Here is a 61,620-nt window from a genome sequence, read left to right on the forward strand (position 1 = left end):
CTTTGAATAACTTTGAGGTTTCCTTTGTTCAGCAGATCGCATTTTTTGATGAAGTTGAAACCGGAAACGACGGTAACCCACGATTACGTGTTTTCTTTGCCGATCAAACTCCCAGAAGAAGAAAAATAGATGTAATTCTTGAGTGTGTATGTCGAGAATAATCCTTCAGCTGACCCATAAACATCACAATAAAATTCACAGAGCTTTATTCTCCATTATGTACAGCTGCAACACAGACTGGTGTATTTTTGTCCCAGTTTTAGGTGCTGTTTTGGGGGCATTTTGGCTAAAAATTAAATCGTTTAAAACCCACAGCAATGTTTGGAAACCCAAACTTGGTTGTTACAGTAAGTCAAATCCATCCCCTTTGACATCAAAGCATCCCCTTTGTCATCCATTGCTCAGAGATATTGTGACAGTCATTCAAAGTTGACAACCCATAGTATTTCCCAGTATCTAGGACGTGCACATCTGGAAGAATTTTTATGTAAAGTTTCATGAAGATCCACACACGCACACAACAAACACACAACACACACACACACACACACACACACACACACACACACACACACACACACACACACACACACACACACACACACACACCATCGTCTCGATTCCCAGTCTATCTGAAAACATTTAGTCAAAACTTGACTTAAGGTCAAAAGAGAGGGGGAGGGCTGGGAGAAGGAACAGTGAGAAGGTGGCCAGTAAAAACTTAGGCAGCAGTAATTACAGAAAATAATATCTAATAACAGCTAATGTATCAATTGCTCACTGGATTTCCCTTCTTTGAGCTATACGTGACGTCAGAGGCCGACAAAACTTCATATTTAGGCGGCCAGCCGAGACTACAGAATAGTGCATGTTTGTGTGCGTTCAATCATAAAAACTACAAGAAATTCTAACCAGAATCGACCGATACATAAATGTTATTTGTATTTTTGACCAAAAAATGACAATTTACACATATCTCGACAGTCATTGTTCACCTCGACCACTAGCGCAGTCTCGGAGGAACACTGACTGTCTCGATCTGTGTACAATCTCATATTTTGGTCAAAAATACATATAACGTATAATATATGATCACCTTCTGTCGCCGTCTGATGTACAGCCAGACCTTTCCGTAGAAATAGCACAGCAGGACGAGAATTAGGACGAACAGTGCGGCCAGCGCGCCATAAAACGCCGTCACACCCATGGAATTCTTGACGTCTTCTTGCATGTCACAACGGTATCCACGAAAGCCCTTGATCCGTGTCTCGGGTCGCATGATTCCGAACAGCATCACAGCCGGGGGCACGTTCAGGATGAAAGTCGCCACACCTATTGTGACGCATATCCTCTGTTTTTGCAAGGGAGAGAAAATAACAATGACAATTCTTTGTTTAACGAGGGTAAAAGAGTTAGCAGTGATCTGCTTTTTTACATCTGGCCCTCGCCCTGAAAATAATAATAATAATAATAATAATAATAATAATAATAATAATAATAATAATAATAATAATTGTCAGTAAGTACTGGTGTCACATGACTGATGTGAACCAGTTGATTGGCTAATGGCGATGCGCTAAAACTGTTAGCGCACTCTTGGAGTGCGCTAACTTTTCCACAGAGCGTATTCTTCCGCCCTTTGCCTAAGCGAGACTGTGCTGTCATCCTCAGAATTAATTAATGACATGTAGCTTATATTCTCCACAATACTAAAATACCATAAATTTCCTGCTTCTCAATTAAAGCAGAAGTGGTTTTTTTCTGACAGATTGCATGTGCCTGTGCCACAGTTGCCACTAATCTAAAAATAGAACCCGCTGTGTCTATTTTTCAGTTTCAACTTGCTAAGAATCTTCTCATAATTATGCCGTAGCTTATTATCCACATTACCAAATGATGAGTTAGTATACAATTCCCAGCAGCTAAGAGAAAACAAGTGTTATTCCGATAACGTACCACTGAACTAGATCAGCATTTGGAATATATACGTAGCAGACTAGATTACACTGAAATACGACTGCATCAGTTCAGTAAATGAATGGTTTCCGAATTATTATTTCAAGGCAACAACAATCGGAATCGAAAACGTGTAGGGTTAAGAACGTTCTTACTATGTATAAAACTTATTACCAGCCTGCCTCATCAGGCCCTTCAATCAGGGGTGGGCTTATGATATGCTGGGTGATCTTAGAATAACCCTTTTTAGCGGATGAGCGTATGATACGAAGAGCGGGGCACGAGGTGAGTGTCTGCAGAAAAAATGTAATAACTCCTAAAATACTAATTATCCTGCAACCATATTACAGTTGTCAAAACCCGAAATGTAGCGCTACTTATTCACGTTGCTCTATTTACAAAACAATGCGTATCTATTGAATAACTATCCAAAACACAAGGCAGGTCGCTGATTTGTGGTCGGGTGCTCTTATGAAATACCCCCTGTGCGCTTATGATAGCTTGATTTTTCGGATCGGATGCGCTTATGACTGGTTTTTCGCTGCGCTGCCTAGTTTTTTGCTTGATGACCTGAATGATCTTAATTAAATGTTCTCATTTTACAGATCATGGATCATAGATGTTACCATTGTGGAGAAGGGTTCTCCATCTTCAAAGAAATCATAACCCACACAGTTGATAAACATGAAGCACATAAGCTTCGGTATTGTTTTGTTCAGCTTAACACGGAGACAGGCAAGCGGAGGCTATGCACAAAAGCATTCGATTTTTCACCAAAAGAGTGCGCTGAGAAAGGCTGCAAAATAGTTGTAACCGATCAAAACAAAATAATAGTGGATAAAATTCCAAATTCCATTGGGCTTACTCCAGCATCTCAGAATGGCAATCAAGAGGCTCAAGAGCCCACACCAGTGTCTCAGAATGACGATAAACATCCCCAAGAGCACACTCCTAATGCGGTTAACTATTTTGTGAATAACCTTGCCGAAAAGGCTGGACAAATTCTGGCTGAAAACGGCTTGATAAGTGAATGGATTAGTTTTCATCAAATGATAATTCAAGGACATTTTCCCCTTGATAATATTGCCTTTCGGTTATTTCTTGACGTTGTGAACTATTGACAAAAAAAGAATGAGATACAGTAAAGAGTCCCTTCTGTTTTGGCACACAGGCTATCGCTTATTCCATGGCAGATTCATTCGCTTCATGAATGGAAGAGAAGCTGAAGAAGATAGAAAGCTGGCACAACATGGGGATAATCTTTTGACAGGTGCTGGAGATGAAACAGAAGTTCGAGTGGATATGACAGAAGCTGAGACCAAACCTGGAGTGGATACAGATGAAACAGAAGATCGAGTGGATATGACAGAAGCTGAGACCAAACCTGGAGTGGATACAGATGAAACAGAAGATCGAGTGGATATGACAGAAGCTGAGACCAAACCTGGAGTGAATACAGATGAAACAGAAGATCGAGTGGATATGACAGAAGCTGAGACCAAACCTGGAGTGGATACAGATGAAACAGAAGATCGAGTGGATATGACAGAAGCTGAGACCAAACCTGGAGCGGATACAGATGAAACAGAAGATCGAGTGGATATGACAGAAGCTGAGACCAAACCTGGAGCGGATACAGATGAAACAGAAGATCGAGTGGATATGACAGAAGCTGAGACCAAACCTGGAGCGGATAGAGATGAAACAGAAGATCGAGTGGATATGACAGAAGCTGAGACCAAACCTGGAGTGGATACAGATGAGATAGAACCTGGAGTGAAAAGAACCAAGACAAAAAGTGAAAAATGTGATTTTGACAGAGCATACAATATAAATTTTGCTGTACCCAGCCTTCAGAGAATCCAGTAACAAGCCGAAAATTTCTCCCGGCATACTAAATGAATGTGTGGACCACTTTTCTCAAAACACCAAATCGAAACTGGTCAAAGTTGCCCTTGATGGAAAAAAGATAAATTCCTCTTTAACAGCCTGTCATGGTGACATAGATCTTTGGGGGTGTGAAACCCCACCGACATACAACGAAAACGTTTCAAGAAAAGAGGAGGAACTTCACATTATCACATTTGGTCTCAGCTTCTGTCATATCCACTCGATCTTCAGTTTCATCTGTATCCACTCCAGGTTTGGTCTCAGCTTCTGTCATATCCACTCGAACTTCTGTTTCATCTGTATCCGCTCCAGCACCTGTCAAAAGATTATCCCCATGTTGTGCTAGCTTTCTATCTTCTTCAGCTTCTCTTCCATTCATGAAGCGAATGAATCTGCCATGGAATAAGCGATAGCCTGTGTGCCAAAACAGAAGGGACTCTTTACTGTATCTCATTCTTTTTTTGTCTCCAGTGGCGTAATAGTTCACAACGTCAAGAAATAACCGAAAGGCAATATTATCAAGGGGAAAATGTCCTTGAATTATCATTTGATGAAAACTAATCCATTCACTTATCAAGCCGTTTTCAGCCAGAATTTGTCCAGCCTTTTCGGCAAGGTTATTCACAAAATTAGTTAACCGCACTAGGAGTGTGCTCTTGGGGGTGTTTATCGTCATTCTGAGACACTGGCGTAGGCTCTTGAGCCTCTTGATTGCCATTCTGAGATGCTGGAGTAAGCCCAATGGAATTTGGAATTTTATCCACTATTATTTTGTTTTGATCGGTTACAACTATTTTGCAGCCTTTCTCAGCGCACTCTTTTGGTGAAAAATCGAATGCTTTTGTGCATAGCCTCCGCTTGCCTGTCTCCGTGTTAAGCTGAACAAAACAATACCGAAGCTTATGTGCTTCATGTTTATCAACTGTGTGGGTTATGATTTCTTTGAAGATGGAGAACCCTTCTCCACAATGGTAACATCTATAATCCATGATCTGTAAAATGAGAACATTTAATTAAGATCATTCAGGTCATCAAGCAAAAAACTAGGCAGCGCAGCGAAAAACCAGTCATAAGCGCATCCGATCCGAAAAATCAAGCTATCATAAGCGCACAGGGGGTATTTCATAAGAGCACCCGACCACAAATCAGCGACCTGCCTTGTGTTTTGGATAGTTATTCAATAGATACGCATTTTTTTGTAAAAAGAGCAACGTGAATAAGTAGCGCTACATTTCGGGTTTTGACAACTGTAATATGGTTGCAGGATAATTAGTATTTTAGGAGTTATTACATTTTTTCTGCAGACACTCACCTCGTGCCCCGCTCTTCGTATCATACGCTCATCCGCTAAAAAGGGTTATTCTAAGATCACCCAGCATATCATAAGCCCACCCCTGATTGAAGGGCCTGCTCATGCGTGCAGACGAGCAATTGTTGTTTTTGAAAATTAATGAGACTGCAGTGCAGTGCCGTGGTTCGCTTGCCCTAGCCGCCCTAGCAGACGACATAAACCTCGCAGCAAATTAACATCTTGGGCAAATGTGAACAAACAAACGATGGGGACATAATACGTGTAGGGTTCACAGCATTCTTACGGTTCATATTATTATAATAGTACCAGTCTCCCCGATGAGTGAAGATACAACACGAGAAACATACCACATTTACTTTGAAAATCCGAGTCTGCTAACCGTGGCCTTGGCCGGAGTCAATTCAAGGGGCAACACTCTGCACAGTCAATCTGTCGAAGCTCGATGAAGGTTTCGAATCGCAAATAACTGAGAGCACAGTCCTTTCTCCGAGTTTAAATGAGGTCTCTATGAAAGATCATCACTTTTTAGCTTAACGCTACACTGGAATTTACCAACAGAAATTAAAACAAGAGTTTGCGTGTGACGAAAGCACGACACACTTGAGACAGCCCACACAAAAGTAGATCCAGTGACACAAACCTGACCACACAGTTACGCCTATCCAAATGCGCGTTGCAAAATGTGCGTTTTGAATCTTCTTTTTTCTCTGGCGGTACTGACAATATCGTTATTGAAACAATCCCAGTGCACTAAGGGATTTATAGAGCAAATCTCGAAAATAATTATTGAACTCAGCGCTATGCGCTTCGTTCAATAATGAATTTTCTCGATTTGCTCTATAAATCCCTTAGAGCACTGGGATGTCTCAATAACTTAAATAATAATAATAATAAATGAGCATTTATATAGCACAATATCATAACTTTACAATTATGCTCTTTGCGCTTGACACATTTAAAGTTAAAACACAGTTATACAAGCATTTACATCTACATTCATAGTCAACAACGCTTAATTAAAAGCATACACCATCAAACATACATTACAAAAGATTCTTCCACTAACTAAGTAATGAAAACATGAATAAAATAGGAAGTGAAAAATCACTAAAACAACAAATAACACTACATGTAGCCTACTGATGGACTGAGAAAAAAAAATCAGGGGTTGTATTTCTTGAAGCGGTGCGTTTTAAGTGCTCGTTTGAATGATTGGGGTGACTGAGAGTGGCGGATGTAAAAGGGGAGAGAATTCCATTGTGTGTGTGCGCAGAAAGTAAAAGTGCGTTGTCCGTATGTTTTGGTTTTGGTGAGTGGAATGGTAAGGATGCGACAGTCAGAAGAGGCACGGAGTTGTCTTGCTGGAGAATAGACGGTGAGGAGTTCAGGGCCCGTATGCTTATGGGGGAAGTTCGCGACAACTCCCGAAGTTTTGAGTGACATCAGAAGTACTTGCCTCACTTTCGTATGCATGGGCCGGAAAAAGGGCTTACCTCGAAGCAAAGCGAGGAAGTAACTCAGGGTATTTTGCGACTACTTCTAAAGTTTTGAGTGACATCGGAAGTACATCCTCACTTTCGCATGCATGGGACGAAAAAAGAGTTTACTTTGGAAGCTAACGAGGAAGTAAATGAGGGTAAATGTACTACAGCCAGACCCAGTAGTAAACACGCTACTTCCACAGTTTCTCAGTGCAAAAAGGCAGGGCTTTTCTTTAGTTTTTCATATCAAACCGAGCTGACGCAAATGAAAGTCCCAAAGAGAGAAAATAGAGGGAAAAGTCGTATCTTGTGCATGCATTTCGTGCAAATTTCCCTGAATACAAACCTGAGTTGCCAGCTTTGACTTTTGTTTGTTCTGGGTCATTGGCCACCACTCTTTCATTCCCGCTTATACGAGGGGGTTACTGTGTTTCTATGAAAATGGGCGTCGTTGTGTGCATGTGTGAGTGTGTGTTTGTGTGTGTGTGTGTGCGTGCGTGCGTGTGTTTGTGTGCGAGTGTGTGTGTGTGTGTGTGTGTGTGTTTGTGTGTGTGTGTGTGTGTGTGTGTGTGTGTGTGTGTGTGTGTGTGTGTGTGTGTTCGAGTGTTGACGTTGGAACTTGGTGTTTACTGTGTTTTTTCTAATTAATCGAGTGTTGACGTGTAAGTTTCTGCTATTTTTTTGTCATTGATTTACCTGTGTGTGTGTGTGTGTGTGTGTGTGTGTGTGTGTGTGTGTGTGTGTGTGTGTGTGTGTGTGTGTGTGTATTTTTGCGAGTGCCTGTCTGCCTGTGTGTGCGTGCGTGCGGGTATAATTGTGCGTCTGTTCCTTCATACGTTTGTTTGCTTTTTGTCATGGTAGCCCTCATAATGGACGCAAAATCCTCTCGTTTTCTACGGCTCATGCGTTCCACACCTGCATGAGTAGAAAAGACATAACACAAGCGATACGCAAGATAGCAAATCAAAACTACTTGTTCTGGATAGATAACTGCTTTTACTTTCTTCTCGAATGTAAACGTTGCCAAGTTAACCCTATTCTGAATTTTTGTCGATTTTTTAATTGGTACCTGACGTTATTGTCAGGTCGATTTTGGGGGTACCCTCACTTCGGCGGCGGTCACGTTAAATCTTTGATCCGAGCCAAGTGAAGGGCCTTTAATGGCATATAAAGTTTGAATAAAATGACACGGGAATGAATGTTTTAGTTGGGGTACGAAAATGGGTGCAATAATGTTTTTGCTCAGTTTATATAAATGCCTTTCTTGGTCCAAGACAAACATTTTGTAATAGCCTAAGACAATGTCTAAGACATGCTGAAAAGTGATGACATTTATCATTGGAAAACTTTTAAAAGATCATGTTAGTATTTCAACTTAATAACAACGCTTTTTTTTTCTTTTCTTTTTTTAAGCGGAAAGAAATTCGAAGTAGGAAAATAATGCACAAATCGTCACATGTTTGTATGAGAACGTTACCTTTATCTTTTTTCCTGAGAGGAAGTAGAAGGGGTAATATATTTTGATGTACCGGTCTCCGGCCACAACAACAAGGATGAGTGCAGACGCTATAACTGCCGTGTTTTCAACCAATCGGTGTATCTGGAAAGAAGATGATATAACTATTAATGTATGATATAAAACATGCATAACATACCCTTGTGTAACAAACTGCACCGCACACACGCAGTGCGATTCCCAGTAGGAGTGTCTCCTGTTATCCGTGTACACAAACTTCAAAACCGTCAGGCTTTTTTTTTTACATTATTGGCAGCATTCAGTTTAAATTTGACGCTTTAAACGAACTAGTTTCTGTCCACAGCCAAAGCTGTTATCACACAAAAATTGCTGTATATGACAGCTACGACTGTATTTGTTAAATTTTAGCAGTGTTGACCCCGAATTTCTATTGCAAGGGTGTCGTTTGGGTCGGCCCTTTGGCCAATCCCCGATATTTTTTTACTTTGGCCGAAACTGTTATGTCCCTATCGGTCAAATGCCCAAAGAGTATTCGTCTAAATCGGCCAAAGTTTGTCCAGTTTTTTTGTATTGGTCAGGCTTTGATTGCTAAAACTGCTGCCGATGTACTTAGTCAACTGACTGACGTTTATTTCCTTCGCGAATACCAAAAACGAAACCGGCACGGTTGGCCTAGTGGTAAGGCGTCCGCCCCGTGATCGGGAGGTCGTGGGTTCGAATCCCGGCCGGGTCATACCTAAGACTTTAAAATTGGCAATCTAGTGGCTGCTCCGCCTGGCGTCTGGCATTATGGGGTTAGTGCTAGGACTGGTTGGTCCGGTGTCAGAATAATGTGACTGGGTGAGACATGAAGCCTGTGCTGCGACTTCTGTCTTGTGTGTGGCGCACGTTATATGTCAAAGCAGCACCGCCCTGATATGGCCCTTCGTGGTCGGCTGGGCGTTAAGGGGAGGCACTGGTGTTACAAGTGATTTTTTTCGTTTGATGACTCTCGGGTAAAACAAATTTGTAGTGTTAAAGTACTTAGTCCATCTCCTGAGAAAATGTTATTTAAATTTTTTTTAAGCCATTGGTTGCCGTGGTAGCAATCCAAGATGGCCGCCAAACCGCCCCTTTTTAAAACCCTAAGGCTTTTACAAAACACCCTGGAGTATTGTGTTGATGCTTGTTATTTATACTTTAGCACAATGCCAAGGTCTAATCAGGGTCATGTGGGTTTTTCGGGCTACGGTCGGCTCCTACCCAGAGTGGAAGTGCTATGGTTCCTATGGGAAGGCTGGAATCACACAGCCGAGTGTCATTCACTTAACGAATGCGACTTTGAGGGTGCTCAGGGGCCAATTTCATAAGCCAGAAACACAGTCGACCAACTGCAGTTGTCCGAGAGAACCACAGTAATCCGACGTTATCGGGTTTCACGAACAACATTTCAGTCGGCCGACTGCGGGTCGTCTCACCGGAAGTTGGCCAAACACGGTGATGCTCTCCCCCCAACACTGTGTTCGGCTTACTGCGGTAAACCGAAAATACTGAATGTAATTATCCGCACAGTCAATGGCAGAATGCTCACACTTGTTTGGATTGTGAGCCAAACCTTGTGATTGTTCTTCGAAATGTATCTATCATGACTCAGTAATCCAGGAGACAAGTCAGGGTTATGTCTTGAAGACGTCACATTATGGGTAAGAGGGTTCGACGTCATGCGAAGGAATTACTGAAAGTCTCGGTCATTGTTATTTTGAGCGGGCCGAGACTTGTTTTTTCTTCGAAATCGGCCATTTCCACGTGCGAATGAGCAAACGGAAGTGGTAATGTTGCTAAATTTAGCCCTCGACTTGGCCATTTGGATTACTGTACAGTCGGTCGACTGCGGTTGTCCGCGGGTGACGGTGATTCGCTCATGAAACGCGCTTTTCGGTGACCCGGCGATCAACCACAGTCCATCGACTGGGCAGTCGATCGGCTGTCAGTCGGTTCACTGCTATCTTATGAAACTGGCCCCTGGTTCTGTTTACCTGACCAACACCGCAGGTGCGGCAGTTCTCGGGCCTGGTTGACACCAGGATATATTATGACAGTAAGCGTAGAGTGCTGCCCTGTCACGTAGTCTCAAACCAAATTGGAAATCCATAGCATCATCATTATAATCATCCTCATCTCATTAATCATCAAAAATTATAAATTGTCCTTGCTCTTGTGGCCCTTCATGCCCGGAGCTCTCATGGTGACCTTGGTCTCAGTGTTCCTGTTCCATCCTTCCCTGAATAGTACTTCTGCTGTCAGTCTTCAACGTGTGACGTTCTGGGGGGTCGACGGAGGGACGTGGTGGCGGTCTGCTCTCTGGAGGGGACCCTAACTCAGTCTGGCTCCGCGACTTAGCAGTCAATGTCGTTAGTAGGGGGCATAGTAGGTAGTGGGCTGCGTCCGTTAGCTCGGGACAGACCCACTACTGAACACCGTCGAAGTGACTCAGCAGAAGTGCAGTGTCATCTTCCGAGGTAGCCTACCGCAGCGACCCGACATCCCTCCCTGGAGCGTCTGTACAATCGACAAGTCTGGCAGCGGAACGAAATTCAGATGTGGATGGAGCAGCGAGTGCAGGGACGGGGCGGCGTGAGAGCACAACGGGACAAGGAACAGGTGTAAGGGAGGAAAAAAAAAAAAAAAAAAAAAAAAAAACTGAGTCAAAACTTGACTAAATGTAAAAAGAAATCGGTACTCACCAACACAAGGACAGCACAAACAAAGGTATATATCTTGTTATACCTTGCAGAGCACTCTGCCATCGAAAGCCAGGAGATGCAGGGACTGGCAAATCTCCATCAGCAGGATGAAGACGCAAACAAAAAGGTAGCAAGACGCGCAGAGTAGGAACGAGAGAGAGAAACAGAGAGAGACAGAGATAGACAGAGAGAGAGACACAGAGAGAGACAGAGAGAGAGAGAGACTGAGAAAGAGGCAGAAAGAGACACGGAGACCGTTCATCGGTGGGAAAATAACCTTTAAGAAAAGTTATACATATCATTATACCTTGCACAATATTGTGTTGTTGTAATCAAGGCTATGCATGGCCATGTAAATGTTCAAGGGCAGATCGAAGACGCACACGAACAGATCGTAGCAGGCCAAACACAGGATGAAGTAGTAAGTCGAAGTCTTCTTGAAGTACGTTGGGTAGATATAGAGGACGAGCGCGTTACTGATCGTTCCCACCAGCATCATGAGGGCCATAAGTGCCATAGCGGGCGCCTGGTAAGGAATCATTTCCTTGTTAAGCTCATAGGCCAACGTGAAATTGTCAGCGCATAATTTAGAGGCGGCGGCGGTCTGATTCAGTAAAGCTCGCCCCATTCGTGAAGGGTGATCAACCGCCATCTTTGGTGATCGTTTTCGTGTGGTGGAGCTAGGACAATGTGGACAGTTGTGTGCACAGATTCAATCTCCCTTTCCCAAGAAAGTGATTTGCAAAAGTACAGAGCCGTTCTTTGTGTGTAAGTTCAGTGTTTGAACTCCAAAACTGTCAAAAACACTAGAACGATCGGAATGGTGACTCAAAATCGTGCTCTTTTCAGAAACCTCTTTGTTGGTGGTGGCGTCGTGTGTTGATGACCCTTCATGCTCGTTTCGTGTAGAGTACGACGGCGAAAGCGATGACTGCAAAGATCAAATCATCTTTTTTTTGCCAGCGGGTACCATTCCCGAGAAATTGATGATAAGCAAAATCCAGAAAATTGTGGGGTGTTTTTTGGGTTTTTTTTCAACCTTGAGATCGGAGAGACAATGTGAAATACAAATTCAGCGTTTCAACTCCAAAACTGTCAACAACGGTAGCGAACTATTATTGAGCATTTCCATACACGGATTCATTTGTACCAGTTTGTTTGTACCAACTACTGTAATAATAATGCTATATGTTTTCCAAAAGCAGTCCTGCTGAACACAACTTCCATGAAAACAATCTCCGGAACACATCACGGAAAAGGAAGCGTACGTTCTTCGACCAAGCTGATTTGACGTCACTGCCTTAATTGCTATCACGCCAGAGCGCGTCACGTTACTGGATTCTGGAACAAAAAGTCTCGGTTCAGAGATGTTCGTTTATTTCACGACTTGCAGGACTCCGTGACCCAAGTTCAGAACCACAGGAGCTTGTATCAAAGCGCCGGTCGATCATTATTTACTCCTTCATCCTTACTGTACCTTACTACTACTTACTATTCACTAAGTTTGTCAAGAACCGGTGCGGTGTCCACACCACTCCAAGTGAGGAACCCGTGTAATCGAAGAAAAAAGCTTTCTTTTATTCATTTTAACCAGTTAATGCTGCGTCGCCCAAAACAAATAACGGTTTTGGGTGTGACGAAAAAAAGAACAGGGCCGGAGTGCTATATGTTAATTATGAGCAGTTCTTCCACACCCATTTAACAAAATATGACACTACGAGCATGTTTCTGCATATTGAGCCAGAATGTTTTGTTTTGGCAAATTGACGTTGCAGTTCCGGAGTAAATGATCAAAATTTCTTTGCGAATTTGCGCTCAAACGTGTTTTTCCCATAATATAACAATGCAGAGCTCGAAAATATGGCCAAGAACAAATCTATGGTACTTCGAAGAAAGAAGAATAACAACATTCTTGTCCAATACGACTTGCAATTTACCGTGTGCGCTGTAAAATCTCCCTACCTTCAAAGCAGACGAAAAGCAGACATCTTCATTTTCTTCCAAGGGAGAAATCGTTGGTCATAAAGTCTTGCAGGACCCAAACATACTTCTGCACGCTTACTTTTCTTTTCATATTCACTATAATTCAGTTGCTTCGCAAAAATGATATGTCATTGGTTTTCTCAACTTGTCAAGTCAGTCAAAACGACCGCAGAACACAGAACTGGGAAATGACACTGATTAAAATACGAAAGATCTTCGATGACGAAAGTAGGGGAAGGGAGGGCAAGTCGACCCCTCTAACAAATGCAGCTTATACCTCTCGTCTTTTTAAAAAAAAGATTGTTTTTGTTGTAAAACCTGGTGTATTCTCTTTCGTGTAAGCGTTGTGTGGAATATGAACGATCCAACTGGCACGGTTTTTAAATAAAATACAAAAGAAAAAAATCCTGAAGCATGGACGACTTGCCCTCCATGGAGGGCAACTCGTCCATGGGGGGCGGGTAATTCGTCCAGGTGGAAAAGGTTGTTCATATTACCCAATAGCATCACCTCGACATATGAAATTGACTGAAGTAACTTTTCTGTGTCAGTTTTGTTAATCGGAAGTGAGAATGACGTCATAATGAGTCGGCCTACGTCAGAAGTCGATCGACGTCTTGGCTATGCAGGGAGGGTGAGTATTTAAAGGGATAGATGTTCAAACATCTATACTTATTAGTTGCTCTGGTTCAAAGCGAAGCAAATGGGAAAATATATTTACAAATTGGACTTGTAATTGATTTGTGTCGCCCATTTCAGGTTGCGTGAACGTGAAATAGTTTAATAGGCCTACTAGTATACGCGCTCTCTCTGTCTCTGTCTCTGTCTCTGTCTCTGTCTCTGTCTCTCTCTCTCTCTCTCTCTCTCTCTCTCTCTCTCTCTCTCTCTCTCTCTCTTAATTAATTAATTAATCAACACACAACTTCGAATATTATTTTTTTAAGGCTACGTTCACTTTTATTTCAAATACATACAAAGAACTTTAACGGGTTCTTCATCTGACACTATTTCTTGGAGATTAAAGAGTCTACACAGACGAGAGAGTGATATGGACCCATAGTCGGGTATTGTGACCCGGGTCGAGTTACACGACAAAGGGGGGGGGACGAATTACCCGATCATGGTACTCGCTGAACATTGCTATTTACCATTGTTCCTGGGATAGCCTGAGATCTATAACTTTCGACTAGTTGTTATGAAAGCCAAAGCTTTTTTGCAGATCTGGTGCATTTTACGAATCAGCGGCTTCCATGCACTGACTGTTGTTTTTTTCGTGCAACAATTTTAGAGTGGAAACCATCAAAATTGACAAAGACTTACCGCTTTGCTGGGCCCGTTTATTTCGACATTTTTTTTCTTCAACTGATTCAGGTTGGGTAACTCTGGCTTATGAAATCGATGATAATCACCCCTGCAGTGTCATGTTCTTAAAATCGAGGGGGGACGACATACCCGAGGGGGTCGACTTGCCCTCCCTTCCCCTATAAAAGACGTCATGTGGTCACACCTTTCTCGAGAATTACGCGCCCTTCCAACCCTTTCGCTGCCAATCAAAACTTGCGTATATTCCTGACTGCCAGGGAATATTGGAATTCGGGGTGTAATAATTCACACAAAAATTCTAGCTCCAAACTGGCAGTAGGTAGGTAAGTAAAACCTATTTTATTTTTAAAGGAAATCGAACCAAGAATCTTTTTTTAGCGTCTAATCATGGAAATAATAATTAGTTTGGCTTATAATGATGTTTAGATATGAACTTTTGAAAAATCAGTCCGGCGCATCTTCCGGTGCCTGTGGAACAAACACAGGTGGCTGTTTTGCTTGCTCCAAGAAAGGATTATAATCACTGTCATCTACCTGTTTCCAACGAATCGTCCGAAAGAAGATCTCCCCCTTCTACTGTCAGTATCCATAATCATCTGCACCGCCTGTAGCGTCAGTCCGGCTTTGTTTTTCCCTGTCGACTGTCACCGTTAGCCATTTTGACGAGTCGAGATTTCTCTCCCCTACCCTGTCGCCAAGGCCGAAAATAGCCTTCAGACGCAAAACCGCGTCACCATTTATGTTTATTCATGAGAATGAGGTATTCTTCCAAGCCATTGGCTGCTATTTGTGTGTCAGCAGTGACGTAGCATTTCTGGAAAATCCCGCAACGGAGAAGACGGGTAAACCCGTCCTAAGGCGCTGCGGCTGCACAAGCGCATGACGGGTATACCCGTCAAAAGGCAGTCAAGGGGAATCGTAACGTCGCGTGCTTTTCGACTGCACATGCCGCGAGCGGAAATGGCGTTTATCACGGGGGATAACCGGTGTAACACGAAATTTTAACTCAACGAAAAATTGACTCCAGAGTACAAATCTCGTACGAAAAAAGAACTCCACAAGGAGCGACAAAATTACTCCCTCCACGAAATTTTTACTCCCAGTAAAAATCGCGTACGAGATTTTTACTCCCTGGTTTTATTTTGCGGTGAACGTTCGTACTCATTTATTTATTTATTTATTTATATGGGAGATTTATATAGCGCTTGACTTTCTCTAAGCGCTTTACATATTAATTTCTGCCGTGTGAGATGGAATTTTTTTACACAATATGTGGGAAGGTCGGGTGGAAGGACAAGGATATATATATATATAGCACAGGCAGAGGAGCATACAAAATAAGACACCGAAGACAGAGGTTGCTTTAACTTATCTTAACTTATCTTTTATTGAAGGAAATGTAACTAAGAATAACCACTCAGGTAGCTTATCTAAATCAGAAATATTCCAAAACAGTTTAGCTAAATCTGGTAGCAACCAGAGACAATGCTATAAGTTACAATTTAGAAATAATGAACAGAATTCTAATATAGACCAGAACTAGAAATTATGAATCCTGGTATTTACCAGTACCAGAATCAGCTAGAAACAATAATACAACCAGACACAATATATGCCAGAAATAGTGTAATAAGGTAATTATTATAGTAGCCAGAAATGTAAACTATGAATTCTGGTATCAACCAGAAACAATATATGTATTTAAGACCAGAATTTCTGGTGTAAACCAGAAAGCAGTGAAAAAAAGGTTATTATTCTGGTAGCAATGAAACCAGAAAGCAGTATAATTAAAAAGGCAATATTATTCTGGTAGCAACCAGAAAGCAGTGTAAAGAAGAAGGCAAGATTCTCCTCAGTGAGCACACTTGAAACCTAAAACACAAAATCTGCTGCTGACGCTACGTCGCGAAACACAAAGAATACTGAAAGAGACAGGTCTCGGAATTTAACACCACAAGTCGCGATCGACGGCTTACAAACTTCGCGACAAATTCGGGCAAAGGTCCGACGCGTTCACGGCGACAACACAATATGAGCAGCACACAGCTCACTATCACAAATCGCATTCTCTGCTCTAATCTAATGCTCGCTCTTTTAAGGACAGTGGTCACTTCCGATTCCCTGTGGCGATAAGCCAATAGGAAGGATACCCCGTGTAAGCCAACGGGGGGTGTCCTACTTAAAATGCCTGCCCAATGATAGGGATCGTTACCAAGGCAGAGATCGTTACAGAGGTGTTACACACCGGAAATATTACGAGCGGTTACAAGCTGATACATAATACTAGCTTAAGGGGGAAGAGGGCCCTGTCTGCATTACACACCGGATAAGGCTCATTAGATTACAAGCTGATACAAAGCTGATACGTAATACTAGCTAAAGGGGCCGGGAAAGTTATGGGATCTTACCACCTAGATTATAAATGAATCCGGTCAAGAGTCTACCCTACGATAGTAAACACACAATAAAGTACAATGCACAAAGACAACCAGGTATTATTTAGTCACTCCTTAGGCACTGATGGTTAGAGGTTACGCTGCTGCTTCTCACCATTTTAAGTTAGGGATATCCTAGCACAAAGGGCAGTATTTAAAGGGCAGCTGTCGGGTTGCCTGGTCTCAAAAATGCGCGGAGTCGCGTGCAAAAACGCGTTTAAGAGTTTTCCGAGTTGATTCAACTAAAGACTGTTGATTTGGTCCAGAAGAAGACACTTTCATCATTAGTTTGAAACCATTAAAATGCGTGAAACTTTCTGCTAGTTCTCACAATCCGCAAAAAAACGAAGCAGTTGGCAGGCCGAAACGACTCAAAATCCGCGTCCGACAACTCTGTCAGCACAAGAAAAGACGCCGCAGGGTTAGCCTTGCTGTGACGTCACTCGAGGAAGCCGATAAGGCCGCTGTGAAGTTTACAGTACAATGTAGACTACAGCTGGACATCTGTAATGCTGTACGCGTGATTGATTCTTGCACAAAGTAAAGTATTAGGATGGTGGTATCTTCTCAAGAGCCACGTTCCCATTTTCTCTTCTTTGATCTGACCGACTGCAACCTTTACAAGTCATTTCTAAAGTGGTTCACATGCTGTTGCTACTCCTCCAGTCCACCCGGTTAAACCATAAAGTTGCTCGTGTCCCTGGTCAGCAGACACTGTACACTTATGAAGAAGGTCCGCTTGAGGTGTCACACCAATTACCGTGTACGTGTGAGGTACTGAATTCAAGACAAAAGCCAACTCTGTCGGTGGGAAAATCTAGGAAAGAGATGATGATAATACATCTTCAGTTACTCACTCAAGTAGGTAGACGAGATAAGATAAAGGGAAGAGAGACGAAGACAAAGATGAAACAATGGATCTAGTGTGGAAAATGGGGGAGGGGGGTTCGGCCGCAAAAAATCAAAGATGAATTTGTCAAACTGTGTTTGTGATGGTTATCGTGTGTGTGTGTGTGTGTGTGTGTGTGTGTGTGTGTGTGTGTGTGTGTGTGTGTGTGTGTGTGTGTGTGTGTGTGTGTGTGTGTGTGTGTCTGTGTATATGTGTGATAACACGTGTGTCTGTGTGTGTCTGTGTGTGAGTGTGTTTGTGTGTGTGTTTGTGTTCCTCGACGCGTGACAATATCTGCCAATAAGTTGAACAAAAACAGGGTTCAAGTGGAACAAAAGCAGGAGGGGGACGGAAGACATGTTATGAACTCCGTTTTTTACTGCGAAATTTTGGCCTGGGAGAAGTCACCCCATCCCAAGTTTCTCTTCACCTACCCGTGAAGTATGCTTGAGGGCTTGACTAGACAACCCGATTGCGCCCATTACACGGCATAAAGAGAGCACCGTTCAACCCGGCCGATTCCGCGGCTGACGTCACGCGTCCAAGGGAAGTAATTTTCGAGCGGGCTGCATTGACTCGGCCAAGAATGCAAACTTTCTTCGATTAAAGACATTGTAGCATGTCTAAAGTCTTCGGACTTGTGTTATCAAGCTGTCAAAATCCCCAAGTAACTTTTAAGTATAGTTTCAGTTACATGATAACTCATTCTAAGGAACAGATTTTGAGAGCCACAACCCAACAGTTGCCCTTTAAAAGTAAACTCAATGTGACAAGCACATACACACACACACACACACACACACACACACACACACACACACACACACACACACACACACAGGGAATAGCTATAGACAGGGGAGGCAACTGGGTCGGGCAGGAGATAACACACACAAAGAGACGGGGTACGCCACTTGGCTACAATATGTCACGCATTCACATCGGCCAGTAAATCTCAAGTCATTACGGCGAATATTTACTTTTCACGGCCTGTTATTCCAAGTCACACGGGTATTTGGTGGAATTTTTATTTTTTATCTATGCCTGTTGTTATACGTGAAGGCAACGTATCTCATAATTATTACTTTAAAATCTAAATATGAACCATTCAAATAAAGTATGAGACCTCCCCTTACAGCATTTTCCTATACCCTGGCGCATAAATCAAATTGTTTAGTTGTGTGGTTGCTTGACTAAAACTAAATAAATCGGGTGACCCGTTCCAACGGCTCTGCGATATCACAGCAAACCATGAAGCACGCAAGAACGACCCAAGCTAAATTTAGAAATGTCGTATCGACCAAAATACTCCCAGGAAGCAAGTACCTTGCGTGAGGAAGCGTATGTTTCAAAATGCAAAGGATTGAATTGAATACATTTTAACAGACTGAAAATTCAGCATAACAGTACTAGTAACCCTTTTCCAAGAAACAGATCAAGTCTGCTGATTAATTATGAAGGAAAATTAAAAAAGATTAAAAGAATTTTAAACAATTGGAGCAGAAGACAGTTAACACCATTCGGTAGAATTACAATTTTGAAAACTTTGGTCCTTTCAAAATTGGTTTATTTATTAACTGTATTGCCAGACCCACCCGAAGAGTTTTTACGAGAAGTGAATGCAGCCTTTTATTCCTTCCTGTGGAATGGTAAACCTGCAAAGATTCGGCGTAATGGCGTTTGCAGACCCTATTGCAGTGGTGGTCTGAATATGATTGACATTTACACTTTTGTGGCATCAGTAAAGATAAATTGGATTCGCAGACTAAAGATGTTTGAATTTGATGTAAAAAAAAGCTTATTTTTGATATGATACCTGGAATGAAAGACATATTTAAAGTGGGTGCCGAGTATGTAAATGTGTTAATAAAACGATGTAGTAACAGTTTTTGGAAGGATGTTTTGAAACATTATAAGAAATGCTGTTCCTTAAGCGAGGTAATTAATGTGAATGATTTTGTTTCCGAATGTATACATTACAATTTGAACATTATACGAGACCACGGTACAATAGTAAATAAGGAATGGATTGAAAATGATGTAGTGTTTGTCCATCAGTTGCTACATTTAAATGGAAATTTCTTTACCTTTGAAGAATTTAGGTTAAATTTTCCTTTTGTTCAAACTAATTTTTTTATTCTATGAGGGAGTGATTAAATCAGGGCTACGAAAATATCAGAGAAAAGTACAATTTGATTCGTTGAATGGTTTTCAGATTAGGGATTATAAACCCTGGCAGATTATTTGTAGAGGCAAACAGGCAATTAAAGAAGTCTTTTTGAAATCAAAATTTGATGATAACCCTGCAGGCATGAACAGATGGAATATGTATTTTTACAACCTGAACTGGAAACAGATTTTTGAAAAGTGTTTCAAAACAACTAAGGACACACAGTTAAGATGGTTCCAGACCAGATTGCTTCACCGCATTCTTGGTGTTGCTAGCCGGCTATTTGTTCAAAAGATTCTTGACAGTCCCCTTTGTGCCTTTTGTAAAATTGAAAATGAAACAATTTCACATATATTTTGGTACTGCCCGCTTAGTCGGAAATTTTGGACTGACTTGGAAGATTTGTTAAACAGAAGTGGTATTTACCGCGCAAATGTTCTTTTTACAGAAGAATTTATTTTGTTTGGGTGTATGAACAATGTTAAGGTAGATGTGGTTTTGGATTTTATCATTTTGTTTGCAAAGTTTTATATTTATAAGAGTAAGTTACAAGAGACAAGGCCACTGTTAGAAATATTTCTAAGAAATTTATTTGAAATACAGATTTGAAATAGAAAAATATTCCAGTTTCAAATCTGGTAACATTACCAAATTTGTAGAATTATGGTCCCCATATGAAGAGTTGGTTAGGCCTAAAAAAAAAATAGGTGTGGTTACGGTAACCCGACCTACCCTATTTTTAGGGGCCGACCCTATAACTTTTTATTACATTTGTCAAAAAGAAAAAACACACAAAAAAAGAAAGCGAGTGCAGAAAACGCAATGAAAGCGAAAGCGCTCGAGTCGCACACTTATTTCCCTCTCAAGTAGGTTTAATTTGTACACATTAGAAAAAAAAGTTTAAAAAAAAAGTGATTGCCTACCTTCCTACCCTATTTTTTTGTGGCTATGTTACCGTAACCACACTTAATTTTTTTTTGGCCTTAGGTAGTACGCTAGGTTGTGCAGAGATGTGATGATATATATGTGTTTTGGCTTTGATTTTTGTTTGTTTCTTTTGTTTTGTTGTCTTTGTTTGACGGTATTATTAACTGACTGTATTATTATTAAGCAGGTAATACGTCCATAATGTCAAGTATTGTAATCTGCATGCTATGTTAAGCTCCGGCCTTACTTGTAGGAGAACGGTATGTTATATGTCCGTCTGTCTGTTATGTCCTAATGCTGTGTGTTGTGTATACTTGCAAAACATATCTATTATAAATGTTGATGGATGAATGATGATAAATTGTAGACGGATGCATGTTATTGATTAAAAACCCCACAATGATGTGCTTGGCAAAAAAACAAAAAAAAGTCTGCTAAGTAACCCAATGCACACGTGTATCATGTGTGTGTGTGTGTGTGTGTGTGTGTGTGTGTGTGTGTGTGTGTGTGTGTGTGTGTGTGTGTGTGTGTGTGTGTGTGTTTATTTTTGTTAGTAAAGCTGCCTTGCAAGAATGTGTTTTTTCATAAGACTTAGTAAACGACTTTGTAAAGTCCGTCCAATTCATTTGAAGTGATGGCCAAGTTTGGGCTCGCACATATAGGCATGCACGTACGCACGCACACCCACAAACACACACACAAACACACTCGCACACACACCAATTTACAGACAGACAGACAAACAGACACACACACACACACACACACACACATTCGCACACAAACACACCCGCACACACACAAAAACACGCCCACTTACACGGACAGAGACACACACACACATACACACACACACACGCACACACACACACATACATATGCCGCGCGCAAGAGTGCATCCATCACCACATTGTCTTAAAGAAAGAGAGGAAAGGAAACAAGCAGACAGAATGAGAGAAAAAAACTCCAAATCTTTTCTCGAACTAAAAGTTCAAGTCACAGCGACACCCACACAATGACAGCAGCAGTTTCAACACTGGGTATTGTTGCGGACTTCAGCGCACTGTCCACGATTTTTTTTTGAAGCACGAAATGCATGATGTTCGAAAGGAGTTTTGCCCTACTTTGATACGTGACGTGGTACCTAACGAGCAGTTTTTACAACATTTCTCTGCGTGACTTATCTCGATTGGGATAGGTGAGGCCGGGGTAGGTGACGCAATATCTAAACCTCCCGAGGTACATGCCCTACCCGTCCCTCCCTTGCACAGATTTCAATTAGGTTGAACAGTTTTTAGTTTTTAGTGAATCATTCACAGCGTTGAAATTGAGGGTTTCTGGGATTGCGTCTCATCTCATGTAATTATCCCATCTACAACGTATGAGGCAACTGTAGTTAGACATCGACTGAAGGAAAGTCTCGTCCAACTTCTATTAACATGCAACAAAACGTTTTCGTCTTCGGTCGGCCTTCCAGACGGACGGTCTAACATTGTTAACTACCGTACTACACTCTCCTCAGTGATTGCTCAGGTGAGTCAAAAACGAAAGAAAAAGGTCGTGAACTGTTTTGTTTTCACGACAAAGAATTCTCCTAAAACGTCTTGACAAACTTGCCCTGCAAGAAATGTTGCACTCGCTTTCCATCCAAACGGACACTGGCTGCTGGTCATAAAGTACCAAAGATTTCAAGCGTCAGTTGGTTGATTCATTCTGGATGGGTTGCCAGAAGCTTCGGTTACTTTGGTTGTGTGGCCAGTAGCTTGATTTGTTCTGGATAGGTTGCCAACTCTTGACTTGCCACAGCGACATAACAACGCTTGGAACAGCTCAGAGATGTGCTCTCGGAAACTGAGCTGAAAGAAGGCGTAGACAAAGGGGTTGACCACGTTCTGGAGGAATCTCACCTTGACTAACAGCGTAGTGACAACGTGCTCGACACAGCCAGGCTGACTGCTGTAATTGCTGAAAGGTAGGATGAGAACGGGGAAGATGTAGCAGAGGAAGAAGATGACGGTGACAGCGACCAGGGATATAGTGGTACGGCTGAGAGGCTTCAGTAGCTTAGCAGTCAGCTTCTTGGCGAATCTCAGTGGAGAAGATAACCTGCGGCTGACGATTGACAGAGATCCCAGCCTCGTCTGTGGTGGCGGTAGTGAAAACCTCGCTGATCTTCTGTGTGAAAAGCCAGCTGCCGGATCTGTAGCGCCTTTTGGCTTCCTCGGCTTTGAGAAGTCCCCGGACAGTTCCGCTGCAGGCGTCATGTCCTCTTTGGAATCTGTTTGTGCGATAGGCGATGATTGCAGAGCTTTTCGTTCTACTTCTTGAGAGAGACGACGCCGTTCAGGATCTTCATCTATCGTAGCATTGTCTCTGCGTTTAGAGACCTCTGGAGTTGGAGGATGAGCGGTGATGTCGTTATTCTTCACGGTTGTCACAGCCAGATCTGTACGCAAAGGCTTGCTTGTGCTTGGACGTGAGAGAGCGGGTGTGATTGGTATCGGTAATGCACCCTCACGCCCTGCTTCTCGTGCCCTTTCAATGAAGTCAGGGATGCTGTCCGTAGCGCTACTGACCTTGGTTTCACGTGCTTCAATCTCAGTCTCTGCAGCCTTACGCTCACCGCCACGGCCATATTTGCCGCTGTCATATCTTGCAGTATTACATGTTGTCAGTTCAGATTCCGCATGCTTGTGCTCGTCACCTTCAGACATGCCAGTGTCGAGTGGATCACTCTGGGATCTATTGACGGCGTTCTGTCCCGCTCGAGGAGCCTGCTTGTTACGAAGGGGAAGGGCGAGGTCAAGGTAGGCATTGTGGGCGGCTGAGGAAGATTTTCGTACTGGGTGCGATGGTGGAGGGTAGGGACGGATGATTGCGTGCTCCTTCACACTGGTCAGTACGCTCCGACAGATGGACGAGTTGAATTTGGATGTGGGTAGTTCTTCAGTACTGGTGACAGAAAGGGGGAAAAGTGGTCAAAATTCAAATCTCTAGTTTTGTTTTTGAAATATAGCTTTTCATAAAGCAGAAATACTGTAGTATCTGATGTACATAAGAAAAAATCACTGGTTCACATGGTTCTTACACAATCTAACTTTTAAAGCTGGTTCTTGTGTGTCTGTGTGTATGTACTTTGTATGATGACGATAGGACCCAAAACGGCTGCACGGACCAAGACAGGAATTGCAGAAAATGTTCTTTGCCACTTTGTTTGTTTGTTTGCTTAACGCCCAGCCGACCACTAAGGGCCATATCAGGGCGGTGCTGCTTTGACATATAACGTGCGCCACACACAAGACAGAAGTCGCAGCACAGGCTTCATGTCTCACCCAGTCACATTATTCTGACACCGACCAACCAGTCCTAGCACTAACCCCATAATGCCAGACGCCAGGCGGAGCAGCCACTAGATTGCCAATTTTAAAGTCTTAGGTATGACCCGGCCGGGGTTCGAACCCACGACCTCCCGATCACGGGGCGGACGCCTTACCACCAGGCCAACCGTGCCGGTTTCTTTGCTACTCGAGTCGTGTCACAGGTATTTGAAACAACCTATTGGTAACCTGCGTTTCTCCTTCCGAGGCGACGTGATGGCGCCACATTTGTTTGTTTATGGCTGTTCATCGCGAAACAACACAGCCGTATGCAGATTACGCCTCAGAACACTCTCGCATTTCGCAAAGACAACAATAATTTGCAACATTTCAAGAACTGCATCAGTTTTATTAGATACTATTTCAACAAAAATAGCACAAACACGACTATTATCAACAACACAGAACGGGAGGTAAGTCTTCAAAGACGCACCAAGTGTGCGTTCCTGTTTTTGGACGCCATTTTTGCTAGCATTTTCACAGCAAATCTTAATATTTCCATATCTATTGAATGATTTAGGTATTTTCTTTGATTGTGCCGATTCTCCTATATCTAATGTTCATATCATTTGTTCGATCGGTGGTACTTTGTATGGGCATCCCGTGGCAGCCTGTCAAACAAGGTCACCCCTAAAATCGACCTGACAAAAACCAATGTCCCGTATTTCAAAATTTGAAAAAAAAATCAGAATGTGCACTTACCAAACACTTCTGACTACCATTTGAAAGGCCATGCAATTTCCTGTTCAGAGGATTTTTTTTCATGCACCTTACGTCTCTAGTCTTGATGTTGCCTTTTGTGAAAGGCGGTTGGTGTCAACCCCGTCGCGATATAACCTTGAACGGTTGAAAACGACGTTAAACACCAAATAAAGAAAGAAAGAAAGGTGTCAACCGTTTCAGAGGCCAAAAAAGGCACGTTTTGCTGCCATTTTTGAGGGGTCTTCCACTGAAAGAGCCATATTTGCTTAAAGGCACAGTAAGCCTCCCGTAAACCATCACAGAGCTCCCCGAGCGTCTACATACAGGACAAGCATACTTCCATTTGAACGCTCACCGAACGGGAACATCCTGGCTGCTTTCTGTCGAGCGTGAGAAATTTTCAAAGAATTTATTTTCGTGGACTTGCTCCTCTACAACAATGGCGCCTCGTTTTGGTGCTGGACGGCTGTTATGAATATTCATTACCGGAAATCACGCCCGGACAGTAAGCCTCCCGTAAACCATCACAGATACTGTCAGGATTTTACACACAGTACAAACACCCTTCCATTTGAACGCTCACCAAACGGGAACATCCTAGGTGCCCTACGTAAAGAGCAAGCAATTTTTGAAGAATTAATTTTGCAGATTGTCTCGAACACTTTTTGGACCCATCCTGAACTCAGGTCAAAAATGAGTTACTTCCCTTCGGGTCTCATTCTATCGATGTAAACTGGCGATAGCCGTGGATCGATGATTATCAGAATGTTTTTGGACCGTAATGCGTTTTTGCGCTAGACCTAACTTTTAAAATCTAAATAATAAATTGACAGCTTGTTACACAAACATTCTTTAATCATAAAAGAATTATTTTTTCATCAAGACAAGATCAGTACCATTCGAAGTTGTGAAAGTTTGAAAAAAGAAAAGCCCGGAAGCAGGGTCACGCAAGGGTCGTAGCAGACGACGGTTTATGCATTGATCGCCGTTCCTCTCAACAATCAAAAGCCATCGCTAGAGTTCTTGTGAACCACAGTCCCCCTCTCTCTCTCTCTTTCTCTTTCTCTCTCTCTCAGTCTCTCTGTCTCTAACACACACACGCACACACACACACACACACACACACACACACACACACACACACACACACACACAATCGGCACACACACACACATACACGCACGCACACACACCCACACACACACAGACAACCCTCTCTTTCTCTCTCTCTCACTCAGTCTCTCTGTCTACAACACACACATTATCTCGAACAGACTCAAACGTACACATATACGTACAGGCAAACACACTCACACACACACACACACACCACACACACACACATACACACACTCGCACACACACACACACACACACACTCACACAAACTACCGCGCGCCCGCCGCAGACTCTATCAAATCAGCACACCGCTCTGGCTAAAACATAACCTCAGCACACGCCAAGGATGAAAATCTCTACGGCGACTGTATGCAGTAAACAAGTCGCGTAAGGCGAAAATACAACATTTAGCCAAGTAGCTGTCGAACTCACAGAATGAAACTGAACGCAATGCAACGCAGCAAGACCGTATACTCGTAGCATCGTCAGTCCACCGCTCACGGCATAGGCAGTGAAATTGACAAGAAGAGCGGGGTAGTAGTTGCGCTGGGAAGGATAGCACGCTTTTCTGTACCTCTCTTCGTTTTAACTTTCTGACCGTGTTTTTAATCCAAACATATCATATCTATATGTTTTTGGAATCAGGAACCGACCAGGAATAAGATGAAATTGTTTTTAAATTGATTTGGACAATTTAATTTTGATAATAATTTTTATATATTTAATTTTCAGAGCTTGTTTTTAATCCGAATATAACATATTTATATGTTTTTGGAATCAGCAAATGATGGAGAATAACATAAACGTAAATTTGGATCGTTTCATAAAAAAAAATATTTTTTACAATTTTCAGATTTTTAATGACCAAAGTCATTAATTAATTTTTAAGCCACCACGCTGAAATGCAATACCGAAGTCTGGGCTTCGTCGAACATTACCCGACCAAAATTTCAACCAATTTGGTTGAAAAATGAGGGCGTGACAGTGCCGCCTCAACTTTCACGAAAAGCCGGATATGACGTCATCAAAGACATTTATCACAAAAATGAAAAAAACGTTCGGGGATTTCATACCCAGGAACTCTAATGTCAAATTTCATAAAGATCGGTCCAGCAGTTTAGTCTGAATCGCTCTACACACACACACACACACAGACAGACACACACACAAACACGCACATACACCACGACCCTCGTCTCGATTCCCCCCTCTACGTTAAAACATTTAGTCAAAACTTGACTAAATGTAAAAAGACGATCATCGATAATTTTTCTTGTGCGTTCCCATCTTCAGCAAATGTAAACCAGCACTCAGATCTGCCTGAAACTTTGGCAACAATTGCCTCAATCATATTTGGCTTAGCATGCAAAGTCACGATTTTTTGTCCTTAAACCCTGAATTAAGAATATTTGTTTATATCTTTCGGAAAAGTTATGTAATACGACACGCTTGTTATACACGTTCACAAAAATCCACACACATTCTGAACAGCCTATTGGTCATAACTTCTAAAATTTTCAAAGCAATTCAATGAGAACTTGAGCAGATATGGCTCTCTAAATGGAGGACCCCCTCAAAAATGGCCGCAAAACGTGCCTTTTTTGGCCTCTGAAACGGTTGACACCTACAGCCTTTGACAAAAGGCTACACAAATACTAAAGACGTAAGGTGCATGAAAAAAAATGCTCTGAACAGGAAATTGAATGGCCTTTCTAACGGTAGTCAGAAGTGTTTGGTAAGTGCACATTCTGATTTTTTTGCAGATTTTAAAATACGGGGCATTGGTTTTTGTCAGGTCGATTTTAGGGGTGACCTTGTTTTACAGGCTGCCACGAGATGCCTATACAAAGTACCACCAATCGAACAAATGATATGAACAGTAGACATAATTACCTTTTCCAGCATATACAGTTCAATTAAAATGGCTTGTGGTTTAATGCTTTTCTGAACGAGCAAAAATTGTTGGAATAATTTTTTGGCCAAGTTTATAAAAATAATATTTAAAAAATCCTGCTCTTGGGTTTGTTTGTCTTTAAACAATGACAATTTATCTGAGGGATTCGTTTGAAAGTAACAAAATGGCAAACGCATACTACCCCGCCTCCCCTTATACAACTGAATCAAACCGAAGGGATAATCAAATTTAACTTAATTAGACTATAAACTAAATCAAACTATCAATTGTATTGTATGGTATTGTAAACCTACCCTGAAGCCCTCCTTCTTCACGTCATTGTATTGTATTTTATTCCCCCCTCTGCTTCTTTACCTCTGTAAACTTGTAGAGCTAGTTATTTTTCGATAAACACCCAGCAACCAAACAAATAACGAGCCAGCAACTATGGCAATCCGAATGGTGCAAAAGTCCCTTTTAGCTCTTGATGTCTAAATAACACATTATTTAGCTAAATAACGCGTTATTTAGCTAAACAATGCTTTATTTAGCTATATCATGCATTATTTAGCTAAATAATGCATTGTTTAAATTAAACAATGCATTATTTACAGATACAGAAAAAAGAGAGCCCAGAGCACTAAATAATGCATTGTTTAGCATAAATAAGAGATTGTGTTTGTAAATAACTCATTATTTATAAATAATTACGCGTTTTCTCTAAACAATATATTATATGTAAATAAAGTGTTATTTAAATAAATAAAATATTATTTAGATAAATAAAATATTATTAATCTAAATAAAATATTATTTAGATAAATAAAATATTATATGTAAATAAAATATTATTTATCTAAATAAAATATTATTTATCTAAATAAAATATTATTTATCTAAATAATTTATTATTTAGATAAATAATTTATTATTTAGATAAATAATTTATTATTTAGATAAATAATTTATTATTTAGATAAATAATTTATTATTTACTGTTTTTGCCTTGAAATAGTATTATTACACTAAATAATGCTTTATATAGCTATATAATAGGTTTCCGCTATATAATTCATGATTTGGTAAATAATACATTATATACCGTAAATAAAATATTATATACCGTAAACAATTCATTGTTTAGCGCATCGCGAAGCCGTTTTTTCTCTTGTTGTTTTTTTCCACGTGTTTCCGTGGATCCACGAGAGCTCTGTTGATTCTCAAACTGACCAATCAGACAACTAGCATCTGTACACTAATTAAAGTCCCATTGTTGAGTGTGACGAAAACTCGTGGTGACGATTTTAAAACATGTTGGGTCACGCATGGTCCAATCTTACATGGTCCAATCTTACATGGTCCAACCTTACATGGTCCAACCTTACATGGTCCAACCTTACATGGTCCAATCTTACATGGTCCAACCTTACATGGTCCAACCTTACATGGTCCAATCTTACATGGTCCAATCTTACATGGTCCAACCTTACATGGTTCAACCTTACATGGTCCAATCTTACATGGTCCAATCTTGCATGGTCCAATCTTACATGGTCCAATCTTACATGGTCCAACCTTACATGGTCCAACCTTACATTGTCCAACCTTACATGGTCCAATCTTACATGGTCCAACCTTACATGGTCCAACCTTACATGGTCCAATCTTACATGGTCCAATCTTGCATGGTCCAATCTTGCATGGTCCAACCTTACATGGTCCAACCTTACATGGTCCAACCTTACATGGTCCAACCTTACATGGTCCAATCTTACATGGTCCAACCTTACATGGTTCAACCTTACATGGTCCAATCTTACATGGTCCAATCTTGCATGGTCCAATCTTACATGGTCCAACCTTGCATGGTCCAACCTTGCATGGTCCAATCTTACATGGTCCAACCTTACATGGTCCAACCTTACATGGTCCAACCTTACATGGTCCAATCTTACATGGTCCAACCTTACATGGTCCAACCTTACATGGTCCAATCTTACATGGTCCAATCTTGCATGGACCAATCTTGCATGGTCCAACCTTGCATGGTCCAATATTACATGGTCCAACCTTACATGGTCCAACCTTACATGGTCCAACCTTACATGGTCCAATCTTGCATGGTCCAATCTTACATGGTCCAACCTTGCATGGTCCAACCTTGCATGGTCCAATCTTACATGGTCCAATCTTACATGGTCCAACCTTACATGGTCCAACCTTACATGGTCCAACCTTACATGGTCCAATCTTACATGGTCCAACCTTACATGGTCCAATCTTACATGGTCCAATCTTGCATGGTCCAATCTTACATGGTCCAACCTTGCATGGTCCAACCTTACATGGTCCAATCTTACATGGTCCAATCTTGCATGGTCCAATCTTACATGGTCCAACCTTGCATGGTAAGATTGGACCATGTAAGGTTGGACCATGTAAGGTTGGACCATGCAAGGTTGGACCATGTAAGATTGGACCATGCAAGATTGGACCATGCAAGATTGGACCATGTAAGGTTGGACCATGTAAGGTTGGACCATGTAAGATTGGACCATGTAAGGTTGGACCATGTAAGGTTGGACCATGTAAGGTTGGACCATGTAAGATTGGACCATGTAAGATTGGACCATGCAAGGTTGGACCATGTAAGGTTGGACCATGTAAGATTGGACCATGCAAGGTTGGACCTTGTAAGGTTGGACCATGTAAGGTTGGACCATGTAAGATTGGACCATGTAAGATTGGACCATGCAAGGTTGGACCATGCAAGGTTGGACCATGTAAGATTGGACCATGCAAGATTGGACCATGTAAGATTGGACCATGTAAGGATGGACCATGTAAGATTGGACCATGCAAGATTGGACCATGTAAGGTTGGACCATGTAAGGTTGGACCATGTAAGGTTGGACCATGTAAGGTTGGACCATGTAAGGTTGGACCATGTAAGATTGGACCATGCAAGGTTGGACCATGCAAGGTTGGACCATGTAAGGTTGGACCATGTAAGATTGGACCATGCAAGGTTGGACCATGCAAGGTTGGACCATGCAAGGTTGGACCATGTAAGATTGGACCATGCAAGATTGAACCATGTAAGATTGGACCATGTAAGGTTGAACCATGTAAGGTTGGACCATGTAAGATTGGACCATGTAAGATTGGACCATGTAAGGTTGGACCATGTAAGGTTGGACCATGTAAGATTGGACCATGTAAGGTTGGACCATGCAAGATTGGACCATGCAAGGTTGGACCATGTAAGGTTGGACCATGTAAGGTTGGACCATGTAAGGTTGGACCATGTAAGGTTGGACCATGTAAGATTGGACCATGTAAGGTTGGACCATGTAAGGTTGGACCATGTAAGGTTGGACCATGTAAGATTGGACCATGCAAGGTTGGACCATGCAAGGTTGGACCATGTAAGATTGGACCATGCAAGATTGGACCATGCAAGATTGGACCATGTAAGGTTGGACCATGTAAGGTTGGACCATGTAAGGTTGGACCATGTAAGGTTGGACCATGTAAGGTTGGACCATGTAAGATTGGACCATGCAAGGTTGGACCATGCAAGGTTGGACCATGCAAGATTGGACCATGCAAGATTGGACCATGTAAGATTGGACCATGTAAGGTTGAACCATGTAAGGTTGGACCATGTAAGATGGGACCATGTAAGATTGGACCATGTAAGGTTGGACCATGTAAGGTTGGACCATGTAAGATTGGACCATGTAAGATTGGACCATGCGTGACCCAACATGTTTTAAAATCGTCACCACGAGTTTTCGTCACACTCAACAATGGGACTTTAATTAGTGTACAGATGCTAGTTGTCTGATTGGTCAGTTTGAGAATCAACAGAGCTCTCGTGGATCCACGGAAACACGTGGAAAAAAACAACAAGAGAAAAAACGGCTTCGCGATGCGCTAAACAATGAATTGTTTACGGTATATAATATTTTATTTACGGTATATAATGTATTATTTACCAAATCATGAATTATATAGCGGAAACCTATTATATAGCTATATAAAGCATTATTTAGTGTAATAATACTATTTCAAGGCAAAAACAGTAAATAATAAATTATTTATCTAAATAATAAATTATTTATCTAAATAATAAATTATTTATCTAAATAATAAATTATTTATCTAAATAATATTTTATTTAGATAAATAATATTTTATTTAGATAAATAATATTTTATTTACATATAATATTTTATTTATCTAAATAATATTTTATTTAGATAAATAATATTTTATTTATCTAAATAATATTTTATTTATTTAAATAACACTTTATTTACATATAATATATTGTTTAGAGAAAACGCGTAATTATTTATAAATAATGAGTTATTTACAAACACAATCTCTTATTTATGCTAAACAATGCATTATTTAGTGCTCTGGGCTCTCTTTTTTCTGTATCTGTAAATAATGCATTGTTTAATTTAAACAATGCATTATTTAGCTAAATAATGCATGATATAGCTAAATAAAGCATTGTTTAGCTAAATAACGCGTTATTTAGCTAAATAATGTGTTATTTAGACATCAAGAGCTAAAAGGGACTTTTGCACCATTCGGATTGCCATACAATCAACAGTAGTGATTGATTTCGGCACTTGATTATGGCAATCCGAATGGTGCATGATTGGACCATGCAAGGTTGGACCATGTAAGGTTGGACCATGTAAGATTGGACCATGCAAGATTGGACCATGTAAGATTGGACCATGTAAGGTTGAACCATGTAAGGTTGGACCATGTAAGATTGGACCATGTAAGATTGGACCATGTAAGGTTGGACCATGTAAGGTTGGACCATGTAAGATTTGACCATGTAAGGTTGGACCATGTAAGGTTGGACCATGTAAGGTTGGACCATGCAAGGTTGGACCATGTAAGATTGGACCATGTAAGGTTGGACCATGTAAGGTTGGACCATGCAAGGTTGGACCATGTAAGGTTGGACCATGTAAGGTTGGACCATGTAAGGTTGGACCATGTAAGATTGGACCATGTAAGATTGGACCATGCAAGGTTGGACCATGCAAGGTTGGACCATGTAAGATTGGACCATGCAAGATTGGACCATGTAAGATTGGACCATGTAAGGTTGGACCATGTAAGGTTGGACCATGTAAGGTTGGACCATGTAAGGTTGGACCATGTAAGATTGGACCATGTAAGATAGGACCATGCAAGGTTGGACCATGCAAGGTTGGACCATGTAAGATTGGACCATGCAAGATTGGACCATGTAAGATTGGACCATGTAAGGTTGAACCATGTAAGGTTGGACCATGTAAGATGGGACCATGTAAGATTGGACCATGTAAGGTTGGACCATGTAAGGTTGGACCATGTAAGATTGGACCATGTAAGATTGGACCATGCGTGACCCAACATGTTTTAAAATCGTCACCACGAGTTTTCGTCACACTCAACAATGGGACTTTAATTAGTGTACAGATGCTAGTTGTCTGATTGGTCAGTTTGAGAATCAACAGAGCTCTCGTGGATCCACGGAAACACGTGGAAAAAAACAACAAGAGAAAAAACGGCTTCGCGATGCGCTAAACAATGAATTGTTTACGGTATATAATATTTTATTTACGGTATATAATGTATTATTTACCAAATCATGAATTATATAGCGGAAACCTATTATATAGCTATATAAAGCATTATTTAGTGTAATAATACTATTTCAAGGCAAAAACAGTAAATAATAAATTATTTATCTAAATAATAAATTATTTATCTAAATAATAAATTATTTATCTAAATAATAAATTATTTATCTAAATAATATTTTATTTAGATAAATAATATTTTATTTATCTAAATAATATTTTATTTAGATAAATAATATTTTATTTATCTAAATAATATTTTATTTATTTAAATAACACTTTATTTACATATAATATATTGTTTAGAGAAAACGCGTAATTATTTATAAATAATGAGTTATTTACAAACACAATCTCTTATTTATGCTAAACAATGCATTATTTAGTGCTCTGGGCTCTCTTTTTTCTGTATCTGTAAATAATGCATTGTTTAATTTAAACAATGCATTATTTAGCTAAATAATGCATGATATAGCTAAATAAAGCATTGTTTAGCTAAATAACGCGTTATTTAGCTAAATAATGTGTTATTTAGACATCAAGAGCTAAAAGGGACTTTTGCACCATTCGGATTGCCATAAGCAACAGCCTGAATCCTCGATAGTGCAATGGGTTGAGAAGCTGTTCTGTTTTGGTACTACTTTTGCGACTGAAAAGTTCCGAACGCTCTATACGTACGAAATATACATCTCTGGAGCAAACAATACAAACATACCGCATTTAAATTAACAACTACAGGCCTGAACACATGAATCTCCATATAAAATCTATGAGTTAGGTTGTTTTCTGAATGTAGATCTGCCGTGCACAACCCGGCGTTCATCACAAGCAAATTCCCAAGGCAAGTAACTCATACTCTAGCCGACAAGAGTAGTTCCCCTTCTTTTAACGCAGTTTCTTCGACAACACTGACTGCAATCCGACGGTCAGTTTTCAACAATATTTCATTTTATAAACAGATCACACGCAACCAAATGCACACATCTCATCAATTTAAACAACATAAAGCGGTTTCATACACTATTTTCCCCAGAAAACTGAACTTCATACAGTAATTAACGTTGGAACACGGGTGCAAAAGTTCGTCTGCTAGTCCCATTTGACGAAAAAACATTATCCTATGCGATACTAAAACATAAACAGAACACACAATATCTTCCTTTACCGCCACAGCAGAATAACAGCATATCTGTGTACTTGATTTTAGTCTAGAACAGGGAAACTGACAAGAAGTGTTAACAGAATGGAATGATTTGCACGGAACTATACAACCGCGCATTAATCGATCGCCTGCGCAGGTTGACTGGTTGAGTGATTCGGATTCGATCAAACTTTCGCACAAAAACTCCTGTTTTCTTTGAATAACTGAAGAAAGGAGGAATAAAGAGGTTACACACCTCGTCTCAGTGATTATTAAAAATAATGGTCTCAGTTCGCGGTCATGAAAAAGCTCGCTGAAGCTCGCATTTTTCATGATCCGCCAACTTCGACCATTATTTTTAATAATCACTGAGACTCGGCATGTAACCTCTACGTATTGTATTGTATGGTATTGTATTGTAAACCTACCCTGAAGCCCTCCTTCTTCACGTCCTGGTATTGTATTGTATTGTAATGTATCGTTTTGTATTGTATTGTAAACCTACCCTGTAGCCCTCCTTCTTGACGTCCTTGTATTGTATGGTATTGTATGGTATTGTAAACCTACCCTGAAGCCCTCCTTCTTCACGTCATTGTATTGTATTGTATTGTATTGTATGGTATTGTATTGTAAACCTACCCTGAAGCCCTCCTTCTTCACGTCCTGGTATTGTATTGTATTGTAATGTATCGTTTTGTATTGTATTGTAAACCTACCCTGTAGCCCTCCTTCTTGACGTCCTTGTATTGTATGGTATGGTATTGTATTGTAAACCTACTCTGTAGCCCTCCTTCTTGACGTCCCGGTATGGTATATGGTAAACCTACCCTGTAGCCCTCCTTCTTGACGTCCTTGTATTGTATTGTATTGTATTGTATTGTAAACCTACCCTGTAGCGCTCCTTCTTGCCGTCCTTGTATTGTGTTGTATTGTATTGTATGGTATTGTATTGTATTGTAAACCTACCCTGAAGCCCTCCTTCTTGACGTCCTTGTATTGTATTGTATGGTATGGTATGGTAGGGTAGGGTATGGTATGGTATGGTATGGTATTTTATTGTATTGTATTGTAAACCTACTCTGTAGCTCTTCTTTGTGACGTCCTTACGAGGTTGTGTTTTACAGTCAGGGTGTCGGAAGACACATCCTCCGCATCGTCCAAGTGTTCTTCAATGTGTCGCAACTTGTCGTTGGCCATCTTCTTCAGGCGCTCCATCATGACTGGTTTGATGGTCTCCCCGATGGCCACCTTGGTTTCAAGATACGTATAGTATTCAGTACGAGGGCTGTTTCAAAAGAGCATAGCCTACACACGAAGGAGGTTAGCTACAGCTCTGAAAATTGGCACACATTTGCAACTGTCTTTGTACAAACAACGGGAGAAAAAGTTTGCGTCCGTAGGGAAATTGGAAAAAAAAATTTCTTTGCCATATTGGGCGATTTATGACTTTTTTTCGGGGTCACAAGTGCTCCTTTAATAAATATAATAATAAAAAACGCTGGCGCTGGACCCGAGTACTCTTCAGACTGGCTCGCTCCCCCAGTATGAAAGTTTTTGTCTTGTGCACGTGGATTTAAAAAAATAAAAAATTATTTATTTTACACAATTAAAAAAATTATTAGAGTAAAATAAAACATTAAAACGTTCATAATAAACAATAGTAAACAAGAATTTTAAAAAAAAAATAGACCGCCCATGCCGGGAATCGAACCCGGATCCCTTGGATTTAAAAAAATAAATAAATAAAATAAAAAAATCATTTATTTATTTTACACAATTAAAAAAATTATTTGAGTAAAATAAAACATTAAAACGTTCATAATAAACAATAGTAAACAAGAATTAAAAAAAAAATAGACCGCCCATGCCGGGAATCGAACCCGGATCCCTTTGGCCACCAAGCCACCACCTTGAATCACTGACACAGTGTCCCTGTCGCTCTCTCTCGTGCTCTCTGTCTCTCTTTCAGTCTCACCGAGACCAAACCTGCACTGTAGTTTCTTTGCCGAGACCAAATTAATCCCCACCCGCTGGCTGGCTCGCAAATTGTCTCCCATGCGATACGCATGCTTTTCATGACGCACGCGTTCGGCTGTTCTATCAGCTCAATGGCTGGCTGTCGCTCCGATTGAATTCGTCCAACCGTCAAGAACTTTTGTGTTTTTTGGGGCATTTAGGTCCCAGGTAACATTATGAAGTTTTAATACGATCAATCGGACCTATTATCAAGTTAGTGTATCAACTTTTGAACGAACTGCGCCCAGTAGTTTCCCAGCAATAAGCTGTTAAGTCGAGACAGACAGACAGATAGACAGACAGACAGACAGATACACAGACACACAATTAAAGTCTGCTGGACCCTCCTACTGCGTACTCGGGGATAATAAAACATTCTTTTATAGCGCTGTTCACCGCCAAATGGCAGTCTCATGGCGCTTTACATTAGACATTAACATTTAACATTTTACATATCAAAAGTTTTTTCGTAAGAAATAACATACAAGCATTAAAAACAATTCATAGACAATGACCACTTAAAGTTATATAAGATAATCTAGAAACATTGTTTTTAAAAAGATGAGAAAACAAGTCGCGTAAGGCGAAAATACAATATTTAGTCAAGTAGCTGTCGAACTCACAGAATGAAACTGAACGCAATGCAATTTTTCAGCAAGACCGTATACTCGTAGCATCGTAAGTACACCGCTCGTGGCAAAGGCAGTGACATTGACAAGAAGAGCGGGCTAGTAGTTGCGCTGAGAAGGATAGCACGCTTTTGTGTACCTCTCTTCGTTTTAACTTTCTGAGCGTGTTTTTAATCCAAACATATCATATCTATGTTTTTGGAATTAGGAACCGACAAGGAATAAGATGAACGTGTTTTTAAATTAATTTTTAAAAGTTAATTTTGATCATAATTGTTATATTATTAATTTTCAGAGCTTGTTTTTAATCCATATTATATATCACATATTTATATTTTTTTTGAATCAGAAAATGATGAAGAATAAGATGAACGTAAATTTGGATCGTTTTATAAAAAAAAATATTTTTTTTACAATTTTCAGATTTTTAATGACCAAAGTCATTAATTAATTTTTAAGCCACCAAGCTGAAATGCAATACCGAAGTCCGGCCTTCGTCGAAGATTGCTTGGCCAAAATTTCAATCAATTTGATTGAAAAATGAGGGTGTGACAGTGCCGCCTCAACTTTTACAAAAAGCCGGATATGACGTCATTTATCGAAAAAAAGAAAAAAACGTCCGGGGATATCATTCCCAGGAACTCTCATGTAAAATTTCATAAAGATCGGTTCAGTAGTTTGGTCTGAATCGCTCTACACACACACACACACACACACACACACGCACACACACACACACACACACACACAATCGCTCTACACACACACACGCACAGACACAGACACACACACACACACACACACACACACACACACACACACACACACACACACACACACACACATACACCACGACCCTCGTCTCGATTCCCCCCTTTATGTTAAAACATTTAGTCAAAACTTGACTAAATGTAAAAACACGTAAGATAAGTAATAGACACATAGTTACACATAAAAAGTCTGACAATACAACAGAACTCACATAAAAGCGTACAGATCTAAAACAGAACGAAGATGTAACATAGACTTTGGGGCAACAAATTAAACAACTAGCAACTAGTCAGCAAGCAAACTTATTGTTCACCACATTCACTCACAAGTCACATGCACACATTACACCACAGCTTCAATGTCCTAATTACTTTGTTCATTTTAGTAAAAGGCAGACTTGTACAGGTGAGTCTTCTTAAATGATGGTAGTGAAGGAGACTGGCGGACCGCTAGGGGAAGTGAGTTCCAGAGTGTAGGGACTTGATATCTGAATGATCTTTGTCCAGATAAGTTTAGTTTAGCTCTAGGCCTAGGGACTGTGAGGAGCAGCTGGGATGAGGACCTCAGGGACCTAGTTGGAGAGTACTTTGTCAGTTCTGATGACAAGTAAGGAGGGAGGGTGCCATGAAAGTAGTTGAAAGTGAGAGTGCCCAGCTTGTACTGTATTCTCTGTTGCTCTGGAAGCCAGTGGAGATGATTCAGCAGTGGCGTAGCATGATCCCTGCGCTTCTTTCTGAGGATTACCTTAGCTGCACTGTTCTGAACTCGTTGAATGCGATATAGCTGATCAGATGAAATGCCAGCCAAGAGAGAATTGCAGTAGTCAATGCGAAGTGTAACACGTGCACAGACGAGCTGTGTGGCAGCCTTCTTGGTAACAAAACGCCTGATCTTGGCTAATCTGCGAATCTTTAGGCAGGGATTGGCTTGGGGGTCGGTCATCGGTCTTTTGCCATGTTAAATTCGGAAAAGACCGACACACATGGGTCTCAATCGGTCAATAGACCGATAGACATGCAGTAGAGTCAGTCAGCTCGTCTTATTTTGGCGAAAATCGTGATCGAAAGGACTCGCAGCAAGACTGGGAGCGCCGCAAGACTTAGCGAGCAGACGAAAGTTCGGGAGTATTTTAAAAACTGGGATCGGCTACTTTGTTTCACTCGCCAATCCTACGTTTACTTCGGCTGAGCGCGCAATTTCCACTGACAAAGAAAACAAAATGTCTCGCCGTCCATTTCCAATGCCGAAAAAGAAACAAAAGTTGTTGCCCGGACAGATGACGATGTTTGGGGAAAATAAAACAAAAAAATGAAGAATTGAATTGTTGTCTGTCATTTGAGCGTTGATGCGTTAAGCTGCCGTTATGGCCCAGCTCATCCGACTTCAGCGTGTTTTATATCGGAGTGGTCCTTCTCCTAGACTGGTGGCTTTACAGGGCTGTCAAGTCCAGTCTACCCGGCTATTTGGCCATAGCTGGCTGGTTTGTTATCTGAGGTGACCTTCCCCAAGGCTATAGCTTATAATGCGGCTCTTGATCGCATGGTGCTCCCGTAATTAGACACCTGGGGTATTTCTTGAGTGTAACTGTGCCACCTGCGACCCCGCCCCATCCTGCTGGAAGCACCGCCATTTGGTCCGCGACTGCTTATTCGTCCTGGCAAGCCTGGCTTATCTCGCAGCTAACCTCCATATCTGAAGACCACCCCACTATCCGCCACTTCTGGACGCACCTGATTGGGGGTGGTCGCCCCTACTTCTCCAGGAAGAATTGAATTGAATTGTCCTCTCATTTGTACATTGTAAACAAGTTTCTCCTCACTGCCGTAATGCACAATTGCGGCAGTCCCGTGGCGGAAGGAAAGGTGTCTTTTCTTGACAGATTGGTTTGCAAAATCAGGGTCGGACGAGGGGGGGTGCACAGGGTGCAAGTACACCCCCCCTCCAGCAAAAAATAATAAAAATATTTTTTAGAAAGCTGATTCTATGACCATTTCTAAGTTCAAATGGCACCAGATGGCACAATTTTGCTTCTTTGGGCCAAAACATTTTCCGGGGGGGGGGGGGGCATGCCCCCGGACCCCCCTAGCAAATTCGGGCGCTTCGCGCCCATCACATTCACTTTTGATTCAAAGTGCACCCCCCCTTGCAAAGCAACTGATCCGCCCCTGAATGACTGATTGATTCATGGCTGAGTCAGTCAATGGACCTCTAGTGGACAAAACCCAAGCCAATCCCTGTTTAGGTATATTTTATTCTGTAAATATAGGATACCATGGTATACGTAAGTTAGAATTACTTGGAACATCACAAGCTAATGCTTATAGTTAATTAAGTGTGGACTTTTATTTACATCCAAAAAGGATTACTTTGCAAAGGTGCTGTAAATAGAGAATACTACTTTGCTTGCTGTGTCGTACCAGATTTACACGAGTTTTTTTTAGTTTTTTTTAAATATTGAACTACAAGCAAAAGCGAGCTGTTCACTTAATGAAAAAGCAACGAGTTAATTACAAAAATGTATGCAATCACACAATCCGGACTGAGTCAAAGAATGCTTGACCAAAATGTCAATCTTCTCGATCGCTCAGACAGGGACCCCGGAACTTCTAATGAAGTCTGCAGTACAGCGAAGACTCCGCAGAGTGCCAAAGATCTCCTGAATTGGTGTGTCCGCAGGCCATGTTTCTGCTCGTAGTTTCTGGTGGATTGGACAGTGTTGGAGGATAAAATGTCAATCAATTTGGCTGAGAAATGAGGTCGTCACAGTGCCGCCTCAACGTTCACTATAAGCCGGATAAGACGTTTATTGAACAAGTGAGGAAACAACCCGTCTGGGGATATCATCTGGAAGAATTTTTATGTAAAGTTTCATGAAGATCCACACACGCACACAACAAACACACACAACAAAACCACACACACACACACACACACACACACACACACACACACACACACACACACACACACACACACACACACACACACACACCATCGTCTCGATTCCCAGTCTATCTGAAAACATTTAGTCAAAACTTGATCGACTTAAGGTCAAAAGAGAGGAGGGGGGGAGAGAGAGAAGGAACGGTGAGAAGGTGGCCAGCAAAAACTTAGTCAGCAGTAATTTCAGAAAATAATATCTAATAACAACTAATGTATCGATTGCACACTGGATTTCCCTTCTTTGAGCTATGTGACGTCAGAGGCCGACAAAACTTCATATTTAGGCGGCCAGCCGAGACTACATTATAGTGCATGTTTGTGTGCGTTCAATCATAAAAACTACAAGAAATTCTAACCAGAATCGACCGATACATAAATGTTATTTGTATTTTTGACCAAAATATGACAATTTACACATATATCCACAGGTATTGTTCACCTCGACCACTAGCGTGGTCTCGGAGGAACACTGACTGTCTCGATCTGTGTAAAATGTCATATTTTGGTCAAAAATACATATATTGCTATTTCATATGTTATGTGGATTTCCATTGGTCAATTGGGCAAAACTGAGCTCATTGTAAAAAGTGATATCGACGACATTTCCGTCGATATCAGTTTTGATATCGACGACCTCTTTATTGCTTCCCCACTTCAAAAACAAAAACACCTGAATTTAAAAACAAACAAATATATATGAAAATGTAATGATCCCAGAATTTAGTTGAGCAAGTGACTGAAGACTTTTTGAAAGAAAAGACATTTTTAAATACTGAAAAGTACAAGAAAAGAGTGAACAAAAAGAAATAATAATCAGAGGGAGGGATGTGGAACAGCCAAAACTGAGACAAATACTTTTGTAATTTCTGTACAGTAAATACAAAATGTCCAGAGAATTAGCAATATATCTAACACTAGAGGAATACCCGGCTTCGCCGGGGTGAATTGCGAGACAGAGACAGACAGCGTGGCGGTTCATCACAATCACCTCTGCAGGCGAAGTCCTGTCAAACGGGATTGAGAATTTTAGAGCTTATTTCTTAGCCCTATATTATCTGTTGTGGCTTCTCAAATGCCAGAACATACAGACAGACAAAAGCCGCTAGACCCCATCACAAACAGAACTCTACAATCCACGGGTTTTTGCCCACACACACACACACAAACACACACACACAGAAGCCGTATATATATATATGTATATCTATATCTATAAATATATAGAGATAGGTGAGAGTGTATTTTTCGCGTGGCTATAAATTGATTCGACCTTTTCACTTTGACAGTAAGAACAACTTACGGGTGCAAGGTAAGCGTTCTGGACAGCGCAGTGACATTCTAAAAATAGTTACTCAGAAACGAGAATTTGGGGTGAACGGCGCGAGACAGAGACAGACAGCGTGGCGGTTCACCACAATCACCTTTGAAGGCGAAGTCCTGTCAAACGGGATTGAGAATTTTAGAGCTTATTTCTTAGCCCTATATTATCTGCTGTGGCTTCTCACATGCCAGAACATACAGACAGACAAAAGCCGCTAGACCACATCACAAACAGAACTCTACAATACACAGGTTTTTGCCCACACACACACACAAACACACACACACACAGAGAAGCCGTATATATATATGCATATCTGTATCTATAAATATATAGAGATAGGTGAGAGTGTATTTTTCGCGTGGCTATAAATTGATTCGACCTTTTCACTTTGACAGTAAGAACAACTTACGGGTGCAAGGGAAGCGCTGTGGACAGCGCAGTGGACAGCGCAGTGACATTCTAAAAATAGTAATAGTAACTTACAAACGGGAAAGCCACACGAAGGAAGGGAGATAAACGCCAAACACTGGAGAAGATAAGGAAGAGTTACTTATAATGGTGAAATGAACACAAAAACCAAAATCAGTTCAGCGCTGCGCGCTGAGAGCACGTGTTGAAATATCTCATCGATGATATTGTGTCCGGGGTGTAGCTGAATACGGTGTCCAAATTTGAAAAAGATCCACCGAGAACTTTGGCGTTGTGATGTGGTGTAGCGGCTATGGTGTGTCGGTATGGGGGCCCGGGTAGCTGAGGTGGAACCAAAATAGCTGAGGTGGAACCAAAATCGGTTCAGCGCTGCGCGCTGAGAGCACGTGTTGAAATATCTCATCGATGAGGTTGTGTCCGGGGTCTCTCTGAATAAGCCCACCAAATTTGAAGCAGATCCATCGAGAACTTTGGCCGTGCATGGCGAATACACAAATACACAGATACACAGACACACAGACACACAGACACAAGTCGTATATATATATAGATTGACTGACTGTGTGACGATATCTTCTGCTATTGGTCTGTTTCGACAGTGATATCAAAATCTCGACCTCCGGTCTCGATTTTGATATCACTGTCTCAACAGACCATAGCAGAAGATATCATTACACAGTCCGTCAATATTGGGTAATAACGTATAATATATGATCACCTTCTGTCGCTGTCTGATGTACAGCCAGACCTTTCCGTATAAATAGCACAGCAGGACGAGAATCAGGACGAACAGTGCGGCCAGCGCGCCATAAAACGCCGTCACACCCATGGAATTCCTGATGTCTTCTTGCATGTCACAACGGTATCCACGAAAGCCCTTGATCCGTGTGTCGGGTCGCATGATTCCGAACAGCATCACAGCCGGGGGCACGTTCAGGATGAAAGTCGCCACACCTATTGCGGCGCATATCCCCTGTTTTTGCAAGGGAGAGAAAATATCAATGACAATTCTTTGTTTAACGAGGGTAAAAGAGTTAGCAGTGATCTGCTTTTTATATTTAGTCAAGTTTTGACTAAATATTTTAACATCGAGGGGGAATCGAAACGAGGGTCGTGGTGTATGTGTGTGTGTGCGTGTGTGCGTGCGTGTGTGCGTGTAGAGCGATTCAGACCAAACTACTTGTCCGATCTTTATGAAATTTGACATGAGAGTTCCTGGGTATGATATCCCCGAACCTTTTTTTCATTTTTTTGATAAATGTCTTTGATGACGTCATATCCGGCTTTTCGTGAAAGTTGAGGCGGCACTGTCACGCCCTCATTTTTCAACCAAATTGGTTGAAATTTTGGTCAAGTAATCTTCGACGAAGCCCGGACTTCGGTATTGCATTTCAGCTTGGTGGCTTAAAAATTGATTAAATGACTTTGGTCATTAAAAATCTGAAAATTGTAAAAAAAAATAAAAATTTATAAAACGATCCAAATTTACGTTTATCTTATTCTCCATTATTTGCTGATTCCAAAAACATATAAATATGTTATATTCGGATTAAAATCAAGCTCTGAAAATTAAATATATAAAAATTATTATCAAAATTAAATTGTCGAAATCAATTTAAAAACACTTTCATCTTATTTCTTGTCGGTTCCTGATTCCAAAAACATATAGATATGATATGTTTGGATTAAAAACACGCTCAGAAAGTTAAAGCAAAGAGAGGTACAGAAAAGCGTGCTATCCTTCTTAGCGCAACTACTACCCCGCTCTTCTTGTCAATTTCACTGCCTTTGCCATGAGCGGTGGACTGACGATGCTACGAGCATACGGTCTTGCTGAAAAATGGCATTGCGTTCAGTTTCATTCTGTGAGTTCGACAGCTACTTGACTAAATGTTGTATTTTCGCCTTACGCGACTTGTTATATTTAGTCAAGTTTTGACTAAATGTTTTAACATCGAGGGGGAATCGAAACGAGGGTCGTGGTGTATGTGTGTGCGTGTGTGCGTGCGTGTGTGCGTGCGTGCGTGTAGAGCGATTCAGACCAAACTACTGGACCGATCTTTATGAAATTTGACATGAGAGTTCCTGGGTATCCCAGCTAGCAAGCTTTCGTCGGCCGACTGACGATTTCAGTCGGGTGACGTCGTCATATGTCGTGTGTCGTCGTCCGTTGTCGCGCCGATACCGTTTGACTGTGTATAAATGTACGTAATAAACCCCGACATCGGCCCGACGCAATGTTGCTGTCGATAAAATTATGCAGAGTTACGGGAGATAACAAATTGATGATCATTATTTTAACATTTGTTACGTCCCCTGTTCAAGCGTCGGTCCAGCAACGGCGTGACATTATGAGACTGACCATGCAAATGCGAAACTAAATTATTCATATGTGTTGACTTTTTCACATAGGAGTAGGATAATTAATTGTAAGTTTTATTTGCATATTTGCAATCAAATACAGCATGAGCTCAAATCATGAGTTTTACATTTTAAAAATACGCCATCATTTACTTGAAATATTCAAATAGCTTTCCTTACGGTAAACAAGATTGAGTGTGCAAATGGCTGCTGCTTTCCCGCGTGAGCGAATTTTATTTGTTTTCTTAGTTCAAGTTAATATCGAAAGAAGAGACATTTTTGGGAATGTTGGACAGCACATTGATGATATGTTATCCGAGACGAATGTCGCCTCGGGATCTCAATCTGAGTGCTGGTCCCAGTGCCACGTGGTGGCGGTGAGAATAGTTGTGTAGCCAGTGAGTCAGGCTCTTGGCAATGACAATCAGATTCAGACGTCAACTCGAGGACAACCGACGGATGGAGCGAGTAAGTGATTTCGGTTTTTTTTGGCTCTCAATGTTAGTTTTGCTGTTACAGTGAGGGGGGGGGGGGGGGGGGGGGAGTACATACTGCTGTATCTTATTCTGTATATGTAGATGTAGGTGTGTTTTGTCCTGTTACAGTGGGGGAGGGGGGTGTTGTACACACTGCTGTAAATATAGATGTAGGTGTGTTTTGTCTTGTTACAGTGGGGGGGGGGGGGGGGGGGGGGTGTGTGTACATACTGCTGTAGATGTAGGTGTGTATTGTCCTGTTACAGGGGGGGGGGGGTAACATACTTCTGTAGCTGTAGGGGGAGGGGGGTACATACTGCAGTAGTTGTTGGTGATTTTTGCACTGTTACACTGGGGGGGGGGGGGGTGGAGTACATACTGCTGAATCTGTAGCTGTAAGTGTGGTTTGCACTGTTACACTTGGGGGGGGGGGTGTACATACTGATGTATCTGTAGCTGTAGGTGTGACGTGTATTGCATTGTAACACTTGGGGTGGGGGGGGGGGGGTGTACATACTGATCTATCTGTAGCTGGTAGTGTGTTTTGCACTGTTACACACTTGGGGGGGGGGGGGGGTGTACATACTAACTGCTGAATCTGTAGCTGTATGTGTGTTCTGCACAGTGACACTGGGGGGGGGGGGGGGGAGGGGGTTGTACATACTGCTGAATCTGTAGCTGTAGGTGTGTTTTGTACTGTTACACTTGGGGGGGGTGTGCATACTGATGTATATGCTTGGCGCTGGTGGACAATATTCACTTTTTTGGCCAAAAACACACTTTTTTGGCCAAAAACGTACATTATTGGCCAAAAAGTGTGTTTTTGGCCAAAAACATGTTTTGGCCAAAACTTTTAAGTGCAAAGTTTTGGCCAAAAAAATATTTGGCCAAATCTAAAACATTTGGCCAAATTTTCACTTTTTTGGCCAAATGTTTTAGATTTGGCCAAATCTTTTTTTGGCCAAAACTTTTGCATTGAAAGTTTTGGCCAAAAAATAGTTTTGGCCAAAACTTCATTTTTTGGCCAAATCTTTGAGTACCCCTTGGCGCTGATAGACAATATTCATTTTTTTGGCCAAAAACGCCAGTTTTGGCCAAAAAAGCAAAGTTTTGGCCAAAAAAGTATACTTTTGGCCAAAAACGCCAGTTTTGGCCAAAAACGCCAGTTTTGGCCAAAAACGCCAGTTTTGGCCAAAAACGCCAGTTTTGGCCAAAACCGCCAGTTTTGGCCAAAAAATTATAGTTTTGGCCAAAAAAGTGAAAATTGTCCACCAGCGCCAAGCTGCTTGGCGCTGGTGGACAATATTCACTTTTTTTGCCCAAAACACACTTTTTTGGCCAAAACTGGCGTTTTTGGCCAAAAAAGCAAAGTTTTGGCCAAAAAAGTATAGTTTTGGCCAAAAACGCCAGTTTTGGCCAAAACCGCCAGTTTTGGCCAAAACCGCCAGTTTTGGCCAAAACCACCAGTTTTGGCCAAAAAAGCAAAGTTTTGGCCAAAAAAGTATAGTTTTGGCCAAAAACGCCAGTTTTGGCCAAAAAAGTGCGTTTTTGGCCAAAAAAGTGAATATTGTTCACCAGCGCCAAGCAGCTTGGCGCTGGTGGACAATATTCACTTTTTTTGGCCAAAACACACTTTTTTGGCCAAAACTGGCGGTTTTGGCCAAAAAAGCAAAGTTTTGGCCAAAAAAGTATAGTTTTGGCCAAAAACGCCAGTTTTGGCCAAAAACGCCAGTTTTGGCCAAAACCACCAGTTTTGGCAAAAAAAGTGTGTTTTTGGCCAAAATAGTGAATATTGTCCACCAGCGCCAAGCTGCTTGGCGCTGGTGGACAATATTCACTTTTTTTGCCAAAAACACACTTTTTTGGCCAAAAACGTACATTTTTGGCCAAAAAAGCAAAGTTTTGGCCAAAAAAGTATAGTTTCGGCCAAAAACGCCAGTTTTGGCCAAAACCGCCAGTTTTGGCCAAAACCGCCAGTTTTGGCCAAAACCGCCAGTTTTGGCCAAAAAAGTGCGTTTTTGGCCAAAAAAGTGAATATTGTTCACCAGCGCCAAGCTGCTTGGCGCTGGTGGACAATATTCACTTATTTTGCCAAAAACACACTTTTTTGGCCAAAACTGGCGGTATTGGCCAAAAAAGCAAAGTTTTGGCCAAAAAAGCAAAGTTTTGGCCAAAAAGAGATTTGGCCAAAAAAGTGAATATTGTCCACCAGCGCCAGCAAATACAAAAGATTTTGCCAAAAAAAGATTTGGCCAAACAAAAAAGATTTGGCCAAAAAGTGAAGATTTGGCCAAATCTTTTTTGTTTGGCCAAATCTTTTTTTGGCCAAATCTTTTTGTGGCAGAAGTTTGGCCAAATCTCCCGTTTTAGCTAACATAAACAGTTTTGGCCAAAACTTTTACATAGAAAGTTTTGGCCCAAAAAAAGTTATAGCCAAATCTATTTTATTTGGCCAAATGTGTGGGTTGTTTTGGCCAAATCTTTGTCTTTTTTGGCCAAAACTGGCGGTTTTTGCCAAAAAAAAGTGAATATTGTCCACCAGCGCCAAGCATAGATGTAACTAGCTGAAGCTGTAGGTGTGTTATGTACTGTTACAGTAGGGGGAGGGGGGGGGGTGAACATACTGCTGTTTTTGTAGCTGTTGGTGTGTTTTGCACACAGGGGGGGGGGGGGGGGGGGGGATTGGGGTTGTATACTGCTGTATCTGTAGCTCTAGGTGTGTTTTGCGCTCTACACGAGGGAAGGGGGTGGAGTGTTGTATGTTTGGTACTGTTACAGTGGTGGCAGCGGGGGGAGGGGGATGTACATAATTCTGAATCTGTAGCTGTAAATGAGTTTTGTACTGTTACAGTGGTGGCGGGGGGGTTGGGGGTTGTACATACTGCTGTAGCTGTAGGTGTGTTTTGCACTGTTACTAAGGGGGAGGGGAGGTGTACATACTGCTGTAGCTGTAGCTGTAAGTAATTTTTGCACTGTTACACTTGGGGGGTTGTATATACTGCTGAATCTGTTGCTGTAGGTGTGTTTTATACTGTAATACTGAGGGGGGGGGGGGGGTGTATACGGCTGTATCTGTAGCTGTAGGTGTGTTTTGTACTGTTACAGTGAGGGCGGTACGCGGTAGGGGCGGGGGGTTCTACATACTGCTGTATCTCTAGCTGGTGATTTGTTTTGCACTGTTACACTGGGGGGGGGGGGGGGGGTTGTACACACTGCTGTATCTGTAGGTTTGTTTGCAACTGTAACACTGGGGGGAGGGGGGGTTATACTGCTGTAGCTGTAGCTGTAAGTGAATTTTGCACTGTTACACTTGGGGGGGGGGGTGGTGGTGGTACATACTGCTGTATCTGTAGCTGCACCCAGCCAGCAAGACATTAGCGGCCGATAGTCGGCCGAACACCCTTCAAAAAGTCGGGCAGGTGACGTCAAAAGATACGACGCGGGTGTTGGCCCGACTAACTTTTGCAAAGAGGCAACGAGGCGGCCGACAGGCGGCCGAACACCTGTACTATGGCGGCACGCATCCGGTCCGATGTTAATCGGCCCGATGGCTTGTTGGACCTGCGGCCCGACACCTTATGCCGACATCGTCCCGATGTCTTCCCGCTGAAATCGATATCTTCCCGATGTCGGCATAAGGTGTCGGACCGCAGGTCAAACAAGTCATCGGGCCGATTAACATCGGACCGGATGCGTGCCGCCATAGTGCAGGTGTTCGGCCGCCTATCGGCCGCATCGTTGCCTCTTTGCAAAAGTTAGTCGGGCCAACACCCGCGTCGTATGTTTTGACGTCACCGGCCCGACTTTTTGAAGGGTGTTCGGCCGATTATCGGCCGCTAATGTCTTGCTGGCTGGGATGATATCCCCGAACAGTTTTTTCATTTTTTTGATAAATGTCGTTGATGACGTCATATCCGGCTTTTCGTGAAAGTTGAGGCGGCACTGTCACGCCCTCATTTTTCAACCAAATTGGTTGAAATTTTGGTCAAGTAATCTTCGACGAAGCCCGGACTTCGGTATTGCATTTCAGCTTGGTGGCTTAAAAATTAATTAATAACTTTGGTCATTATAAATCTGAAAATTGTAAAAACAAAAAAAAATTTATAAAACGATCCAAATTTACTTTTATCTTATTCTCCATCAATTGCTGATTCCAAAAACATATAAATATGTTATATTCGGATTAAAAACACGCTCAGAAAGTTAAAACAAAGATTGGTACAGAAAAGCGTGCTATCCTTCTTAGCGCAACTACTACCCCGCTCTTCTTGTCAATTTCACTGCCTTTGCCATGAGCGGTGGACTGACGATGCTACGAGTATACGGTCTTGCTGAAAAATGGCTTTGCGTTCAGTTTCATTCTGTGAGTTCGACAGCTACTTGACTAAATATTGTATTTTCGCCTTACGCGACTTGTTACATCTGGCCCTCGGCCTGAAGAGGGTGGAATGGCGGAATAAAATCATTAAACAAAAAACAAAACAAAAAGTAATATATTGTTTAAAGGCAGAGAGAGAGACTTAGACTTAGACTTAGAACATTTTATTCACATAAAGGGTAGACATTTTAGGCCAGAGAGAGAGAGAGAGAGAGAGAGAGAGAGAGAGAGAGAGAGAGAGAGAGAGAGAGAGAGAGAGAGAGAGAGAGAGAGAGAGAGCTGGACTGAACTTTATTTAACAAGGATTACGATTTAGGCCTCTTCTTATAATTACAATCTGTCGTTGGGACGCACAAACACACAATACATTTAAACAAAATAAAGTGGAGGGAAAAGGTGATGATGATGATGATGATGATGATAATGAAGATGAAGATAATGATGAAGATGACGATCATGATGATGATCTTCATCATTATCATCATTATCAGAGAGAGAGATAGAGAGAGAGACAATGAACATGGCAATTCTTTATTTAACTAGAGTATAAGAGTAAGCGGAGAGAGGTTTATTGAAATGATTGAGCTCTTGTAAAAGAATCCTAACGTTCCTCGTTCCCTAAGGCAGCCGAACTAACGCTTACTTGGAGAATGAGGAACGTGTGAGCTTGCGAGGTAAACGCTTTTTCAAGATGAAAGTCTGTTGTTCATTTCAAAATTCAATGCTTCTGAATCTTGCAGGTGCCAGGATACTGGTTCCACATACCTCTTACTTACTATTTTCTATATTTAGAGCACTAACCCCTCTTCAGCTGAAAAGATTTCTTCTAAACTGAGCAAAACAATTATTGCACCCATTTTCGTACCCCAACTAAAACATTCATTCCCGTGTCATTACACCCCCGGTATAGTTACACCCCCGGTATAGGGGTGTGTTTAGGATTCGGTCCATGTGTTTGTTTGTTTGTGTTCGCATATAGATCTCAAGAATGAACGGACCGATCGTCACCAAACTTGGTGAACAGGTTCTATACATTCCTGAGACGGTCCTTACAAAAATTGGGACCAGTCAAACACACGGTTAGGGAGTTATTGGTGGATTAAAATTATACAAGGACTTATAGAGGGACATCTTAATGGTCAAAGGGAAATAACCATTCTCACTCAGTCACTGCCACCAACTGAGAAGGTTATTTCCCTTTGACGGGGGGTGTTTTTCCTACCTCGGAGGAATTTCTTGTTTTATTCAAACTTTATATGCCATTAAAGGCCCTTCACTTGGCTACCTGGCACACTTTTCGGATCAAAGATTTCTGTTTTAAGTATCACGTGACCGCCGCCGAAGTGAGGGTACCCCCAAAATCGACCTGACAATAACGTCAGGTACCAATTAAAAAATCGACAAAAATTCAGAATAGGCTTAACTTGACAACGTTTACAAACAAGAAGAAAAACCAAATCATTTATCTATCCAGAACAGGTAGTTTTGTTTTGCTGTCTTGTGTGTATCTCTTGTGTTATGTCAGTTCTACTGATGTTGGTGTTGAGCGCTTGAGCGGTAAAAAACGAGAGGTTTTTGCGTCTGTTTTGAGGGCTACCATGACAAAAAGCGCTATATTTCAGCAATGCCAAAATGGATTGATTTGAAACTTTCAGTATCTTAAGTCTACATACAGGTGTGGATGGAGCAGTGAGTACTGGGACGGGGCGGCGTGAAAGCATATTGGGACAAGATACAAGCGTCGGGACAATCAAGAGAAAGAGGAGAAGAAGAACACACACACACACACACACACACACACACACACACACACACACACACACACACACACACACACACACACAAAATGTACGTTACAGATATTTTTTGAGATGATAAGCAATCTTCCGGAAAATGTTTCATAACGTGTCATAAGTTTGAAGGTTTATATAAAAAAAAATCATGACTTTGCATGCGTACAGACAAATGAATGTTACAAAGACTGCCAAAGTTTCATATAAATACAATCACTCGTTTACGTTTCCTAGTCCTGTAAACACGATCAAATATTTTTGGAGGATTGCAGTGCGACAGCCATGTCCAGTCATCCGTGGCCGCAGCATGTTTTGAGAGGCATTCAACGATAACCGCTGTCAATAGCGTACAGCCTGAACGTTCCATTTTTTCTCATGTGTTTACATAGCTAGCAAATGTCCGTCAGTAATCATACTCAAATTAAACTTTGGCAGTTCTTGTAACAACCATTTGTCTGTATGCTTGCAAAGTCATGAAGTTTTGGGATGTAAATTTACAAACCTGTGACGGGTTTAAAATCATTTTCCGGAAGAGTGCATAACATCTGAGTTCAAACATGTAGTGGTCCAAACTTTCACCCAGGGTAAGTCTCGTATGTAGACTTCAGATCCTGTAAGTTTCAAATCAATCCATTTAGGCATTGCTGAAATATAGCGCTTTTTGTCATGGTAGCCCTCAAAACAGACGCAAAAACCTCTCGTTTTCTACGGCTCATGCGTTCCACACCTGCATCAGTAGAAAAGACATAACACAAGAGATACGCAAGATAGCAAATCAAAACTACTTGTTCTGGATAGATAAATGATTTTACTTTCATCTCGTATGTAAAAGTTGCCAAGTTAAGCCTGTTCTGATTTTTTTGTAGATTTTTTAATTGGTACCTGACGTTATTGTCAGGTCGATTTGGGGGGTACCCTCACTTCGGCGGCGGTCATGGGATACTTAAAACAGAAATCTTTGATCCGAAAAGTGTGCCAGGTAGCCAAGTGAAGGGCCTTTAATGGCATATAAAGTTTGAATAAAATGACACGGGAATGAATGTTTTAGTTGGGGTACGAAAATGGGTGCAATAATGTTTTTGCTCAGTTTATATAAATGCCTTTCTTGGTCCAAGACAAACATTTTGTAATAGCCTAGGACAATGTCTAAGACATGCTGAAAAGTCGTGACATTTACCATTGGAAAACTTCTAAAAGATCATGTTAGTATTTCAACTTAATAACAACGCTTTTTTTTTTCTTTTCTTTTTTAAGCGGAAAGAAATTCGAAGTAAAAAAAATAATGCACAAATCGTCACATGTTTGTATGAGAACGTTACCTTTATCTTTTTCCCTGAGAGGTAGTAGAAGGGGTAATATATTTTGATGTACCGGTCCCCGGCCACAACAACAAGGATGAGTGCAGACGCTATAACTGCCGTGTTTTCAACCAAACGGTGTATCTGGAAAGAAGATGATATAACTATGAATGTATGATATAAAACATGCATAACATACCCTTGTGTAACAAACTGCACCGCACACACGCAGTGCGATTCCCAGTAGGAGTGTCTCCTGTTATCCGTGTACACAAACCTCAAAACCGTTGGACTTTTTTTTTTTTTTACACTTTTGGCAGCGTTCAGTTTATATTTGACGCTTTAAACGAACTAGTTTCTGTCCACAGCCAAAGCTGTTATCACACAAAAATTGCTATATATGACAGCTACGACTGTATTTGTTAAATTTTAGCAGTGTTGACCCCGAATTTCTACTGCAGGGGTGTCGTTTGGGTCGGCCCTTTGGCCAATCGCCGATTTTTATTTTTTACTTTGGCCGAAACTTTTATGTCCCTATCGGCCAAATGTCCGAAGAGTATTCGTCTAAATCGGCCAAAGTTTGTCCACTTGTTTTGTATTGGTCAGGCTTTGATTGCTAAAACTGCTGCCGATGTACTTAGTCAACTGACTGACGTTTATTTCCTTCGCGAATACCAAAAACGAAACATCATTGTTTTGAATGGAAGCCATTGCCAAAAAATATAGATGCCAGAGTGGTTTCCCTTGGACAAGGGAAACCACACTCTCATCGTTTGCGTTCGCGATAGTTTATCAGTCAGTCAGTGCTTTCGATTTGGATTTGAACATCATGTCGCAACCAAAAAAGAAAAAAACTAAATTGGCCAAGGTTTGCTACCCTTCGCCAAGGTAAGTGATTCCGGACAAAATGACAGGAACACCGCGAATGTGGACAGTGTCAGTGTGAGTGGTAGTAGTGTTGTCGAGTCGATCGAAGCAGAGGACATAGCAGACGATAGTCACCGCGAATCGAAATCTGCTGAGCCAGAGAATGAAAAGCGTCCTCCAAATCGTGGTTTCCAAGCAAAATGGTTCACCCTACACGGTTTTTTTTATCGGTGTTTTACCAGTCATGTTTCTCCAGGCTTGTCAAGATTAGCACAAGATTGGAAGAGTTTTACTTTCAAGAAATTAAAGTTAAAATGTTTGAAAAGGTTTCAGAGAACTGGTGTCTGATGTAGTTAAATCAGCAAAGCTGATTGTTTCAGTTGCAGTAAGCAGCATATAATCCAGGGGCGGATTAGGGGGGGGGGGGTGTAACAGGGGTTCTCTGTAAAGCCGGGGGAAGAGTTAATTGTGTAATTGTCACAGTATGCGACATGTCTTCTTTCTAACCATACCACACACCGGGGACTGTGTTCCGCCTTATTTCAGCTGGGCTCGTTGTTACTCCGTTTTCAGCTGGACCCGGTGTCACGCAAACGTAAGTGTCTTCATAAAAACACAAACTATGATTTTCACACTGATCTAAGCTAAAATTGATGAATGTCAGTAGAAAGGGGAATAATTGTTTTCTTTGTAAAAACGTCTTTTGCTTACCTGGTTAATTGACAGTGGCCGAATATAAGGCATGCATGCGGTTTTTTAAGTGAACAAGAAGGGCAAAGCCCATACGACTCACATGCTTGACCTTGACCTTTACATGACCTTGACCAAGGTCAAGGTCATCCAAGGTCATGCAACACAAAGCTGTTAATTCAAGACATAGGAAGTACAATGGTGCTTATTGGCTCTTTCTACCATGAGATATGGTCACTTTTAGTGGTTCACTACCTTATTTTGGTCACATTTCATAAGGGTCAAAGTGACCTTGACCTTGATCATATGTGACCAAATGTGTCTCATGATGAAAGCATAACATGTGCCCCACATAATTTTTAAGTTTGAAACAGTTATCTTCCATAGTTCAGGGTCAAGGTCACTTCAAAATATGTATACAATCCAACTTTGAAGAGCTCCTGTGACCTTGACCTTGAAGCAAGGTAAACCAAACTGGTATCAAAAGATGGGGCTTACTTTGCCCTATATATCATATATAGGTGAGGTATTAAATCTCAAAAACTTCAGAGAAAATGGGAAAAATGTGAAAAATAGCTGGTTTTTAGACAACATTTATGGCCCCTGCGACCTTGACCTTGAAGCAAGGTCAAGATGCTATGTATGTTTTTTGGGGCCTTGTCATCATACACCATCTTGCCAAATTTGGTACTGATAGACTGAATAGTGTCCAAGAAATATCCAACGTTAAAGTTTTCCGGACGGACGGACGGACGTCCGGACGTCCGGACGGACGGACGGACGACTCGGGTGAGTACATAGACTCACTTTTGCTTCGCATGTGAGTCAAAAATGAAAGTTCAACGTACATTTCTCTCAAACATGGATTTGAACAACAAAATTTTAATATTCCTCTATTTTTACTATTTTAGGTAAAGCTATGATCATCTGTATCAATTGCGTGCTTCAATGCGTCCTCATTATGTCATAAGAAGCGATCAAAACAAGCAAGTGGTGTACGTTTTGTTCCGCGCTGGGCCCCCTGCATGTTTGTCTGCGTTCCGCGCTGGGCTTGCTTTTGTTCTGGGTGTCCAGCGCGGAACAAAACTCGACTGACATGGGGTTTGGTTTTACTTCTCGTGCCTCAACGCCTTGAAGCAGGTTCTGGAAAATGCATCAGCATAACAGCAAGAAACTATAGAACAAACTTATGATACAGAAAAGCCATAAAATGATACCGTTGTTTATCATTTCTTCTTTTTGATCAGCTTTTGTGCCAAAAACAACCCGCACGAATTTCAAGCCGATGCGGGTCACATAATAAACCACTTCAGATAAAAAATTTAAAAAAAACAATAGAGAGACAAATTACTTAGGTTAGTGCTAAAAACATCCGTTTCCGGAAATGAGATTTTTAGAAGACATAGTTTGTACTTTAGTGCAGACACTTACGTTTGCGTGACACCAAGCCCAGCAGAAAACGGAGCAACAACGAGCCCAGCTGAAATAAGGCGGAACACAGTCCCCGGTGTGTACTATATGATGTCGGGAGCAGATATCAGTGAAGATAAATTGCCATTATTTAATACTAACGTTAAAAGAAATAATGAGTGGCTGCTGACACCAGTTGATCATGGTTAAAATCAGGGATAAGCCACAAATTGTTTATAAAATAGCTACAATTCTTCAGCTTCACGGGGGCTTTGCCCCCCAGACCCCCCAACGGGACCCTGGACTCCAGGTTGTACCCCCCTCTCCCCCTCTGGCTTAACTGCTCCGCCCCTGTCCTGCGCCATTGGCGCATTAAATCTGAAAATGTCCCATCACAATTAGCGTCAGTGCGTCAAAGGGCGCATTGAGATTACGTTCCACTGCGCCAGCATAAGCACACATCACATCGGATTACACACACACACACACATATATATACACGCACAATACACACACACACACACACACACACACACACACACACACACACACACACACACACACATACACGCACACACACTCACATACAGAGATAACACGATATAGCGGCTAATTCTCAAATGGCACCTTATTGCACTATTTTGCATCTTTGGTTAAAGCGCGTACAGGCCTCTTTGGCGCTTCTTGCCTTCGACTATGTCCCATCGGAATTTGGTTGAGGGGGAAAAATGTCCCATTGCCTTTTTCTCCCAGGTTAAACCGTGCAGTACAAACACCCTTTCGTTTAAACACTCACCGCTTGAGAACATCCTAGGTGCCCTACGTAAAGAGCGAGCAATTTTCAAAGAATTATTTTTGCGGAATGTCTGATCAGACAATCGGACTGTGCGTTTTGGCGCTAGACCTAAATTGTAAAATCTAAATTTTAAATTGACAGCTTCTTAGTGTTACACAAACATTCTTAAATCATAAAAGAATTCTTTTTTCATCAAGACAAGATCAGTACACAAGTTTTGAAAGTTTGAAAAAAGAAAAACCCGGAAGCAGAGTCACGCAAGGTCGTGGTTCTCGTAGCAGACGATGGTTATGCCTATCGACAGTTTCTCTGAACAATCAAAAGCCATCGCTAGAGTTCGTGTGAATCGCAGCCGTTTGTTGCGTTTAGATTCAGAGGTACACAATAACGTGCTATTGCAGATAAGCTTACAGCGAGTCGCATTGAAATCACAAACTGACGACTACGTTGTGAAAAACAGGAAACTGGATCCCACGGGTTCACGTTGGCTCAGGGGTAAGATAAACCACGCAAAACTTAATTCTTTGAAAATTGCTCGCTCGTTACGGAGGGCACCCAGGATGTTCTCAAGCGGTGAGTGTTTAAATGAAAGGGTGTTTGTACTGTGTGTAAAACTAAAAGCCTGACAGTATCTGTGATGGTTTACGGGAGGCTTATTGTGCCTTTAAGAAGCTTGATGAAAATAATCTACACTAATCGTCATATATGCGTTTGAGGGCAGATCTTTCTGATGAGGCCGTTTATCGTAAAACCAATTATATGACTGGAAAGGCCGTTTATTCCCCTAACTTATTCAGAAAACAGATTGAGTTTACATGACGTAGTGTTGATACAGTGGAACCTACAACACAGACACCCCCCAAAATCAAATTCGCAAAATCAAGGTTCCCGCGATAAAATCGACAACAAATCAGAACAACTAAATCGAAACATGTTTAGCATGTCATTAGACAGAACAATCACATCTGCACCCAAAACAGTCAGTTTTGTTCATATATCTTGTCTACCATGGACGCTAAGGCATGCTGAGCGGTGTAGGTGTCAATCCTCTCAGAAGGCATACAAGGCAGTTTTAGCGGGTAATGAGAAAAAAATGGTACATTTGAGTAACTCGCCAACGCATTGCCTTCAAACTTTCGGAGATTTGTGCTAACACATGTCGTAAAGTAAATACGGAATTTTAAGTCATTTGAGATATTAGGTCTGCTGTTGTTTGTCATGTCAGAAAAAGTTCTTGAATTGACGGTAGGTTTTTGCTTACTGTTCTGATTTGTTGTAAATTTTAACGCAGGAACCTTGATTTTGCGAATTTGATTTTGGGGGGTGTCTGTGTTGTAGGTTCCACTGTATCGACACTACGTCATGTAAACTCAATCTGTTTCTGATTAAGTTAGGGGAATAAACGGCCTTTCCAGTCATAATATTATTGTTTGTACGATAAACGGCCTCATCAGAGAGATCTGCCCTAAAACGCATCTGTAAAGTTGTTTATAATAATAATAATACGAATATTTATAACGCGCACATATCTCACCAACAGGCGACTCAAGGCGCACATACACTCGTTCACACACACGGAGACTTAAAGTCACTAGCACACACACACCATCAAACATTAAAATATGTACAGTTATTCAGGGTGGGATGGGGTGGGCAGTGTAGAATGCATGGATTATTTGGGGAAAAAACCGAGTAGTGTATAACTAGCCCTCGAGATTTCAAAAAAATATAACAAATAATCTTCTTTTCGTGGAAGTTGATTATTTCATTTATGTTCTCTCTATTTTTTTATAAGTTTCTTCAATTTCCTGTTGTGCTTCAAATAATGTTCTTATCAAACTGAAACAGATTAAAGGCACAGTAAGCCTCCCGTAAACCATCACAGATTCTTTCTTTCTTTATTTGGTGTTTAACGTCGTTTTCAACCGTTCAAGGTTATATCGCGACGGGCCATCACAGATACTGTCAGGCTTTTACACACAGTACAAACACCCTTTCATTTAAACACTCGCCGCTTGAGAACATCCTATAGGTGCCCTTCGTAAAGAGCGAGCAATTTTCAAAGAATTTATTTTTGCGTGGTTTATCTTACCCCTGAGCCATCGTGATCCAGTTTCCCTTTTTCACAATGTAGTCGTCAGTTAGTAATTTGAATGCGACTCGATGTGAGCTTATCTGCAATAGCACGTTATCATGTACCTCTGACTATGGACGAAACAAACGGCTGCAGTTCACAAGAACTCTAGCGATGGCTTTTGACTGTTCAGAGGAACTGGCGATAGGCATAAACCGTCGTCTGCTACGAGAACCACGACCTTGCGTGACCCTGCTTCCGGGCTTTTCTTTTTTCAAACTTTCAAAACTTCGAATTGTACTGATCTTGTCTTGATGAAAAAAGAATTAGTGTAACAAGCTGTCAATTTATTATTTAGATTTTAAAAGTTAGGTCTAGCGCCAAAACGCACCACGGTCCGATTGTCTGAGAGACAATCCGCAAAATTAATTCTTTGAAAATTGCTCGCTCTTTACGTAGGGCACCAAGGATGTTACCGTTTGGTGAGCGTTCAAATGGAAGGGTGTTTGTACTGTGTGTAAAAACCTGACAGTATCTGTGATGATTTACGGGAGGCTTACTGTGCCTTTAATGTAAAGCATATTTGAACTAACTTGAATCATGTTATATTGGAGTTTAGGGGGCTTTTTACGCCGAGGCTCCTAATATGGACCATTAAGTGAATTTTTCTGTGTTGATTTTTTTCCTGAATGTCTATCAAAGGTTATTCGCTCTTATTATGCCTAACGGTTAACTAAAGAAAGAAGGACTACCAAACACAAAATGAAACTTCTTGGCAAGAAAACAAGCTAGTTATCAGCAAGAAACAACAAGTGGTCCATATAGGGCAACCTTCTCCTAACCTTTTCAGAACTAAAGGTATACAAAGGTATACAAATCTCAACAACAAGATGACTGTGGGTAAGAATGATAAACAAAGGTTGTTTTTTTAGAAAAAAAAGAAATCGGTACTCACCAACACAAGGACAGCACAAACAAAGGTATATAATTATATATATCTTGTTATACCTTGCAGAGCACTCTGCCATCGAAAGCCAGGAGATGCAGGGACTGGCAAATCTCCATCAGCAGGATGAAGACGCAAACAAAAAGGTAGCAAGACGCGCAGAGTAGGAACGAGAGAGAGAAAGAGAGAGAGACAGAGATAGACAGAGAGAGGGACACAGAGAGAGAGAGACTAAGAAAGAGGCAGACAGACAGACACAGAGACCGTTCATCAGTGAGAAAATAACCTTTAAGAAAAGTTATACATATCAGTATACCTTGCACAACATTGTGTTGTTGTAATCAAGGTTATGCATGGCCATGTAAATGTTCAGGGGCAGAACGAAGACGCACACGAACAGATCGTAGCAGGCCAAACACAGGATGAAGTAGTAAGTCGAAGTCTTCTTGAAGTACGTTGGGTAGATATAGAGGACGAGCGCGTTACTGATCGTTCCCACCGGCATCATGAGAGCCATCAGTGCCACAGCGGGCGCCTGGTAAGGAATCATTTCCTTGTTGAGCTCGTAGGCCAACGTGAAATTGTCAGCGCATAATTTAGAGGCGGCGGCGGTCTCATTCAGTAAAGCTCGCCCCATTCGTGAATGGTGGTTTACCGCCATCTTTGGTGATCGTTTTCGTGTGTTGGAGCTAGGACAATGTGGACAGTTTTGTGCACAGATTCAATCTCCCTTTCACAAGAAAGTGATTTGCAAATGTACAGAGTCGTTCTTTGTAAGTTCAGTGTTTGAACTCCAAAACTGTCGAAAACGCTAGAACGATCGGAATGGTGACAAACATAAATGTATAAGGCGTCAGTTCCTGGTTTAGCTCAAAAGGCAATCGTGCTCTTGTCGGAAAGGGATCAGCTCGTTACTCCCCCGGCTCGTTACTCCCCCTTAGGGTTAGGGTTAGGGTTAGGGTTAGTAACAAGCCGGGGGAGTAACGAGCCGGGGGAGTAACGAGATGCTCCCGTCGGAAACCTCTTTGTTGATGGTGGCGTCGTGTGTTGCCGATGACTGTTCAGCCGCTACCCTTCATGCTCGTTTCGTGTAGAGTACGACGGCGAAAGCGATGACTGCAAAGATCAAATCATCTTGTTTTCCCCAGCGGGTACCATTCCAGAGAAATTGACGATAAGCAAAATCCAGAAATGCTGGGTTGTTTTTTCCAACCTTGAGATCGGAGAGACAATGCGAAATACAAATTCAGCGTTTCAACTCCTAAACTGTCAACAACGGCAGCGAACTATTATTGAGCATTTCCATACACGGATTCATGTGTACCAGTTTGTTTGTACCAACTACTGCCATGATAATACGTTATGTTTTCCAAAAGCAGTTCTGCTGAACACAACTTCCATGAAAACAATCTCCGGAACACATCACGGAAAAGGAAGCGTACGTTCTTCGAACAAGCTGATTTGACGTCACTGCATCACGCTATATCACGTCAGAGTGCGTCACGTTACTGGATTCTGGAACAAAAAGTCTCGGTTCAAGACAGTATTTCACGACTTGCAGGGCTCCGGGACCCAAGGTCAAGGCCAAATTGTTTGGTCCTCCGGGAACAAAAACTTCCTGCTAGAAAACACGTGGAGAAAACACGTGGAAACTTTGAAAGACTGAACCTCGCACAGACTTTGACTTTGCAAACGTAAATCCTCAGCGGAACGTGCTCGCATACAATTAGTACATGCTTGACCGCATTGGAAACATATTTCTTCCTTTCCGATTAGTATTACCGCAGAGACAGCAACAGATACCCATTCACTTTCACAGGGGCGGATCTGGGGGGTGCAATGGGTGCAATTGCACCCCCCCCCCCCCCCCCCAGCGGGACAAAAAAAAAAAAAAAAAAAAAAATGTATCACCTGAAAATAGCACTTTACACGCTCAGATTGCACCAGATTGCACAATTTT

General features: G+C 41.5%; 1 protein-coding gene across 1 annotated transcript; it reads right to left on the minus strand.

The window, feature by feature from the left end:
- Nucleotides 1-21,536: 21,536 nt before the first annotated feature.
- Nucleotides 21,537-60,592, minus strand: LOC138980053 (uncharacterized). Its single transcript, XM_070352848.1, has 5 exons — nt 59,977-60,592; nt 52,899-53,021; nt 43,290-43,544; nt 35,538-35,707; nt 21,537-23,518 (listed from the first exon to the last, which is right to left on the minus strand). The coding sequence occupies exons 1-5, from the start codon at nt 60,319-60,321 to the stop codon at nt 22,255-22,257; spliced, it is 2,157 nt and encodes a 718-aa protein (XP_070208949.1). The 5' UTR covers nt 60,322-60,592; the 3' UTR covers nt 21,537-22,254.
- Between the last annotated feature and the right edge of the window lie 1,028 nt (nt 60,593-61,620).

This window comes from Littorina saxatilis, linkage group LG11 (genome assembly GCF_037325665.1).
Source record: "Littorina saxatilis isolate snail1 linkage group LG11, US_GU_Lsax_2.0, whole genome shotgun sequence".
In the NCBI taxonomy this organism is placed as follows: domain Eukaryota; kingdom Metazoa; phylum Mollusca; class Gastropoda; order Littorinimorpha; family Littorinidae; genus Littorina; species Littorina saxatilis.

Coding starts and splice junctions, on each gene's coding strand:
- LOC138980053 (XM_070352848.1), bottom strand. CDS start 60,321: ATGGCGGTAAACCACCATTCACGAATGGGGCGAGCTTTACTGAATGAG. Junction 53,022..59,976: donor ACAACACAATGTTGTGCAAG/GTATACTGATAT, acceptor TCTTCTTTCCAG/ATACACCGTTTGGTTGAAAA. Junction 43,545..52,898: donor TCTCAGGGAAAAAGATAAAG/GTAACGTTCTCA, acceptor TTGCAAAAACAG/GGGATATGCGCCGCAATAGG.